The sequence below is a fragment of the Lactuca virosa genome, chromosome 2, assembly GCF_052849685.1.
Source record: "Lactuca virosa cultivar CGN04683 chromosome 2, Lactuca_virosa_CGN04683_v6, whole genome shotgun sequence".
Lineage (NCBI taxonomy): Eukaryota > Viridiplantae > Streptophyta > Magnoliopsida > Asterales > Asteraceae > Lactuca > Lactuca virosa.
The window spans coordinates 300,827,444-300,898,544 of record NC_136427.1 but is presented as its reverse complement, the minus strand read 5'-3'; the positions used below and the strand labels follow the sequence as shown (position 1 = coordinate 300,898,544).

Below are 71,101 nucleotides of genomic sequence, written 5' to 3'. Positions count from 1 at the left end.
TCCTTTGGTGTTGAAAACCTTTTTCCAGAACTTATCCTCTGCTAAAAATCGTCTTCTGGAAACCCTCTAATCAGCCAAAAAGTCCCCCAAGTCGTAATGGGCAAGGGAATTTATAGTTTTCTGATTTCCCGAGTTCACATCGTGAACCATACGGATTCACGTCGTGAATGCGATCTTTTCGTATTCGACAAGGACTCTTTTACCCGGATGTAAATCTTCTGGAATACTCTTCTCACGTTGTGAATCATGAACAATTCACATCGTGAGAACGCTTTTTTTGCTGAGTTTTTCATCCTTCTTCCCTTCAAGCCTCCAAAGTTCCAAATATTGTCAATTCTGGTCCCTTACTTCGAAAATGCCTCTATTTTGGCTGCAAATAACAATTTATTCTTATAAGTACCATTATCCTATGCAATTAACCAAAATATTAATAAAAATGTAAATAAATATTGCCTAAAAATATGTATAAATATGGCAATATCAAAATACCCCACACTTGTTCTTTGCTTGCCCTCAAGCAAATTTAATTATTTTTATTTTTTTTAAAACTTAACCTTCATCACCAACATCACATAGAACAATCCAACTCAAACTCAGCCATTATGCCAAGACCTCAACGCATGCATTTGTGTCTAAAAATTTTCCTAAGTAACTCCCTCAATTCTAAATACTCACAATCCTCATAAACACTCGCCCACTTCTTTCGAACAATGCTCATTTTATGCAACCCTCCGAATCCATCCGCAGAAGATTTTCTAACCTCAAGGTATTTTTGTAAAGCCACCCAAACATACATAAACTAGAGAATTACAACTTTTAGAAGATATCACAACTTGGAGCTCTTGAATTCTTCACTTCTTGATATTCTGATCTTTGACTTCTTTGAATTCAACTTTTGAAATTTTGATATCTTTCCATTTGGCAGACTCCGGGTCTGCCATGGCTTCCTTATAGCTGTTAGGTTCGTCCAAATTTATTAGTGTACTATCACTAATAAATGTATCACCTTCGCTTGTTATATGAAAACCATATAACACAGGTGGAACACTAACTCGACTGGAACGTCTAAGAGGTAAGGACTCGTCAATCGGTTAAACAGGAGTTTCCTCCTCAGGTTGAGCGCCAGTGTTAGAGGTTCCTTCATCGTTCGATTCTTGAAGCTCTTCAAGATCGATTTGCCTCCCACTTTCTCCTTGGCTTATGAGTTCTCGCTCTCGGAAAACCCCTCTCCTCGCAACGAAGACAACATTGTCACTCGGTCTATAGAAGAGAAAACCAAAGGACTTCTACGGATAGCCGATGAAAATACATCGCTCACTATGTGACAACCCGAAACTTTTCCCGTTATCCTTACCCAGTTTCCGTTAATAAAATTTGAGTTTTTATTTAATTCCGTCAAATTTCTTAATTTGGGAAGGACCTTAAGTTTTAAATAAATAATACGTATTTTATACGATTCAGAATAAACCGTGAATCATGCGAAAAACTTGAAACTTCCTCGAAAATCACCGAGTTCACGGTCAGGACGAGTTTACGACCGTAAACTCGTGTAGAACGTAAACCCGTTTACGGTCAGGACCCTTGAGTTTACGGTCAGGGTGACCGTAAACTCCCTCCTATATATATATATATATATATATATATATATATATATATATATATATATATATATATATATATATATATATATTTCATGATCATTTTTGATCATTTCTTCCATTTCAAGCCTAGAATCTCGAAAACTCTCTCAAGTATCATAGGATCTTCTTGCAAATCCCCGAGAATGTAAGTGTTTCCTTCCCTTTTTGAGTTAATACATCTCTTCTTCTTGATTCACTCTTGAATTTATCCACAAATCTCATCTTTTGAGTCTAGATCTTCATGATCCTCAAGAACATCAAGAACACTTAAGTGTTTTTGGGCCGAAAACACCCCTATTTGCCTCCAAATCGTAAGTATCATCCTCTTATACTTATATCTAGTTAGGATTCTTGAGTTTTTCCTTGAAATCGTCACTTTTCCATGAACAAAAGGTGTTTACGGTCTAGTGTATCTCCTTAGACCGTACACCCTTCAATGACCGTATATTCATAGGCCGTAAACCCATGAACTGTAAACCCATGAACCGTGAACTCCATGACCGTAAACCCTATGACCGTAAGGTCATTTAGACCGCAAACTCAATGGACCGTAAACCCATTGAACCGTAAACACATAGGACCATGAACCCCTTTGATCGTAAACTCTTATGGTCATGCCACTTGGACCGTAAACTCCTATGTAAGGCCATACTTCCCTTATATGCAACCCTATGTGGTGTAACACTTCATTACAAGTGTTCCTAGTCCCTAAGGTGGTTTCCTTCCATAACAAATAGTGTTATGCCTTTACCTAATACATGTATGTGCAACCATATGTTAAATAGGATCCAATTGTGACCGAGGCTTCAATTGACACTCAGCGTTACTATCGACCTACATCCAAATCCCACGTCAAACTGTGAGTTCATACCCCTATGTTTTTTCCGAGTTTTTCATGTTTTCAGGGGGGGAATATAAGCAAAAGTACAAGGAAACTTGTTCTCAAAATATATTATTTTGTTTAAGATAAATATATTTCTAGTATGCTTTTAACATGGAAAATAGTCTTTACCAAACGATTAAGAAATGAACTCGTAGAAACAGTTTTCAAAACTAGAGCAATGAACTTATGAATCACGTAGTAAAATGTATCATTTTATAAAGAATTCATGTTAATCATAAAAGGATTTTTGTTTATATTATTACTTGTAAATTTGTTAGTCTAAGTTGGAGGCACGTCCTTGGTAACAGTCCCACAGAATCAGAGTGTAGGACTAGCACTTGTGACCAAAGTCTCTTGTATGGAGAGCGTGACTGTTGTGTATAGATCTATACGGGACTGACAATCCCGCATCTCGCTGCTAGCTACAGTGGGACCGGCAGGTCTACGGGTGACAAAGTCATTAAGGATATCGGTCGTTGCGGGCCATATCCAGTCAGTTATGGTCATGACCCTCACAACGTAGATAGCATAGATTTACTTTTGTAATAATGAATCAAGTGAACTAACCTCAAAGTAATAACCGATTTAATTACTGGAGGGTATTAATAATAATATCTTCAGGACTTAGTTCATCACGGTTTTCTTTTATTTAGTTGTTTAAAGCTAATGTACCTCTCTGGGTGTAACCAGGGTTTTTAAAAGAAAACTGTTTTTATTAATACGAGTATGGTAGATACTTGCATACCTCAGTTTAAAACGAATAATCAACCATCAACCTTTAAGGAAAATATAGGATTTTCTCGGGATAAACCGGCTATTCAAAACGGATTTGTTTATCATGTAATCAACGGATATTCATATTCATTCCACGACACCTTGGATTGTACGTATCTTGGTACGAATCTGGACGTCATGGAAGGAATGGGTTTTCAAACATGTTTTTATTAAGAAAATATAGGATTTTCTTAACGAACACTTTTCAAAAGGATCAAAGAACATTTTCCACCAAAAACTAAACGCTTATGAACTCACCAGCTTTATGCTGATATTCTTTCAAAACTGCTTGTATTCTCAGGGAATTAGTAGACAGGTACTTCCAGGAATTTGGAGAAGTCGGAGCGTTAGAGTCACGTCTTTCCATTTTACTTTTGATATGAACAAAACTATATATTAAACAATGTAAACCTTTTTCATATATGTATTCAATGTCTGGTTGTGTTTACTATGCTTACTATGATACAATTGTTGTGATACTACGCATGACGTCAACCACCCCCAACGTTTCCGCCGTTCCGGTTTGGGGGTGTGACAGATTGGTATCAGAGCCCTTGTTTATAGCGAACTAAGTATACTAAACCTTACATGGTATACAACTATAAACATTAAGGGCCTAAGTGCTCTAAACTAAAAGTATACTTTCAAAAATATAAGTATTTTTATAAAAAGTATACAAGTATATCCGATTACCAGAATTCGTGTCATAAGTAGAACAAAACAAAAGTATTTGGATGTTGGACATCACGGTTAAACCTCGACAGTTATGTAATCATGTCTAGGATCAATATAGCTTGATCAACTATATTCATTCGAGACATGACCAACATGTGCTTGGGAGTGACTGTGGTGTTGCAGCAAGCCTAAAATGTGACAACCGTCAAATTTCGGTCAAGTCAAAGTCAAACAAAGTCAACAAGTCAAACCGGTCAACTCCATTAACCCTTGTATGTTAGGGTTTACATTATACAATTCGCTATTTCAATGAGAAAACATCATTTGAAAAATTCATGTGTTTGATTTTCCTTAGCCTTAACAGTGCTAAACAACGAACCAAAGCGATAAAACACTATTGCACAATCATCGGGATTGTGTAAGACACTAAATCATGGCTTAACGGGGTTTATGGACCTTTCGTTGCGAAGTCGGACACTCAAAAAGATCACAAACGAAACCTCTCACAATCTCTTTCACTCAACCTCTCTCTATTAAAATCTCTCCCAAATCTCTCCCGAATCTCTCCCAAATCTCTCTCAAAAGTTCCTTTAAATTTTTGTAATCATTCGGGCCATCCCGACCCTTAACTGGGTCAAAAACCACTTGAAACGGGGTAAAAACGGGTAAAATAGGCTTAAGGACCCAAAACTAAAGCTTCAGGACCGAAGTCCCTGTCATAAAGGAAGACGACACACATTTGTCTGTCGTAACCTTACGACGCGCGTGTTGATGACACGCAATGAGTATCAAGGAAGCCCCTGTCATAAAATAAGACGACATGCATTTTTGCGTGTCATAATTGTTCCGGTTTTTCGACTACGACTTTGTTTTAGGCCCGTTTTTCATCATTTTAACGCGGGATTTTCACCAAAAACTTTATTTTTACAGTTAGAACTCTATATTTCAGTAATCCCCACGTTTTTAGGGCCATTCATACCAATAATTAGTGGGGGAGGTGCTTGAGGTGGAAAGATGACTTTACTTTACTTTATGTCACATGCCACCACTCACACCCACTACATGGCCAACTCTTTCCCACTACATGACCAGCTCTTACCCACTACATGACCAACTCATACCCACTACATGACCAGCCCCAATCCTTGTCTAAGTATAAAAACCCATCCCCTCTCTTCATACTTCTTTCATTCTCTCATTTTCCTCCAAGGATCACACTCCAAATTCTCTCACCATTCTCTCTCAATTCCAAGACTTCCAAGGCTGATTATCAAGCTTTCTTCCACTCTTGGTAAGTATAATTCATTCTTCTTATGATTATTACACATCCTTCTACTCAAAATCATAAGAATCTTACACAAACATCGTCACCTTCATGTTAGGTTCTCGATTCATCAAGGCATCTTCTAAGTGTTCTTGGGTTGAACACTTCTCTTCTCCAACATCCATCCTCTAATAACACATAAGGTGAGTTCATACCCCTATATTTTCATGTTTTTCTTAAGTTTTAAGGGGGGGAATACAAGTTAAAACACCAAAAACACAACTAAACTCATTTAATAGTCTTCAACAGAAACGTTTAACTCCATTCACGGACTGTTTTTGTCAACTTAAACATTTTAGTTTTCAAAACTGTTTCAGACGCATATAGTTCAGGTTCATACCTTTAAAATGACTACTTGCACATCACCATATGATTTTTCTACGATTTATGGTGATTTTTACAAAACTGTCTATCATTTCAGAAACAAAACCGGACCGGTCTGTGAATATGAATATTTTCACACAAGTTGGAGATAACTAAAAATCATGAGAAAATTTATGAACAAACTAGACACACTTTCTAAACTCTCAGAATTTGCGGTTTTTGATTTAGACCTTTGATGATTTTTCTATAAATTTTCTAAGAACAGTAACAGAAACGTTATTACTAGAAAAATACCATCAATTTCATTTACGCCTTGTAACTCGTTGAGCAAGGTGTATATCATTATGTAATCATATATTATTACATTATATGTCATTTTGTCTTGAATTAGACATACATCAGAAAACAAATGGATTTTTACCTTCACAAGTATGGTAAATAATTAATTTTTATAAACAAAGTTTACATCCGTTATACACAAACATTTGGTAAACTATGACAATTATAGTTTATGAACACTACTACTACCCTTGTTGTGATAAACTATAATAGGTATAGTTTATGATACATTTACATAACAAACTATAATTTGTATTAATACTCTATTCTCGTTTAGCAGTTCCTAAACCAAAACTATTAATTATATTAGGTTCTACGCCATTTTGACCCGAACCGTCTATCGTACGACACACGCATTTCATTTTGGGACTAATGTGAGTAATCTACCCCATATTTTATAATTTTCAATACTTTTGGGGTGTATCATGTGGTTCTAATATGTTCCAACTTCATTTTATTGTTTTATCACAATTGAGACATTGTTGGGACATTTATACGTGACTCATTAATTGTATAACTATTGTTTGTTTACGCTACATGTACTTGTAGTGCATTACCATTTTTAGTCTAATCTCCATGACTATGCCCGTATTCTTGAGGTACGTTATGGACAATAATAGCGCTATTGGGTTGACCACCCCGCCTTGGGACGCTAAGGTGATTGATCGCACGTGGTTGAGTGTGTTTGATGATTAGATGCTCCATCCTATATATATATATATATATATATATATATATATATATATACACACATATGTATATATAGGGTGAGGACTTATTGTTGTTGTTATCATTTGTTAATCAATTTTGGATTTATAAACCGTTATCTCAAATACAATTGTTTGCCGACTTCAAAAGAAAACAAATTTCAAATTATAAATGTTTCAACTTCACAAATTTTCTCTACTAAAATTAGATTACTCACCAACTCTCGTAGTTGACCTGTTTTTACCCATGATGCAGATTTGAAGAATGAAGTTGATGAAAAATAGGTTGTGCCTTAGAAATCCACAAGACTATTTAAATTTGATGTAATAAATGTTGTTCGTATTTGGATTTGTATTTGTATGTTGTGGATCTTGTTTGCATACTTAGTACTTAATTGAATCTAATCATATTATAACATAGTTGTCATGAGACTTTGAACAATATATCACGCCTTGATCGATTCCGACAAGGATCGGGGTGTGACAGATTGGTATCAGAGCCCTCGACTATAAGGAATTAGGTTAATTGCCTTGACCTAGTCTATAGCCTCTAGGGTCCTCTCGTATGCTAATTTATAAAATGCACACACAACTGCATGCAATTCACACTTAGAAAATCCTAGGAATACCTTTGTGTGTTAATTGCTCCCTTAAGTGCATACGTATTACTCCTGACGCTTATATGTGTGCATACACTGGTGAATATTCTCCTCTTTCTCTGAAAATCACACACATATTCAAGTGGTTTAAAAAAAATGTATATACATATATATTCCTTAGAGCTCATAGGAAATTCAAAGTCATCCACTCTAGTTGGGTAGGATCATAGTAATGGACGCGTAGTAACTGGAAGGGGGAGGTGCCGGTAGCCCGAAAGTCCTGACTAGGCAAGCATTCGTATACATCCCAATCAACTGAGGGACCAGTTTGCTTACCTGGGGACCAAAGGCGAGAGTTCCCAAACCTATAGGCCAAAGCGCGTCATTCACATTACTTTTGAGCCATCAAAATACTCGACCTTATCAAACGTATCCAAAAGGATACACTCCAAAATGGCCAACTCATTGGACTATTAAGTTCCCTAATGGGCCTAGAAGTGGGAAAGACATGTGAAAACTTAGTTTTGTGGGGGCCCACGCAAGTGCTACATGTTTCACATTTAGTAACCATGGAAAGCCCAAAAGGTGCCCAACACTCCTAACCATGGCCCAACAAGTGTTTTACAATTATTTTACCCAACAATGTCTAAAAACTTTATTTCCATAATCAATTTACAAATAACTCACAAGTCCATATGCGTGTTTCTCGTAGATGGCATTACGACCCCCATACGCTGCTCGCAACAACCAAAGGCTAGCTGCCCTTATCGCCAAGGAGGTAGAAAACGTCATCCCAACAATTGCAACCCAACTTCATTCTCTTCAGCCACAAGCTCCAGCAACCACTCCTCGTTGCTCGTTCAAGCACTTTCGTAACTGCAATCCGCCTTACTTCAAAGGCATCGAGGGTGCCACCACACTCCTCACATGGATTGAAGAAATGGAGAGTACTTTCATCCATAGCGAGTGTCCTGAGGACCTGATGGTCCGTCATGCTACAGGGTGCCTCCAAGGTCATGCTCTCACATGGTGGAACCTAGAAAAAACGGGCAAAGGGAGAGGCTGTATGCCTTGGTATATGTGAATCAAGTCTGGGAAGGATATAGCCTGATCAACTATATCTGTCCGAGGAGTGACTTGCATATACTGGGGGATAGTCATAATGGGAAACAAATCTAACAACCTAACTACATCCTACAGGGAATACTTTAAGAATCGAATCTAAACACCTAAAAATATTATAGGAGTATTTGGTGATACAATAACCAACTTATGTGAAAACTAAAGACCTCTATTAGTAGGCCTATGATAACTGAGTGCATACGCCAAAGGTTATACATAATTAAAGATATTATAGACTCGGAATCTATGACTATTGCTCTACTTCCTGTTCCTTGTTTGGTTGTGGACTTAGAGTAGAGTCATTTATTCGAAGGTCTATTCTATCTCAAATTATGTATAACTGGTATGCACTACGTGATTATAGACGTAACTAATAAGGATCACCCCTATAAGTAATTATAGGATTAGGCGTCTATTAATTATCTCTTCTACCCCTATTCTCACACGAACAACATGATGGGTAAATCTTAACGCCCGTACAAAACCTACTTCTACCCACTACCATAACTCCGTCTCCAAGACGTTAACAGAAACACCAAGAATAGTTCACTAAAGTGCGAAATTATACATGTGTATATAAATGGTAAGGATATTTACTAAAAGGTTCATCAATGAAATTGGCATGCATTTTATTTCATTGAATCTCACTACTTGGTATTATAAACAATTTACGACTGGTAATCTAAGATTCTTTAGGTGTACCTCGAAGTTATGTGTAATTAAGAAATGATTGACCTAGAAATGGTGAGTCCTCCTTAGGACCCGTTCCTTGTTTGGTTGTGGACTTAGGGTAGACTCATTAGGATCAACAGTCTAATAAAATTTTAATTACACATAACTGGGGGCATGTCGAGTGAATCTTAGGAGTGGATCAGACATGGAACAAATCACAAGATTATAATCAAATTATTCCTACTAAATTCATAAGTCTATTTATAAAGACCTCTGGTATAGAGTCGTCGGCGTAGTCGTGTCGGCAATCTAGAATATAGTTAAATACATAATACAAACTATAATACCCAAATTATACAAAATTTTCTGCATTAAAAATCAATAGACAAACACAATGAAACTGAAAAGGGTATCAAACTATCAAGAGAAAAACACATACAATGTAGATTAAAATCCACTAATTATAACAAAATGGCTAAAAGAAAAGGTAAGGACTAAGGATTGTTAAGTCCTCTCTTCTTATAAATAGTTTTGAAGCAAGTTTGCCTAAGCTTCTTTGTTCCTTCTGTCAATTCCATATCTGGCAATTTCTCCATCATCTTCTTGTGCCCTTCTAACGTCTCTATCTCCTCCTTTAATCCCAACTCCTAGTTTTTTTTTAAAGGTAGATGTAATATATTTTTTCGTGTGAGTTCAAAAAAAAAAAAATTTACAATGAGTTAAGTTTATATAAATATAAATCAGGAAATCGTAGTAAATCAATTGATTTGATGTGGCATATGCCTAGGGCCTATGTTTATGTTATAAAGAAACTAATAATTAAAATTTTAGAAAATACCAAAACTACTTTGGTTACCAAGTGCATGCATACATGCATGAGTAATGTATAGAAGGTTATTATCGTAGTTTACCTTGGCATTTTGAATGAGGGATTGAAGGCTCTTAAGTTTTCTATGAGGCCATCTGTTTATGTTTAGCTCGCTGCATCTTTTCTTCAACACTGTTAACCCTATCCCTAGTTCCTTTGCTGCCATGATTATCGGCATCTCAAAGTACTTCTCTATCTCTTCAAACTCCAATGGTCTCAATCTCTTTGCCATCTTCCAGCCACCGTGATCAGTGGTGGCAGCACTAGAACTACATGTAGCCTCACCACCAGATTTACAGTCTTCACTGAAACTAACCAATGGTAAATTACCATCCTCCCAACAATCCCATAAGCTTATGTCTTCAAGGGGATCAAAATCGTGAAACTCATTTCTAGAAATGATGTTTTGATCTTTGTTAAGTACTGTGGAAACGTTTTGATCGAGCACTTCATGCAATTTTTCCGACAACGCGTAATCTTGATGGTCGAGCATGTCACCACTGCAAAAATCCAAAAAAAAAAACTCAAGATAATCAAATCCAACACGACGAAAGACTCTTTTTGATCCCTACAAATCCAAACCATGTTTTGATCAATGTCGACAAAATCACTTTTCTGTGCGAAAGATGGTGTAATGAGTGACGTTTATATATACCTGAAAAGATCTTGATGATCAAAGTACTGAAACCAATCGAGGTCATCTATGGGGTTTTGATGATCTGCAGGTGGATCCATTTGTGAGGGAGAAGTTAAAAGTCGCGGTAAGAATGTGATGATTTATATAAGTGAAGTGGGAGAAGTAATTAATAGCAAATTGTTGGGAGTGCAACAAAACAAGTTAAGCACTTCTGAAAAATTGATAAATGATTTCGGTAACACTCGCGGAATATAAACTAGTGAAAATTACAAACGAAATTGAATATATATAGTCTATGATGTTATGGTTATTGTGTATCTAACAAATGAAGAGAAAATGAATATATATATTCTTTGAGCCGTAACCTTCTTCTTCAATTCACACACATATACGTATCTGTTGCTGCAAATGATGACTTGTGTGCCTAATATGCAGTAGGCATGTGATGCATTAAATGCATGAGGCACACAAGTCATAATTTGCAGCAACAGATACATATATGTGTGTGAATTGAAGAAGAAGGTTACAGCTCAACGAATATATATATTTATTTTCTCTTCATTTGTTAGATACACAATAACCATAACATCATAGGCTATATATATTCAATTTCGTTTGTAATTTTCACTAGTTTATATTCCGCGAGTGTTACCGAAATCATTTATCAATTTTTCAGAAGTGCTTAACTTGTTTTGTTGCATTCCCAACAATTTGCTATTAATTACTTCTCCCACTTCACTTATATAAATCATCACATTCTTACCGCGACTTTTAACTTCTCCCTCACAAATGGATCCACCTGCAGATCATCAAAACCCCATAGATGACCTCGATTGGTTTCAGTACTTTGATCATCAAGATCTTTTCAGGTATATATAAACGTCACTCATTACACCATCTTTCGCACAGAAAATTGATTTTGTCGACATTGATCAAAACATGGTTTGGATTTGTAGGGATCAAAAAGAGTCTTTCATCGTGTTGGATTTGATTATCTTGAGTTTTTGGATTTTTGCAGTGGTGACATGCTCGACCATCATGATTACGGGTTGTCGGAAAAATTGCATGAAGTGCTCGATCAAAACGTTTCCACAGTACTTAACAAAGATCAAAACATCATTTCTAGAAATGAGTTTCACGATTTTGATCCCCTTGAAGACATAAGCTTATGGGATTGTTGGGAGGATGGTAATTTACCATTGGTTAGTTTCAGTGAAGACTGTAAATCTGGTGGTGAGGCTACATGTAGTTCTAGTGCTGCCACCACTGATCACGGTGGCCGGAAGATGGCAAAGAGATTGAGACCATTGGAGTTTGAAGAGATAGAGAAGTACTTTGAGATGCCGATAATCATGGCAGCAAAGGAACTAGGGATAGGGTTAACAGTGTTGAAGAAAAGATGCAGAGAGCTAAACATAAACAGATGGCCTCATAGAAAACTTAAGAGCCTTCAATCCCTCATTCAAAATGCCAAGGTAAACTACGATAATAACCTTCTATACATTACTCATGCATGTATGCATGCACTTGGTAACCAAAGTAGTTTTGGTATTTTCTAAAATTTTAATTATTAGTTTCTTTATAACATAAACATAGGCCCTAGGCATATGCCACATCAAATCAATTGATTTACTACGATTTCCTGATTTATATTTATATAAACTTAACTCATTGTAATTTTTTTTTTTGAACTCACACGAAAAAATATATTACATCTACCTTTAAAAAAAAAACTAGGAGTTGGGATTAAAGGAGGAGATAGAGACGTTAGAAGGGCACAAGAAGATGATGGAGAAATTGCCAGATATGGAATTGACAGAAGGAACAAAGAAGCTTAGGCAAACTTGCTTCAAAGCTATTTATAAGAAGAGAGGACTTAACAATCCTTAGTCCTTACCTTTTCTTTTAGCCATTTTGTTATAATTAGTGGATTTTAATCTACATTGTATGTGTTTTTCTCTTGATAGTTTGATACCCTTTTCAGTTTCATTGTGTTTGTCTATTGATTTTTAATGCAGAAAATTTTGTATAATTTGGGTATTATAGTTTGTATTATGTATTTAACTATATTCTAGATTGCCGACACGACTACGCCGACGACTCTATACCAGAGGTCTTTATAAATAGACTTATGAATTTAGTAGGAATAATTTGATTATAATCTTGTGATTTGTTCCATGTCTGATCCACTCCTAAGATTCACTCGACATGCCCCCAGTTATGTGTAATTAAAATTTTATTAGACTGTTGATCCTAATGAGTCTACCCTAAGTCCACAACCAAACAAGGAACGGGTCCTAAGGAGGACTCACCATTTCTAGGTCAATCATTTCTTAATTACACATAACTTCGAGGTACACCTAAAGAATCTTAGATTACCAGTCGTAAATTGTTTATAATACCAAGTAGTGAGATTCAATGAAATAAAATGCATGCCAATTTCATTGATGAACCTTTTAGTAAATATCCTTACCATTTATATACACATGTATAATTTCGCACTTTAGTGAACTATTCTTGGTGTTTCTGTTAACGTCTTGGAGACGGAGTTATGGTAGTGGGTAGAAGTAGGTTTTATACGGGCGTTAAGATTTACCCATCATGTTGTTCGTGTGAGAATAGGGGTAGAAGAGATAATTAATAGACGCCTAATCCTATAATTACTTATAGGGGTGATCCTTATTAGTTACGTCTATAATCACGTAGTGCATACCAGTTATACATAATTTGAGATAGAATAGACCTTCGAATAAATGACTCTACTCTAAGTCCACAACCAAACAAGGAACAGGAAGTAGAGCAATAGTCATAGATTCCGAGTCTATAATATCTTTAATTATGTATAACCTTTGGCGTATGCACTCAGTTATCATAGGCCTACTAATAGAGGTCTATAGTTTTCACATAAGTTGGTTATTGTATCACCAAATACTCCTATAATATTTTTAGGTGTTTAGATTCGATTCTTAAAGTATTCCCTGTAGGATGTAGTTAGGTTGTTAGATTTGTTTCCCATTATGACTATCCCCCAGTATATGCAAGTCACTCCTCGGACAGATATAGTTGATCAGGCTATATCCTTCCCAGACTTGATTCACATATACCAAGGCATACAGCCTCTCCCTTTGCCCGTTTTTTCTAGGTTCCACCATGTGAGAGCATGACCTTGGAGGCACCCTGTAGCATGACGGACCATCAGGTCCTCAGGACACTCGCTATGGATGAAAGTACTCTCCATTTCTTCAATCCATGTGAGGAGTGTGGTGGCACCCTCGATGCCTTTGAAGTAAGGCGGATTGCAGTTACGAAAGTGCTTGAACGAGCAACGAGGAGTGGTTGCTGGAGCTTGTGGCTGAAGAGAATGAAGTTGGGTTGCAATTGTTGGGATGACGTTTTCTACCTCCTTGGCGATAAGGGCAGCTAGCCTTTGGTTGTTGCGAGCAGCGTATGGGGGTCGTAATGCCATCTACGAGAAACACGCATATGGACTTGTGAGTTATTTGTAAATTGATTATGGAAATAAAGTTTTTAGACATTGTTGGGTAAAATAATTGTAAAACACTTGTTGGGCCATGGTTAGGAGTGTTGGGCACCTTTTGGGCTTTCCATGGTTACTAAATGTGAAACATGTAGCACTTGCGTGGGCCCCCACAAAACTAAGTTTTCACATGTCTTTCCCACTTCTAGGCCCATTAGGGAACTTAATAGTCCAATGAGTTGGCCATTTTGGAGTGTATCCTTTTGGATACGTTTGATAAGGTCGAGTATTTTGATGGCTCAAAAGTAATGTGAATGACGCGCTTTGGCCTATAGGTTTGGGAACTCTCGCCTTTGGTCCCCAGGTAAGCAAACTGGTCCCTCAGTTGATTGGGATGTATACGAATGCTTGCCTAGTCAGGACTTTCGGGCTACCGGCACCTCCCCCTTCCAGTTACTACGCGTCCATTACTATGATCCTACCCAACTAGAGTGGATGACTTTGAATTTCCTATGAGCTCTAAGGAATATATATGTATATACATTTTTTTTAAACCACTTGAATATGTGTGTGATTTTCAGAGAAAGAGGAGAATATTCACCAGTGTATGCACACATATAAGCGTCAGGAGTAATACGTATGCACTTAAGGGAGCAATTAACACACAAAGGTATTCCTAGGATTTTCTAAGTGTGAATTGCATGCAGTTGTGTGTGCATTTTATAAATTAGCATACGAGAGGACCCTAGAGGCTATAGACTAGGTCAAGGCAATTAACCTAATTCCTTATAGTCGAGGGCTCTGATACCAATCTGTCACACCCCGATCCTTGTCGGAATCGATCAAGGCGTGATATATTGTTCAAAGTCTCATGACAACTATGTTATAATATGATTAGATTCAATTAAGTACTAAGTATGCAAACAAGATCCACAACATACAAATACAAATCCAAATACGAACAACATTTATTACATCAAATTTAAATAGTCTTGTGGATTTCTAAGGCACAACCTATTTTTCATCAACTTCATTCTTCAAATCTGCATCATGGGTAAAAACAGGTCAACTACGAGAGTTGGTGAGTAATCTAATTTTAGTAGAGAAAATTTGTGAAGTTGAAACATTTATAATTTGAAATTTGTTTTCTTTTGAAGTCGGCAAACAATTGTATTTGAGATAACGGTTTATAAATCCAAAATTGATTAACAAATGATAACAACAACAATAAGTCCTCACCCTATATATACATATGTGTATATATATATATATATATATATATATATATATATAGGATGGAGCATCTAATCATCAAACACACTCAACCACGTGCGATCAATCACCTTAGCGTCCCAAGGCGGGGTGGTCAACCCAATAGCGCTATTATTGTCCATAACGTACCTCAAGAATACGGGCATAGTCATGGAGATTAGACTAAAAATGGTAATGCACTACAAGTACATGTAGCGTAAACAAACAATAGTTATACAATTAATGAGTCACGTATAAATGTCCCAACAATGTCTCAATTGTGATAAAACAATAAAATGAAGTTGGAACATATTAGAACCACATGATACACCCCAAAAGTATTGAAAATTATAAAATATGGGGTAGATTACTCACATTAGTCCCAAAATGAAATGCGTGTGTCGTACGATAGACGGTTCGGGTCAAAATGGCGTAGAACCTAATATAATTAATAGTTTTGGTTTAGGAACTGCTAAACGAGAATAGAGTATTAATACAAATTATAGTTTGTTATGTAAATATATCATAAACTATACCTATTATAGTTTATCACAACAAGGGTAGTAGTAGTGTTCATAAACTATAATTGTCATAGTTTACCAAATGTTTGTGTATAACGGATGTAAACTTTGTTTATAAAAATTAATTATTTACCATACTTGTGAAGGTAAAAATCCATTTGTTTTCTGATGTATGTCTAATTCAAGACAAAATGACATATAATGTAATAATATATGATTACATAATGATATACACCTTGCTCAACGAGTTACAAGGCGTAAATGAAATTGATGGTATTTTTCTAGTAATAACGTTTCTGTTACTGTTCTTAGAAAATTTATAGAAAAATCATCAAAGGTCTAAATCAAAAACCGCAAATTCTGAGAGTTTAGAAAGTGTGTCTAGTTTGTTCATAAATTTTCTCATGATTTTTAGTTATCTCCAACTTGTGTGAAAATATTCATATTCACAGACCGGTCCGGTTTTGTTTCTGAAATGATAGACAGTTTTGTAAAAATCACCATAAATTGTAGAAAAATCATATGGTGATGTGCAAGTAGTCATTTTAAAGGTATGAACCTGAACTATATGCGTCTGAAACAGTTTTGAAAACTAAAATGTTTAAGTTGACAAAAACAGTCCGTGAATGGAGTTAAACGTTTCTGTTGAAGACTGTTAAATGAGTTTAGTTGTGTTTTTGGTGTTTTAACTTGTATTCCCCCCTTAAAACTTAAGAAAAACATGAAAATATAGGGGTATGAACTCACCTTATGTGTTATTAGAGGATGGATGTTGGAGAAGAGAAGTGTTCAACCCAAGAACACTTAGAAGATGCCTTGACGAATCGAGAACCTAACATGAAGGTGACGATGTTTGTGTAAGATTCTTATGATTTTGAGTAGAAGGATGTGTAATAATCATAAGAAGAATGAATTATACTTACCAAGAGTGGAAGAAAGCTTGATAATCAGCCTTGGAAGTCTTGGAATTGAGAGAGAATGGTGAGAGAATTTGGAGTGTGATCCTTGGAGGAAAATGAGAGAATGAAAGAAGTATGAAGAGAGGGGATGGGTTTTTATACTTAGACAAGGAGTGGGGCTGGTCATGTAGTGGGTATGAGTTGGTCATGTAGTGGGTAAGAGCTGGTCATGTAGTGGGAAAAAGTTGGCCATGTAGTGGGTGTGAGTGGTGGCATGTGACATAAAGTAAAGTAAAGTCATCTTTCCACCTCAAGCACCTCCCCCACTAATTATTGGTATGAATGGCCCTAAAAACGTGGGGATTACTGAAATATAGAGTTCTAACTGTAAAAATAAAGTTTTTGGTGAAAATCCCGCGTTAAAATGATGAAAAACGGGCCTAAAACAAAGTCGTAGTCGAAAAACCGGAACAATTATGACACGCAAAAATGCATGTCGTCTTATTTTATGACAGGGGCTTCCTTGATACTCATTGCGTGTCATCAACACGCGCGTCGTAAGGTTACGACAGACAAATGTGTGTCGTCTTCCTTTATGACAGGGACTTCGGTCCTGAAGCTTCAGTTTTGGGTCCTTAAGCCTATTTTACCCGTTTTTACCCCGTTTCAAGTGGTTTTTGACCCAGTTAAGGGTCGGGATGGCCCGAATGATTACAGAAATTTAAAGGAACTTTTGAGAGAGATTTGGGAGAGATTTTAATAGAGAGAGGTTGAGTGAAAGAGATTGTGAGAGGTTTCGTTTGTGATCTTTTTGAGTGTCCGGCTTTGCAACGAAAGGTCCATAAACCCCGTTAAGCCATGATTTAGTGTCTTACACAATCCCGATGATTGTGCAATAGTGTTTTATCGCTTTGGTTCGTTGTTTAGCACTGTTAAGGCTAAGGAAAATCAAACACATGAATTTTTCAAATGATGTTTTCTCATTGAAATAGCGAATTGTATAATGTAAACCCTAACATACAAGGGTTAATGGAGTTGACCGGTTTGACTTGTTGACTTTGTTTGACTTTGACTTGACCAAAATTTGACGGTTGTCACATCATAAAACTTACCTAGATCCCAGAAGAGTTCTAGAACCGAACATAAGGATTAAAATACTATAGGAGTATTTTACGATGTTGTAACGACCGAATCGGAAACTTACCCAAGAATCCGTTATTCAAGGATCAATCATGTAGCTATAATACATTGGAAGAATTATTAGATTCGATGCCTATTAACTATTCCTTTACCATCACCTCGCGTAGATAGCATGGCTGGATTCCATCTTTTTGGCGACCCGTACTTTCCCAACCAAGGAAATGGTGGATGGATCGAGCCAGAGCCAGAAGGAAACCATGAAATCCCTTTGGACGATGGCTTTGCCGAACCCTTTCCTGAAGAGACTGACTCGGAACCCGAAGTCGAGAACTTACCCCCAGTGGCCCCAATACCAAATCTTAACCCTCGAGTTGAGTTCCAAGGTCCAACGTCTATGTGGGTCGGGAGTTTGAATAGGTGGAGCCACGAGCAAGACCAACCCCTCCCATACAACGGAAACCGCAACTTCTACAATCTGAACGAAGGAGGACCCGCAGACAGGGCTCTTCCAATCCTGATACGACGTGTGGCTCGCAATGTGGAGCTAGGTATGGCAACCCTTCAGCGAACTGTGGAGCTCGAAGCAGATTCGGACACCAGCACAGATCGCATTCGTCGCCTCAAGATTGCTCATGCAAGAGCTGCTAGGCACAATGAAGCTCTGCAATGAGAATTAGCTACGACCCAAGCCGAAGTCACAGAGCTCCGATCACACCATTCAGGGTACGAGAGACGCCTGCTTGGTGTGGAACGCCAGCTGGCCGAATTAAGGTTTCACTTGAGGAGTACCCGTCGCCGATAAAGGAATACTCTACTCGTTCTTCCTTTTTGGTCTAAGGAATAACTTTCATGTTTATATTATGAGTAGCCCTTTTCCGTAGACATCTTTTCTAGATTCTATTATGTGAGGATAATTTAGGCCTATTTTTAGGTCGAGGGTTCTGAAATATGTAATCTCAGTTTCAGCTGTGATGGCTACAATCACTTTTCGATTAAAGATTATCATTGTCAAAGTATATCTTAGACCGGTAACACGCAAATTAAGCAAATTATCCAGGTCCTGCCGCTGTTTGTCTTTAAAGCATGTATTATAGGAGGTACTTTTACCTTAGACGATCATTCCTTTTCCCCATCGATTTCATATCAGTCTACATGAAAGACTTCGATGTCCTAATCGGCATGAGATGGTTGAGCCCCAAATCGTGCTGATGTCCTTTGCTTCGAGAGGAGGATTCGTCTCAATCCTTCCATCTGACGAAGTCCTCACTGGTTATGGTGATAAAATTTGTTCGAACCTTCGTATCATTTCCTGCGCCAAAGCACAGAAGTATCTGCGAAAGGGATGCCATGCATTCCTGGCTCATGTTGTCGATGAGACGCAAAAAGTTAAAGACCTCGAAAACATCTACGAAGTCTGCAACTTTCCTGATGTCTTTCCCAAAGACATTCCAGGAATTCCTCCCGAGCGTCAAGTTGAATCCTGTGTCGACTTGATCCCCGAAGCTACCCTTATAGCTAACCCTTCATATCATCTAGAGCCGGAGAAAATGGGGGAAGTTATCCAGCCAGCTCAATGAGCTAAGCAACCAGGAGTTCGTAAATTTATTGTATGTGAATTCTATTGTGTTCAGATCTTTTCTATTCTTGCTAAGACCTCATCATGGGGATGTGGGTCGAATCAATGAGAATCAGATAGCAAAACGGGAAATCCCAATGCATAGATAAACATTTAGGATACATCCAGAGGCAACCATAGTTGTTCACAAGCTTCTTTTCTTGACGTGTAGCAGATCATGCCTCCGAAGGAACGTAACCAACCCACCAGTAAGACACCAGTACTCCAGATGGACTCAGCCACGTTCCAAGCCACTGGCACAGCAGCCGTAGCAGCCGCCCTAGCGGTTCTTAACGCTAACAACACAAATGTGGGCAGAAGGGTTAATGGCAATCCAAATCTTGGTGTTAACCAGTCTCAACAACAAGTGCCTACTAGAAAGGTCACACCTGATCTCCAACCTAACATCCTGAAACGGAAGTTCCAAGGAAGTTGTTCGACCCAAAGACCTACTGAGATGCAACGAATTGGAACAGTCAGTACCCCAGTCATCCCTGTTGTTCCAACACCAACCATACCCTACTGTGGAAACCTTCCGCACTGCAACAAATGCAACTACCATCATCATGGAGTCTGTCGAGTGCTGTATTGCACTAGATGCAACAGGAAGGGGCACACCTCCCGCAGTTGTAGGACCCTAGTCAAGTTCATCACTCCGACTACAAAAGTTGGGACAAGTTCAACCTGTTACCTCTGTGGTAGTGTAGGACATTTCAAAAGAAATTGTCCAAAGGCTAAGGATGGCCAGGAAGCTCGCTTTGTAAAGACCCCGACTCAACACCTCACTTCCACTACCGACGCTAGCATGGTTCGAGTGTGCTGTACATGTGGCGAAATGGGACATTTCAAAAGAGACTGCCCAACAGAGAAGAACAATGAGGAAACAGGAGGAGTCTGACCCCAGAGGATGAGGAAGCGTCGAAGGACACTGCCATGTTTTGGTACGTTTTCGAAAACCTCAATAATTGTTCATAACTGTGATTACTTTCTCGTCGGGATTAAATCACAAAATCCTTATAAGGTTTAAGGCCTTAATGAACAAATTATGATAACTTAGTGAATACATTAGGGTCAGTTGTAGTTATGCCTGGCTTGTATACACCGAACGATCTTAGAGGGATCTAGTAAGAACCTTTTCACAAAAGTTCATAGTTTCAAAACATCAGAACCCTCGTGTTAGTAGTACCCATTAACCTCGAATCAAACGCAGAAAACACCAGATACTTTCATCTAGGGATACCAATGTGCTAACAAAACGATCCTCCTGGATTAACATAACGCACGATTCTACGACGTCATCCTGTATAGTCCGACTAAGTCTACGAAAGTCTCTTGTAGGGAGAGCGTGACTGTTGTGTATAGATCTATACGGGACTGACAATCCCGCATCTCGCTGCTAGCTACAGTGGGACCGGCAGGTCTACGGGTGACAAAGTCATTAAGGATATCGGTCGTTGCGGGCCATATCCAGTCAGTTATGGTCATGACCCTCACAACGTAGATAGCAGAGATTTACTTTTGTAATAATGAATCAAGTGAACTAACCTCAAAGTAATAACCGATTTAATTACTGGAGGGTATTAATAATAATATCTTCAGGACTTAGTTCATCACGGTTTTCTTTTATTTAGTTGTTTAAAGCTAATGTACCTCTCTGGGTGTAACCAGGGTTTTTAAAAGAAAACTGTTTTTATTAATACGAGTATGGTAGATACTTGCATACCTCAGTTTAAAACGAATAATCAACCATCAACCTTTAAGGAAAATATAGGATTTTCTCGGGATAAACCGGCTATTCAAAACGGATTTGTTTATCATGTAATCAACGGATATTCATATTCATTCCACGACACCTTGGATTGTACGTATCTTGGTACGAATCCGGACGTCATGGAAGGAATGGGTTTTCAAACATGTTTTTATTAAGAAAATATAGGATTTTCTTGAGGAACACTTTTCAAAAGGATCAAAGAACATGTTCCACCAAAAACTAAACGCTTATGAACTCACCAGCTTTATGCTGATATTCTTTCAAAACTGCTTGTATTCTCAGGGAATTAGTAGACAGGTACTTCCAGGAATTTGGAGAAGTCGGAGCGTTAGAGTCACGTCTTTCCATTTTACTTTTGATATGAACAAAACTATGTATTAAACAATGTAAACCTTTTTCATATATGTATTCATAGTCTGGTTGTGTTTACTATGCTTGCTATGATACAATTGTTGTGATACTACGCATGACGTCAACCACCCCCGAACGTTTCTGCCATTCCGGTTTGGGGGTGTAACACACTACGAGGTTCAAGCTTGTCGTGAGTCTCTTGTCTTACGAAAGCCTCGCAACCCCAAACCTTGATATGTGCCAACGAGGGAGCTTTCCCTGTCCACATCTCGTGAGGAGTTTTGGCAACCTTCTTTGTAGGGACTGATATGGGCATATTTAGTCATATAATTCATGCATTATCTTAATACTTTATCTTGATTTTACCTCATTTAATGAACAAAAGGTGCTTAATTAGTTTAGAATTTCATTTTTTAGCAACAATGACATGCTCGGATGGAAAAGGAAGCGGATTTAGCAATTGGAAGCTTGGATATTGGATTTTGAAGAAAGAAGGATGTTGCTAGACATAGGGATGAGCAGCGGAAGCGGGTACCTGCTTTCGGAACCGGAACTGCCGGTTCTAGAACTGGAACTGCCTTAAGCGGTTCCGATTCCGATTCCTAAAGTGGCGGAACCGCCTTAAGCGGTTTCGGTTAATTCTCATTTTTATAAAACTGATACCCGCTGGATACCCGTCGGTTTCGGTTCCAATACCGGGTACCCGGAACCGGCGGTTACCCGGAACCGATACCGACGGATACCCGCCTTTTTATAATATATATATATATATATATATATATATATATATATATTTAATTTTTATATTTTGGTGCCTTTGTTTTTAAAAATTAGGGTAAAAGAACTAATAATGTGAAGTATTCGTTTTTAGGGTTTGTGACTCTGTGTGATTCATTCTTACAAACAACCGCCGACACCCTACACTATGTTCTCTCGATCAAAAGACATTCTCACCATTTCTCTTCCCTCTGGTAAATTTGATTTGCTGGTGTTGCTCGACTCATTCGATACAATGGAGTAGAAGACGACGGTGGACTCCCTCAATTCGAGTTCATATCTCGTAACCCTCCCTCAATCTCCCGCTCACGCTGTTCTCCATGTTCAATCGACGACCATCGATGTTCAATCGCCGACCATCGATGTTCAATCGTCAACCATCGCCGCAACTACAAGTCTTCATCTTCAAGGTCAGATTCTGGAACTGTTGCCTCCATCTGTTAATATGTCGATTTCGATTATTCCATCTGTTAATATGTCGTTTTTCTGTTGATTGTAAATTGGAATTACGAAATTGCATCTGTTGACTGTAACTTGGAATTTGGAACTGTTACCTGCTGTTTTTAGTCCTGCTCGATCGAAGGTTTAATCGAAGTTTCAATCGAAGGTTCATCTGTTCTGTAAGTTCTTTTTTATCAGCTTTTACAATAATCAAATCAATTCGTAAAATCAGTTCACTTGGTTTAATCGAAGGTTTAATCGCAGGTTGAGTTTAAGGTATAATCGAAGGTTCAGTCTTTAATCAACTGGTAATATTAGTTCTCTTGTTTTGTGCTTTGTGGTATAATCGAAGGTTCAATATTTAACTCAGTTCACTTGTGAAACAAGTAAACAGGAAATTGATTATAGTATACGTGGAAAAGATGAAATTGAAGTATTCTAGTTAGGGATTGTCTTGTTGTAATGTGGCTATTAGGGTTAAATCTTTATACCATAATCATATGTATGTAGGAGATGGGCTAATGGTGTATCTACTGAAGAAATTTTCAATATTCATTCATGTGCATCAAAAGCACCATCAGGCAGCAGGAACTCCCATCAAAAGCACCATCAGGTATATATATAATATATAATATATAATACGTAGTATATGATATATGATATGGTAGATGTTGTTGTTAATATGGTCTATATATAATATATATATATATGCAGATGAAAATCAAAGTCCCATGCTCTTGCTGTTATATTGGGCAAACACTTGAGTTAGTTCCCAGACGTATTGAGATTAGTAAGCAATCTGTGTTGTATAAACTGGAGCGCACAACATCCATTCTTCCAGGAAAGTGTATCATGTTTCAGTCCATGATACATAACTCACATTTATTATATAGATAAATATTTTTTTAAATACACTTAATTTTATTTTTTCACTCCCTTTGTTAATCTTGCTACAGATATCATTCTATCCATAAGCATCTCAAGCTTCTTATTCGAAGAGCCAAATGCTGCCCACATTCAGAGCTGTGATATTGTTGCCTTCAACAAATCTTTTTCGTTTTTTTCCTGAAGTTGTATGATTGATTAGTTTGCTAATGTGACTGGTTTTGTGATTGCAGAATTCGATGATGTTGTTGTTGTTGTTTTGTGATGTTTTGCTATTGCTTTTTTGCTGTTTTGAGACTGTTTATGTTTTGTTGTTTTGTAGTTTGTTGGGGACTTGTTAAATTCCATTTGTTGTTGTTTTGCTGTTTGAGATCAAGTTTTTTTTAATTGTTTTAGTTTATATCTTGAATTCATATTACTTATAAAAGTTAATTACAAAGACATGTATAAAATAAAAAAAATTAATATTCAAAAAACCTAGTAACCAGAACCGAATCCGGTCTTGGCGGTTCCGGGAGCGGTTCCAATTTTTTAGGAACTGGTGTAAGCGGTTCCGGTGCCAATACCAATAATTTCAGAACCGCCGGTTCCGGGAGCGGTTCCAGTTCCAGCTAAAATAGGCGGGTACCCGGTTATGCTCATCCCTAGCTGGACAGCTTGACCCCTCGTCAGTGTTTTGGCCATATCTCATGAACCGTAACTCCGATTGACAAGATTCAAAATGTTATGAAAACTAGACACAATTTCAGACGACTTTCATGTTTTGAGAAAATGCTGATTCCAAACATACTCGACGAGTTGGGCCTCAACTCAACGAGTTGATCAGAAAGTTCGCGATTCTTGACGTTGACTTGTCGTACACAGGTCTTAAGTGATGGACTCGTCGAGTCAGTCACTGGACTCGACGAGTCATCTCTGTTTTGTGAAAATCTATATAAAGGACACTCCTGCCCGATACCTAGGCCTTCTCATGAACCCTTGGAGGCTAAGCAACGATTGAAAGTGCTGCTGAGGTGTTGGAAACCAGATAATCAACCCTACATTCGTTTTTGAGGAGAATCAAGGCAAATTTAGGTTTAATCTTTACTTAATCTTTTGTTTGAGCTATGTATGAACCAATTGATTTCTTTTTTGAGTTAGTTTCTGTTGTGATCATGAGCTAAGACTCATATCTTCTGTTTAGGATAGATGATTTTGTGAATATGGTTTGATTTTTGTGGTTGGATTAATTTAATTTGGTGAATATTGTTTGGTTAAGCTTGTTAAAGACCTTTATGTGTTAACAACAACTATTTTCTGTTAATTAACCAGTAAATTAAGTTGCATGAACATCTCTTAATTGCTAATCTCATATGATTTATGTGAAAACATTGTTATATGCCTAAGAATAGCGAACGTGAAACTAGGGTTAACTAGGGAATGGGTAAGTTAATGTGTGAGCTTGTGTGACGAACCATCAACAAGAGGTTAATTGAACGACCAATTCAATTAGCTACTACAAGTCTTACTTAACCCGCATCAATAAACTGGGGAATTAGTTAATTTAACCAACTGGCCATTGATTGAATTGATTTGTTTTCTAAGGATTAGTAATAGCGAACGTGAACCTAATTACACTAATCGGTAGCCAATGTTAGTTAATCCATTGCACTTGCCATAAAAATCAACCATAGGAACAAATGATTAAAACCTAAACAGAAGTCTCCTTAATTATTGAATTTAGTTGAATTTTTGTTTGGCTGTTAATTGCTTAGTTTAAGTGTTATTTAAGTTTCTAGTCTTGTAAAACTACAGAAAACCCTTTCCTTTATTATTTGTTTTTAGATAATTCTAGTAGTTAGTTTAATTGCCGTTCCCTGTGTTCGATACCCTGCTTGCTAGATCTATACCACCAATTGACAGGTACACTGCCTTTTGTGTGTCTAATTTACATTAAAAAGTATGAATAAAACTAGTTCGTTTCACACACATCAAGTTTTTGGCACCGTTGCCGGGGAACGGTTCTAAAATTTATTTTAATTGCAAGTATTACCGATCCTTTGTGTGAGATTTATCTCATATAAAGTTACGAGTTTTTTTGTTTTAATATTTGTTATGTATTTTCCAAATCTCGATGCTTTTGATGCTTTTCTTGAGGAAGTAGTACAAGAAATTGAGCAAGAAGATGAGGAGTATGAATCAGATGATGATTTGAAGGAATTTGGAAGATGGTTAGATAACATCTTGCCCAACACACAAGAGCAATCTGAGTTACAAGAGCTAGATCTACAAGATGAAGAATTTAATCCAGACAAAGTTTTGGAGGAGCTGGAAAGATTGCTAGCAAAGAGGTCAGATGAAGAACAAGAAAAACCTAAGTTGTAGGAACCAAGCCGTGGTTTGACCATTACCACGACGTGGCCCCCTATTCTTCCGGTTTGTGTTTCGAAGCATGGGGTGACGACTCCAACTTTGGAGAAAGTTCTGAATCACGATCCATTTCTGATTAGTACCCGACCGGTTCCAACCCTTGTCAAGATTCTTGGGTTACATGAATTAAAGCTCGTTTGGCCAAATTTTGAAGCAAAGAGCCAAATTTTAGGAATTGGTCCAAAGAAAATATTCAATGCAACGGATAGATTGACATTGAGTTTATTGGAAGTTTATTAAGTTGAGAGTCCATCTAAAAACCCGCACAAAAGGAAGCGCTTGCGGGAGGCAACCCGTCATTAGAGTTCTATTTTCTTTTTCTTTCTAAACTTCTAGTATTTAAGGATAATTTAGGATTTTTATTTTGATGTTTTTTTCATTACTTGGTATTTGTTTTTGATCTTTTCAGTTTGAGTGTAAGGATGCATGCGAGAGTCTAGAGTCAAGGATAACCAATGGAAAAATCGAGTCCAGGCGAGAGAGAAAACGAAGTTTTGAGTCTAATTACGAGTCCGATGATGAAAGAGGTTATTAAGAGTTCATTTAATGAAGAAAAATGGGGAAAGTATCAATTTAAAATTCCCCATGTAACACCGGATTGCTGGTATGTGTTTTATTTATGAATTTTATGTATTTTCTCTGGAACTCGACGAGTTGATGGCCCAACTCGTCGAGTAGAGACGGGATCCGCGGGAAGTTTAAGTGACCTACTCGACGAGTCGGGGACTGACTCGGCGAGTAGGTGTTGTTTGGGTGAAACCATAAATTTGAGGGTTTGCACCCTATTTAAACGTCTTATTGCAGCCTCCATCACCCCTTATGCTCCCAGAACACCTCACATCGAAACCCTAGCCGCTTTGAGTGATCTAAGGCCATTTTTGGTGCTTTTGGGTGGTTTGTGAAGCTTGAAAGGAAGGAAGAAGCTTGGGAATTCAAGTTGGGGCTTGTAGATCCGGAGATCTTATTCTATCTTCAGCTCAATCAAGGTAAATGCCCCCTGTTTTGGTCTTCCATTTGGTTGTTCATCTTTAGAGCTTAGATTTTGGGTGTATTTAGGGCTTTCTAAGCCATTTTCGGATTTGTGAGGTGATTCATGGGGTTCTACTTTCAGATCTGAGTCATTGGAGGGGTCTCATGGCATAAAGGTGCCAACTATATGGCCATGAGAGCCCCATGCACATTGTAGAGCACCTTTTATGGATTTTTGAGCCAAAGACCCCATGCATGTGCACCAAGTTTGGAACTTTACGTATAAAATGGACATTAGGAGGCCAGATCTAGGGTTTTGACATGTTAAGACCCATTTAAATCGACTGTATAGTAAGGGTCAAGAAGGGACTCGACGAGTTGTTCTTGGAACTCGGCGAGTCGGTGTGTAGTGACCACTAAATCCCTTCTGTGGTTGGACTAGTGGTTCGGGAAGGAAGTCCCGTAAATGTTTAGACTCGTAAAGGGGACTGGGAGTCATGGGACTCGACGAGTGTATGAACAGACTCGGCGAGTCCAAGGCAATCTCCCAACTCTTGAAGATGAACTCGACGAGTTGTTCATACAACTCGGCGAGTCACAGACTGGACATGTTCATAGGATGAAGGTGAACTCGATGAGTTGTTCATACAACTCGGCGAGTCGGACGAAGGTTCATTCAATTATATTATAGAAGGAGAACTCGTCGAGTCGTTGCTAAACTCGACGAGTAGAGTCGGGAAGGGGTCAGAAGAAAGAATAGGACTCGGCGAGTTGGCGGCCCAACTCGGCGAGTCAGGTCAACTGGAAGTTGACTTTGACCAAGGCTTTGACTTTGACCAGGGGTAAATGAGTCACTTTACCCAAAGATTAGTTAGTAGTGTTTGACTAAGTGTCTTTATGGGAATTGTAGCCGGGGAGTTTCCGAAGCAGCAGTCAGACATTTCCCGATCAGCATTTCAGTAGTCAGCCTTACGAGGTGAGTTGCCTTCCAGTAGTGTTGGGTCTACGGCCACAATGCCGACCCATCAGTAGGAGTTGTATGTTAGATGATTGTCTTTGTGATAATTATATGGTGTGTTGCTATCTGATATGCTTTATGTGCTAAGATGCTATGATATATGTGTACTAGTGGTAGGGGTGATATGGCTCCTAGTTACCGGTTGAAAGAGACCGAAGGGGGAAGATAGTACCCATGCATGACTAGCAGTGTGAATATGAGATGTTATTATGTGATAGTTGTAGGGGGTAAAATAGTCCCCGGTTACCGGTTGAAAGATACCGAAGGCAGTTACTGGTTGAAAGATACCGAAGGCGGTTACCGGTTGAAAGATGCCGAAGGGGAGCCCAACTCCCAGTTATGCCAGACAGATACCGGTTGAAAGATACCGAGGGATAGGCATTATGTGGTATGTGGTATGATGGGGGAACTCACTAAGCTTTGTGCTTACAGTTTACATTTTTGGTTTCAGGTACCTCTTTAGCGAAGGGGAAGGAGCCGGCGCGGTAGCGGCACATCACACACACACTGGATTCCGCACTATGATATTCTTGGGAATGTACTCTGATTTTATTACTATTGACGATATGGTTTTGAGACACGTTGTTACAGTTTATAAATTGATTTGACATTGGTAATGTTTTTGGTAAACTATTTTATGAGTTACTTAATCAAAAATGAAATTTTTGGTCTTGAAAATTGGGACGTTACACCCCACACACATCAAAATCGGACCTGGAGCAAAAACATTTTTTTTCCATACAACGATGGACTCGGCGAGTGCACTTACCTACTCGACGAGTCCCAGTATAAAAACTCGACTTCTGCCAGTATTATGCTACTACTCGGCGAGCCACCCTACAGACTCGACGAGTTGATCCTTATTTTGTCTCTCAAGCTAATGATTTGATAATATTTGATACGACAATTGGCTACATTTTTGAAGAACATTTTCTGAGCGTTTCCGAGAGTTTTTTCCGTCTACATTTGGAGCTATACCACATGAGATTTGACGCCCGAGATATGGATGAGCTGTTCCCATGTCTAAAGATGGAGCTTTCAATGTCAAACATCAACCTCACGACTACTATCCCATGGGAGTTTGTTCCAATTCCCTCTTCACTTTTGTGTTTTTCTTTTCATGCATAACATGCAAAGGGGACATTGCATGAATTAAGTGTGGGGTAGGGGGTTGGTTACATTAGTTGACTTAGAATCTTAATCATAGGCTTAATTTTATTTTTTTTTTGCATAAAATTGCTAGGACTTAATTTAGAAAATTTTGGTAAAAGCAATTAAGATTCCATGCTAGTATTGTGTTTGATGATTTTATGAGGACCCAAATGTTTAGTTGAGCCTATATACGTTCTAGTGTATTTGTGGCCCCCTTTATTCTAGTGAAATCATGGGACAAAAACACAATCTCGCTTAGTTTGAGGAATGCAATATGTTTAGCATCGTGTACTTGAAATGTATCGAAGAAAACTAATGCCTTAACCAATAAAGGTTGAAGTTGAGCGCCCTTGCTTAAGCATGTAGGTTTTGAGAGAAAAAAGTGAGATACGTGTGAATTGTTTTTTTAAAAAAAAGAGAGAATTACAAAAAAAGTTGGAAGAATTTTTGGAGCATTCAAGTATAAAGTATGAAGATCAAAGATCAAAAATTCTAAAGAAATTCAAAAATTGAATATACCAAAAATCAAACGAAAAGGTGGTGAATTCAAAGAAATCAAAGATCAAATTATCAAAGAAGTGAAGAATTCCAAAGAGCTCCATTGTGGTATCGAAAAGCTGTAAATTTTTTTCTAGATTATGTATGCTTGGGTTGCTTGACCAAAAATACCTTGAGGTTAGAAAGTTTTCTGCGGATGGATTCGGAGGGATGCATAAAATGAGCGTTGTTCAAAAGAAGTGGGCGAGTGTTTATGAGGATTGTAAGTATTTAGAATTAGGGGGTCCTTAGGAAAAAATTTAGACACAAATGCATGCGTTGCGGTCTTGGCATAATGGCTGGGTTCAATTGGGATTGTCTTATGTGATATTAGTGTGCTAAACTTCAGTTTTGCTTGGGGGCAAGCAAAAGTCAAGTGTGGGATATTTTGATATGGACATATTTAGTCATATAATTCATGCATCTTAATACTTTATGTTGATTTTATCTCATTTAATGAACAAAAGGTGCTTAATTAGTTTAGAATTTCATTTTTCAGCAACAATGACATGCTCGGATGGAAAAGGAAGCAGATTTAGCAATTGGAAGCTTGGATCTTGGATTTTGAAGAAAGAAGGATGTTGCTGGACAGCTTGTGTAACACCCCGTTTATTTAATAAATAAATAAACGAATTAATGAATGAATAGTAGCCCTAAAATTTATAATTATATAGCAAGGTGTTGGTTTTGGGAAGCCAAATGCCATAAGTTGGATTACTCGGGGGTCAAAGTATAAATTCGAGATTTATTTTGTAAAGAGTTTAGAAGACAGGGGGATGTTTGGTAAGTATTAGACCTAATATGAAAGGATTTATGAAAAACAGGGGCTAAAAAATTAATTATGGACCTCATTTGAAAATAATTGTAGAGGAGGGGCTGCATGGTAGTTATGAGGACTTAAGTTGAAGGGTTTTTGGTTGGCTGGGGTTAAAAAGGTAAAATTTAGACTTCAATTGTAAAGGATTCAGGAGGCAGGGTTCAAAATTCAAATGGTAAATTTTGGATCATAGTTGAAAAGAATTGTATAGTGAGGGACCATTTCTGCTATTATGGCAATGACTTTAGTAGGGCATCGGGTATAAATACCTAAGGAACCCTAACCCTAAAAGGAAGTTGCAGCCGCCATCTCCATGCATCCTTATGCCCCCTTCACCGGCGCCACCTCTCCACTTTGTCCCTCCGGCCGTCATCCCTGCATAACCACCGATGAGAGCCATCCAGCCCGTAGTTATTCCCGTCGCCGGCAAAGACCACCGCCCCACTGTCGCTTTGCTGCCCGTAGCCGTTGTTCGTGTTGCTGTCGTCGGCTGCAGGCGTAGATGTGGCTACCAAACGACAGTTAATTCTGGCCTATGGCACCGCCGTCAATGGGCGCCTTCAACCATCCGATCCCGATGTTCCTTCTGCCGCCGCGCCATGCCTGATGAAGACGGATCCACCGACTGTTAGGGTGTTATGGCCGCCTCTTAGCGTCGTTGCCCACCCTCTTCACTTATTCTTCCCTATTGGCGTCGCTGCTGCGTCTCCGATGAAGACAAGGGTGTCGCCAGACTCTAGACTTCTGTTGCTGTTGTTACCACCAGGAATGGTCTTTGGCCACCGTCTGCTACCTCTTTCCGGTGCCACCAACCACCGTGGAAGGTGGCTGTGTGCGTGTTTCACTTCGTGTTTAGGTGTGTGCGGTTGTATCTCCACCAGTAGTATCTGTGTTTGGCTGTTTTGTTTAGCCGGAGTTCTCGGAAAAGCCGCCGCCACCACCATGAGGTGGTTGCTGCCACCATCTGCCACCACCGGCCACCACAAGGTGGCTATGTGTGTGTGTTTATTTTTTTAGTGTGTGTTTATTTTGGAAATATGCATTGTAAATTGTAAAAAAATGGAATAATGAGAAAGAAACCCTAACCACCACCGTTGGGTGGTGGCTGCCGCTACCGGCCGCCGTGTCGGGTGGCGGTGTGCCTTGATTGGATTGTGACACGTTTGGATGTTTGGAAAAAGGGACTAAAACCCTAATGGGCGTAATAAACCCTAGTGGGCCCAATGAAACCCTAATGGGCCCAATAAAGCTCTAATTGACCTGAAAGCCCAAACATGTGACTAATGGGCCTAATGAACCTTAATTGATCAAAAGACCTAGCTATTGGGCCTATTGGGCTAAGATGGGGTTGGAAACCCTAATTAGGGTTTAGAAAACCCTAATATTGGATTTATGGGCTTGGACCTAGCGGGACCCACATTTGGGCCATTTGAATGGAATTGTGTAATAAGCCCGACTTCACCATATGATATACCTAGTAGAGTAATGGACTTAATGGATTTAGTCCTTAATGGGTTAAGTGAGAAACACCTAACCCTAATTGTCATTTTATGTGAAACCCTAGTTTCACTTGGGATTTGTGTTGGGCCTTTCTATTGGGTTTTGGTGTTTGGGCCAATAATGGGCCATCCAAGGACAATCAATGGACCAGAATAATTAGATGGGCTTTAGTGTAAGGCCTATATGAAGGGTTGGGCCCAATTTGGAAAATTGGACCATAGATGGGCCATAGTTTGGGCCTAGATGATTATGAGACATTGGGCCATTGAAATGCCAAGTGTATGGACTGGACTAAATGGTTGGGCCTTTGAATATGACCATGTAAAGGTTTGGGCCCAATTTGGAAAATTGGGCCATATGTTGGGCTTTGATTCCTATATTGACTTTTGGGCCTATGGATTGGGCCTTGGGCTTGAATAAAGCCAAGCATGGGGTAATGTAGTAATGACCCCATGTATGTACTTATGGTTATGTAGTGGAACCCAATTATTAACTGGGTGATGTTTTGATATTGACAGTTCGGGAAGCTGTCATCTAGCAGCTGGGATTGTGTCTACGGGACTTCAGCAGTGTGAGGTGAGTTACCTTCCAGTAGCGGTGGGTCTACGGCCACAATGCCGACCCACCAGTAGGAGTTGTATATTAGATGATTGTCTTTGTGATATTCATCTAGGTTTTCTACTACCTGATATGTTTATGTGATAGCATGATATATTATATGTGATAGTGGTAGTAGGAGGGGAATGGTCCCCAAGTTCGGTTGTTAGGACCGAAGGGCAGTTCGGGCACCCCAGATATGCCTGACAGTATGTTTATGCTATGTTATTATGTGGTAGTAGTAGGAGGTGAAATAGTCCTCGTATCTCGGTCGTAGGGACCGAAGGGTAGGTCGGGCACCCCAGATATGCCTGACAGTACGATTATGTTATGATATGTGTGATAGTAGTAGTAGGGGGTGAAATAGTCCCCGGAGTTCGGTTGTTAGGACCGAAGGGTAGGTCAGCACCCCAGAATGGCTTGACATGGGTAGGTCAGCACCCCAGAATGGCTTGACATGGGTAGGTCAGCACCCCAGAATGGCTTGACATGGGTAGGTTAGCACCCCAGAACTGCTTGACAGGGTAGGTCGGCACCCCAGAATGGCCGGACCGGGTTGGTCGGGCACCCCAGAATTGCCCGGCAGTATGTATGCTACGTGATTGTATGGTATGTGGTATGATGGGGGAACTCACTAAACTTCGTGCTTACGGTTTACAGTTTTGGTTTCAGGTACTCATTTTCAAAGGAAAGGAGCCGGCTCGATCGCAGCGCATCACACTATGGTTTTCCACACATGAGATCTTTGGGATTACACTCTGATATCGTTTTATGATAACATGTTTTGATTATTTCTACTTTGGTTTTGACATGACATGATATTATAGATGTTTCCTTATACTGTTGGTTTTATAATAACTTATCTAAAAATGAAATTTTTGGCCTTAAATTTTGGGATGTTACAAGTTGGTATCAGAGCCTTGGTTTGAGGGATTCGGACACACTCTCGGGTGTGTCTGAACTCAAACTAAGGACTTGGTATGAAAATTTTCAAAAGTAAAAACCCTTTTATAAAAAGAAGTTTGAAAAGAATTTGAAAAGAGAACAGAACTTTGAAAAGAACAAAGTGTGTGATGCGTGCAATCAGCCGAGCTCAAGTAAGTTTTCCCCAAGATACCCATACATGTTATGTTATGATATGATATAATATGATATGGTTATGAGAACTGCATGCTAGATTAGGGCTGAGGATCTAGGAGGATGCCTTATATGCCTATTGTATGTGCTTGTAGACTTGCATGCTAGTACTGATCAGTCAGTGATAGGATAGCCTGTTTAGGTTATGCCTGATTGTATGAGCCTTTGAATTGCATGTAGAGATTCCTGATTAGAGGATATAAAGGTTTGATTGGAATATGATGGTTAGATTTTCCATTGTTTGAATGTTGTTTGCTTTGTGCTTTGAGGGACTCTTAGTGATGTGAGTTAGCTACTAAGTGAATATGCTAAGTCACATGGGACACAGGCCGGATAATCTCAGAGTGATGGACTTGACCCTATTGCTCAGCTCTTGTCTGAGTTCAACCGTTCTAGGGATGGGTCTCTTACTCGAAGGATTATCTGATCTCTGTTGCATGTGGCTATATTCATAAAGTAGCTAGTTGACATTACTGGGAATCTTTCAGCAGCTGAGGACTAGGTGAGTTCGGGAACCTAGAAAATCCTAGGATACGTTTCAGTGGGTTAGTAGTGAGGTTCAGTGAGACGTGGGTGTACCAGTTTGAGAAAGTGACTTGGAGGACTCGGGAGGATTGCTGAGGAAAGTATGGATAGGTGTGGAAGGTAGTATTGGGCCCGTACTACTGAAAGCACAGGATCCATACTCGAATCGGTGAGAGTCTTGGAGAATCTGAGAAGCTTCAGGGAAGAGTTAGTGACCCGGTTTGGGGACAGAGGATGTTGCAGTTATTGCAGCTTAGCCATGGGTAAGTGAGCTAGTGAGAGTGACAGGGTGTCAGACACTGAAGGACATATTTCCAAGAGGTTGCAGATGCGAGATCGATTTGGAGCACTATGAGAAGAGAAGTTCGTGCTAGGTGAGTATAGTAGAGGGTCCCGGGAAGAGACCCATGATTTCGGATCATCGGGAGAAAGGCCAGCAGGGCCAAAGTCAGTGCAGCACGTGCGGGAAATTACACAAGGGAGTTTGTCACTCCAAGGGTTTAGGCTGCTACAGGTGTGGCAGGGTTGGTTATGTCAGCAGAAGGTGATCAGGATTCCTCTAGATGTTGCGGGTATGTCACCTTTTACTGCTACTAGATGGATGTTGGGAATAAGTATCGCTTTGGAATTGTGAGTGAGTTTGGATGAGTTAGATCTCGGGTCGGTTTTCTGCTAGTGTTGGGTTATCAAGGATCATATATGCCATCCTGCATGCCGAAAGGTCCTTGATGAGCCCACAGAGGGACGCATCTTGCGGAGTGGGTTCCGTGTGTGCCGTTATCATTCCGGATCTTTGTCGGGATCTGTGCAGGAGTATTATTTAGAGGATACTCTGTCAGGAGTAGAGCGATAGTTCTCCAGTGAAGTCAGTGTTCAGTGATTCTATCATGGTTCTGGTATGGTCGACAATTGTCTATGGATGAACTTCGGAGTTCAAGGCACTACCGCTGCTAGGGGAGGACTGGTATCACGAAGATAGTGGAGTCCGTTGCGGGTGTTAGATGCATAAGTGGTTGGTCATCGGATGTTCAAGAGAATTGCATTTCTCGCATGGTTTGTGTTCGGTTAGAGTTCAGTGGTGCTGCGAGATTGGAAGTGGGAACGAGGACTCGTCAGCCAGAGTGGAGATTAAAGCCTTCAGTTGATAGCATGGGAGATGGATTGAGGTGTCAGACTGGACCGGATTTCAAGAGTACTCTTCAAGATTTCAGAGGATGGGCGATCTTAGGGTGTAACCGGTGATTGGTCGCTAGCATTAGTAAGAACAGGTTGTCATCAGTGGGATATTAGAAAGCGAGAAGGATTGGGAATCCTTCAATTCTCGCGTGCCATGAAGACTTAGTCGAATCTAAGTGGGGGAGAGACTTTTGTAAACTTCTCCAAATGTGACATCTAGTTGCGCGAGGTGCAATCTCTTGGGCACCTTGTCAACCAGAAGGGTATTCTGGTCGATCCGGCCAAGGTAGAGGTTGTGATGCAGTAGGAGATTCCGAGGTCTCCAATTGAGATTCATAGTTTCCTGTGTCTAGCGGGTTATTACCGGAGATTTATACGGGACTTCTCTGAGATTGCGGTTCCTTTGACCCGACTGACCAAGAAATCGGTGGCCTTTCGTTGGGGACCTGAGCAGCAGACAGCCTTCGAGACTCTCAGACAGCAGGTTTCGGGAACCAGGGTAGAGCTCCAGTTAGAATTCAAGTTCAGTTGTGTGTTAGGTCGAGTGCGTGTTTGACCCAGTATGGAAATTGTTGTAAGTCTGCGGGTGTAGCCGTAGCATTCACTAGCAGCCAGATAGTGTTAGAGTGTTGTAAGTCTACGGGTGTAGCCGTAGCATTCACTAGCTGCCAGATAGTGTTAGAGTGTTGTAAGTCTGCGGGTATAACCGTAGCATTCACTAGCACCCATATAGTGTTAGAGTGTTGTAAGTCTGTGGGTGTAGCCGTAGCATTCACTAACAGCCAGATAGTGTTATAGTGTTGTAAGTCTGCGGGTGTAGTCGTAGCATTCACTAGCAGTCAGATAATATTAGGTGCTGTTTGTTTTTTCTAAGGCAAAATGTCTGCAGTCTGCGGACCACATCTGTAGACCTCTGTAGTAGAAGATGTGGACCAAACGTCTGCAGTCTGAAAAAAGAAGACTGTTTGTTTTTTTAACATCTGCGGGCTACTAAAATAAACTGAAATCTAAATAAACTGATTTTTTTAAACTTCAAAGTGTTTTTTTAATATTTTTATGACTTTGTTATAAATAATTAACAAATCTATATCAACTTTTATGCATTATTGTATAAAAAATAAAAATAAAAATGGTATGAATTAACGTATATATTTGATAAAAACCAACAACTTTGGTTGCAAAGTTATAACTAAACATTATAATTAAGGATCAAAGAAATTGATACATAAATGGATGGAAATAAACTTCAATTTTTTCAATTAAATCCATTAAAAACGTAGCATAAATATTTTCTCGAGAAATTGACGATAGTGTATTAAATAATGTTTTACAAAATTTAGTAAAAAAATATAAGAATATATTATGATTTTTTTTCGTATTTATATAAACAACTTCAACGACTATTATTGTAATAAATCATTATTTATAAATTTGTCAAAAATATCATGTTTGTATCGTCGAACGTTTTTTTTTTAAGTTTTGTAATTTTTTTTTTCAAATTGTTTATCAATAATAAAGTTGGAAAAAATATAAATTAAAAAAAAAACTTAAAAAAAAATAGATATATGTGTTTTTTTAGGCTAGAAGATGTCTGAAGATGTTAGAAGACTCTGGTCTACATCTGCGCCAAGAAGAGGGCGCGCATACATTTTTAGGTCAGCAGTCTTCAAAAAAACAAACAGTCTGCGAAAGTTAATGTCTGCGTGTGGTCTGCGCGGCGCAGACAGAAGAGGTCACGCAGATCTGCAGACAAAAAACAAACACCACCTTAGAGTGTTGTAAGTTTGCGGGTGTAGCCGTAGCATTCGCTAGCAGCCAGATAGTGGTAGAGTGTTGTAAGTCTGCTGGTGCAGCCGTAGCATTCACTAGGTTGGTAGATAGCATGAGTGCGTTGTTAGGACGCGGAAGGAACAGTAGTACCCACCAGTTCGGGTGTAGCAGTGAGGATATGGAAATCCATGGATTGGGTTTCGGAATTACCCAGACGGATTAGATCTGGTTGAGCCAGTGATAGGATTGTAGGAACACCACTACAGTTACGAGATCAAGGAAGCAAGGAATTGCTTTAGGTCGGTTGTGATATAAGTCTACCGTTGGTCATGTAGCAATCACTTTTAGCCTCGGATTTGGTGACGTCAGAATTTGACGCATGGACCCGATCATTTAAATCAGAAGGTTATTAGAGCCTCAGTGACATGATAACTAGTGGCAACTAGTTCCCGAGAAGGATTTCGTTCAGAAGTCGTGTGAGATGACTATGCGGGAGCCCTTTTAGCTCGGCGACCGGGCTGGAACCCGGTAAATTCAGATGACCGACGGATGAATTGAGACCAGGAAGGTCTCGATAGATTTTAGGAAGCAGCTATGTAGCAGCATACTACTTCAGGTAGTTCAGTGTTCAAGCAGTTTCAGCATTGGGCAGTGTTAGAATTTGTGTTTCAGGTTGCGAGTATGGACAGAATAGCTAGATGATTTGGGGGGGGGGGTGACAAGTCACTCACAGCGGGAGTATCTGAGCCTTGGCCAAGTATTAGTGGTCTGCAAGGATAATTGGGTCTGTGACCCTGTTTTATAGTGGGAACCTCGAGCTATCAGAAGTTGAGTAGCCTGTTGAGGGATAAACGGACTGGATTCAATGATAATGATTCAATATGAATGGTCTGTCGGGGGTTCGGACCATCTCGAGACAACAAATTGCAGACCGAGTAGATGCTATCTTGTTGCGAGGAATTCGTTCACCTACGGATTTTAGGGCTTTTACGAAGATTGGTCATGGCTACCCTAGGAGGGCTAAGGTGTGCCCAGGATGGTAACCATGTTACTAGAAGTGGTTGGGTGTGTAAGAATGGTAAGGAATGATTTCGAGGACGAAATCTAATTTAAGTGGGGAAGAGTTGTAACACCACGTTTATTTAATAAATAAATAAACGAATTAATGAATGAATAGTAGCCCTAAAATTTTGTAGCACCCGATTCCTGGTACGTATTTAATTTCATGAAAATATTACAATTTACTCTGGGACTCGGCGAGTTGGAGGCCCAACTCGTCGAGTAGACTCGACTGTTGGAACGGGGGTTTAAGTGACCTACTCGACGAGTCGGGAGACCGACTCGACGAGTAGGAGCTATCTGGACAAAACCCTAATATTTAGGGTTTGCACCCTATTTAAACACTTTATCTTAGCCTCCATCGTCCCTATCACTCCCAGAGAGCTGTATATCGAAACCCTAGCCGTTTTTGTATGTTCTAAGGCCATTTTGGTGCATTTGGTGGATTGTGAAGCTTGAGAAGAAGGAAGAAGCTTGAGAGTTCGAGTTGAGGCTTGGAGATCCAGAGGTTTTGGTCCATATCCAGCTCAATCAAGGTAAAATGCCCCTGTTTTGGTCTTCCATGTATTTATTCATCTTTAGAAGCTTGGACTTTGGGTACATTTAGGGCTTTCCAAGCCATTTTCGGATTTGGGAGGTGTACATGGAATGTTGACTCAAAATCTGAGTCATTGGAGGGGTCTCATGGCATAAAGGTGCCAACTTTAAGGCCATGAGAGCCCCATGCATCTTGTAGAGCACCTTTTATGGCATTTTGAGCCAAAGACCCCATGCATGTGCACCAAGTTGGAGCTTTACGTGTAAAATGGACATTAGAAGGCCAGATCTATGGTTTTGATGTGTTAAGACCCATTTAAATCGACTGTATAGTAATGGTCAAGGTTGGACTCGACGAGTCGTTCTTGGGACTCAACGAGCCGGGGTGTATTAACCACCAAATCCCTTTTGTGGATGGACCAGTTGTTAGGATGGAAAGTCCCTTAGTTGTTTAGACATGAAAAGGGACCTGAGAATCATAGGAATCGGCGAGTGTATGATCAGACTCGGCGAGTCCAAGACAATCTCCCAACCTTTGAAGATGAACTCGACGAGTTGTTCATACAACTCGGCGAGTCATAGACTGGATGTATTCGTAGGAGGGAGATGAACTCGACGAGTTCAAGGTCAAACTCGGCGAGTCGGATGAAGATAGTCCCGATGATGATTGAAGGGGAACCCGTCGAGTTCTTGCTAGACTCGACGAGTAGAGACGGGGATTGTATCGGGTTAAAGGAGTATGGGCTCGACGAGTTGGTAGGCCAACTCGGCGAGTCAGGTCAACTGGATGTTGACTTTGACCAATGTTGACTTTGATTGAATCTGAGTTGACCCTAGTTAGGGTTGTATATTCTATGTGACGACTTAGAAGGATTGTCGTGTAGGGATTGAGGAGTCGAGGGGAGTCGATTTTCACACCGAGGACGGTTCAGACACTACACGATATCGAGGTGAGTTACCTTCCAGTAGGAGTGGGTCTAAGGCACCAAGGCCGGCCCAGTGGTAATTGTTTAGTTGTGATGATTGTCTTTGTGATAATCATCTGGGTTGCTTGTGCTTGATATATGTGTATGCTAATATGCCATGTTATGTGAGATAGTATCAATAGGAGGGGATTAGTCCCCGATTCGGTCGCTAGGACCAATGGGTAGGTCGGACACCCCATATATGTCTGATAGTTTGATTATGATATGATATTATATGCTAGCGGTAGGGGTGAAATAGTCCCCGTATTTGGTTGAGACAGACCGAAGGGTAGGTCGGCACCCCAGAACAGTCTGACATGGGTAGGTCAGCACCCCAGAATGGCTTGACATGGGTAGGTCCCATGGATGACGCCAAATGATGTGACCAGACTCCGAACCGGGCCGGCAGGAGAGTCCCCAGCACGGCTGACAAGGGACCGCCAGGCAGGGCTGGCAGGAGCACGCCAGGTCAGGCTGGCGCGCTAGAGCAGTCTAGGCCATGATAATGGACCATATATCATCAGTATCAAATCAGAATTTTTTTTATGTTTCAGCAATTAAATATAATCTGATTTTGTTGTTCAAATGTGCATAACTCACTCAATTTAACTTGTTTTGAATCTTTTTCCTACATGTAGATTAGGATTTTTAGTTAAGTAGTGAAGTCCTTTGAGTCTCGCCGAATTTCGCTTCCAAATTCCGAAGTAGGAATGGTGATCCATTTGAGCATAAAGTATCCAGGGGCTGCATAGTTAAATACTACAAGTTTCAGGGACTTACTACAAAATTTCAACAAAACTTTAACTTCCTGGCAAAAACCAAAAGACATAAATACTTCCCCGATGAATCTATTCGACCACCCTTGAAAAACAAAAAAGTAGGAAGAGATAAGTACTACATGTGGAGGTCATTCGGGCAGGGAGCTGGCGGACCAATGGGCGGAGGTGGCGGCGGCGGAGGGATAATGAAGACGTTTCACAAAGCCGTTTCAGCCGGCACCGGTGGCTGTGGCTCATCCCAAGAATCCTTTTCTCGCTGCGCCACCACACATTATAGCAGCAACACCACCACCTCTCCCACATCAAGACCCAGTTATAAACCTTCCTCATCTGATTATAATTCCAATACCTATTATTCCTCCTCCGTGAACCAGCTTAACAGGAACAGGGCCAACTCAATATCTCCGACAACCGGTGAGGAATATGATGGTGTAAATGGATTTTATGATGATTATGTTTTTTGTACTGTTCCATCCATGGATGAAGTTCATGATGCGGTCTCTTCTCTTCAACAGTAAGTCTTTGATTTATATATATCAAATTATAAATTATCGCTAAATAATCAGTGTGAATTTAATTAGCTTATAATTTGTGAACTTTATTAGGGTTATTGATCCTCCGGAGTTGGACTGGATTGAGCCCTCAAGAAGTATGCTACAGTCTCCTGGTTATGAAAGTGTTTATGATGCTTTCCATTTACTACAAACTGAGCCTTCTGTTAAGGTACTTACTTGGATTTAAGATTGATTTACAATAATTTTATAACATAAAATTATATGTTACTTATCGTTTAGAGAATGGTGATTTCGTTGGCATCTGATAATTCCGTTTGGGACGCTGTTATGAACAATGAGGCGGTTCGTGAGCTTAGAGATTCAGTCTATGAAGGTTAATTTGTATCGAACTTATAAGTAGATAATTATTTTACCCATGAAAAATAATGATGAATAACAAAATTGAAATATTATACACATATACAAAATGCCATTTAAATTGTTAATTTGGAAAATTTGCAGCCAACAAGAGTATTCCAGGGGAGATTGAAGGTTGTGATGACTCATTTCCAGTTTCTGGTATTCTAAATTGGATCTTTATCAACATCAAGGCAAAAGCCATGGAAATATTTGAGAAAATCACAGAGATGATGAACAGCTTGTTCCAGTCTCCAAGAAATGACAGGAAGAAGGCCACAGATGAAAATGCAGCCATGGAAGAATCCTTTGAGAAAAAACTAACAAGTTCTTTCTTGCTTTCAGTTATGGTACTTCTGATTGTAGTTGTGAGCAGAGCCAATAAGTGATAAGATTGCCTGATAGAGTAACCATGTTTGTATGAATAAACTGATACTAAATAACAATTTTACCCTTTCATTTCAACAATTTTATAACAATAACCATTAAATCAGTTTGTCCAGATTAAGTCACAAACCAACAACCATGTATAGTTGTCCCATTAAGCCCTTAATCGGTTAAGCTATATAACTCCTTTTCCACTCTACTATAAAGGATGAGCTTCCTACGTTTCATAGACAGGTTCTAATTGTTAGAGATATACATTGGCACTCGAGTTGACAAATTTACCATAACACCCTTCTTTAGCATTTACTGCTTGGCAATGTTGTCCAAGATGGAATCCAAATCAGGAACTATAACGGCTTGTTTATCAACTTGTCCAACCACACAACAATCCTTGCTTTTAACATTCATCAATGCAACATCTTGGGCACATTCATCAAGTACACCAGATGAAACCTATAGAAAACAGCAAATTATTATTATGTTGGAATATAGTTAAATGTAGAGAGAATAATTAATTGTGAAACTTACATCGAAGATGATGTCACCAAGCTTGAGCTTGATTGCTCCACTTTTGTAAACCAGCATTTTTCCTATGTGTCCATTTGGCAACTCATTTAAACCTCCATAAACAATTTTGTTTGAAGAATCTTCTTTCTCTTTGCCCTTTGTGCTAATTGGAACTCGTTTTGATTGCTTGTTATCCAAGGGGAGTTTTTGAGGAAACTTGAAGAGGATCATCTTTTTTTCATCATCATTTTTCTCCTGCCCATAAACAAAATTTCAAATTGGTGAAAATGTAACAAGAAAATCAAAATCTTGTTAATAAACAACAAGATGGCCCAACCCAACCCACCAACAGTCCAAGTTCAGAGGCGGAGTTGATTTTGTTTTCATCATATTCCTTTTCTTCTCCAAATTCTTGTTCATTAAGAATCTCTACAAAAAAACCAGAATAACAAAAGTTAGCTAATAATATATATTATAAAAAAAGAATATATATTTTTTAAAACCATACCTGGATCTCCAGAGCCAAGGGGTCTCCAAGGAAGAGTGATGGGATAGTATGAATGGGGATCCTGTGATTCACACCAATAATTATATAACTTATCATTTAAGGCGGGGTATTGTGTACATCACATGGTATAACATGACAATAGACTGTGTTGTGTTTGATCTATATTGGACTAGGAGTGAGACCGATGTCACCAAAAAGTTGAAACAATGCGGGAGATTGATTAACTTTCTCTCTTATCTGTGCAAAAGACATAAATGTCCTCTTCATCCTTATCACTAAAGAATTATTTTATCAAGTCTGGTCTAGTCCAGTTCTGTCAAAGTGTAATAATAACAAAGATATGTCTCACTCACCCATCGTTCTCTATACTTCTTTTTGGTTTTGCTTGAGGATTTAAACTTATCATCTATCAACATATCATCAACATCTCCATCTTGTTTACCAATTGTGATGTTTTTATGATTTTTATCTCTAAAATCTGGGCTGATTTTACTGCTCCCATCTATCGGTCTCAACGGGGTTGTTGATGATGATGATGATCCAGCTCCATGTGATGTTGTAACATTGCCTGAAGCTTCAATCCGAGATTCAACAAGTCAAGACAAGAAAAAAAAATCATGAATCAATTTATGTTAAAAAATGGTTTAATAATAATTACAATTTTTTTCGAGTTTAGGCTTTCGTGTGCCATGGCGTTCCTGTAAGATACAGAGATAACAACAGATGAGTCTTACTGAATATATATTTTGTATTCGAATTTGAAATTAATATATTTCAACTAGATAGTATTAAAAAAATTACAAATGTTCCTAATGGATTACTCAAACTTAAAGAATTTAAAGTCTCTACAACATTAAAAGGAAAGTGAAAATCGAATAGTTAACCATTTAAAAAATGCGGGGTGGCTCATATAAAGATATTTGCTAATTAATGATATCATCATAATTCCTCAAACCAAGTAGCCATTCCATGTCTACAAAATATCAAATAGCTTGTCAAAATATTCATTTTCGTGCGTCTTAAAGAAAGAATATGATCACTTGTAAATGAAAAGAGAGAGAGGGGGATTACATGAAGTTTGCGGAGTAATTCTGGATCGGCTTCAACATCATCGTCACTACCATCGCCACATAAATGTTTAAAATTACTACGACGACTTTTAAGAAGTAAAAGAGAATCCAAAATTGTAGACAGAAAACATACTTTTTAGGCAAAAGGCGACCGGTTTTCCTGCGAGACGGTGCTTTGGGGGTGAATTTCGGCTGTAATATGAAATTTAAGTTAGATTCCGGTCATCGTTCTTTTAGCTTTGAAACTTTTGATTCAGATCTGCGATTAGAACTATAAGAAATGATATGAAGTTGAGACCACCTTGGGAGCTGAAGATGGTGGTACTGGGGGGTCCATGGGTGCTGCTTAGCAGAGATCGACACCGGAGGTGAGATATTTGCCGGAGATCTGCCTGAAAAACAACGACGACGTAGAATCTAGGGTTAGAGTTTGACAGAAAAAAATAACATAAAAATAATACGAAGAGTTTCGAACCTGGGTAAAACGGAGAGCGCAAATGAGACTCTTCCATTGGGCTAGACGAAGAGTTTTGTAGAGCTTTAGAAACATAAATATTTAAAGAGAAGTCTATTGCCAATAAGAACATAATCAATCTGTGTAAATTGTAAAACTAATATCATATTTTATTTCTCATCAATATTATATTATATAATTTCATTTTTAATCATAATTAGACTTTAAAAAGTTCACTGAAATTCTTTAAAAAGACAAACGTTTCAACATTTAATCAAACTTATCATTCATTTGAAATTGTTCCAACCACTGCTCTCACCAACAAACTTAAATCCCAAGGTTTGTGAGCTTCAAATCAGAACGACCCAACTTGACAAACCTATCTTCCTTGAGGAGGTGGTCACAAGGACTGTGGGTTACTGTTGAGAATTTTGAGAGAAAACAATAGCAACGAAAATAGACAGAAAATGGTAGTAATTTGGAATAGATAGAAGAAAAAAAGAAGACGATGGTAAATACAACAGGTGAAGGAGATGGATTGAAGGATAATGTCGGTGCCTTGAAGCAAGTCTGACTCAAAACCAGACGGTATTGAATCCGCAACAAAACTAGGAAGTCGCAGCTTCAATTTGTAATGTTAATAAGTTACATGGACAATATTATATATAATAAAACAAGAAAATAATAAAAATTGATCAAAATTTGTGAAGGGATTTTACAATTAAGTGATTAACAAGGGACCTATTTTTCAGCTTTTACAAAATGATTACCAATTTTATAATGGACCGCTATGAAATCCTCCACTATGTTACTAAAAGAACATTGACCTATATTTTCTATTTTGACATTAATTAGGGTTGTTTGCAACTAATTATTATTTTTTGCCTACAAAAGAGAAGACTTTTATTATTTTTCCCACAAACTGAACTTAAATTATCTATTTTCTTTCTTTTTCTTCAAAAAATGTCTTCTAGATCATTTACAACAGTTAATAAAAATAAATGGGTTAAAAAGAGTCGCACGTTAGTTTAATACCAACAAAATTGGTTATCATTACGACTTCGACAATAATGAATGGAGTTGATCGATCCACAACCCAATCTCCGATATTGGCCCATGCCATAAGGACTTCTATCCGGTAGATAATTACCACCAATGATGTTCCATTATATGAAGACTTATATAGATAGTTGCAAAGAAGTCAACAAGAGGTATGTCGAAAAATGTAAGGATTTATTTTGGAACAATAGCAAGAAGCCAGTATAACCAAATTACTACGAGATGACAACGAAGTGTTATGAAGTCAACCAACCCAATTCATCTTATAATTTTATGCATATTATAATACATTAGAAAGATTGTGATACAATGTCATCAAAATATCTACTTTTGTAACTTTAGTTGTTCAAAAAAGAAGGATTTTCGAAAATTCCATACCACCCAGACATTAGTAATAATCACCGCATCGAAACATTTATGTTGCACCACATCTAGTTTCAAGCCATCCTCCCACATGATTCGATGATTCAATCACTAACTGAACTGGAATTAGGGTAATTCAAATCCCACCATCCCCCGACAAGAATCCAAACATCCACAATCAAGTGCAAGTATTAAAAATATGGTTCACATTTTCCAAAAGCGCCATCACAAAAGGGGAAACGACTTGAATCCAAGTTTATACCTTTCTCAACTAAGTTTGCATGAGTATGAATATGATTAAACTTGATTTGATTTGAACAAAATCGTTCCATTTAGATGATCGAAAGCAATACCAAACTATAAAAATGCTAACCACGAGTCCATATTTAGATGATCGATCATCCACCAAAAAAATTGAATGAAGATCAAAGGCAAAACCTTTAGGGAATTGTTGATTTGAAAGGGCATATTCCCAATCTAAGTGTGAAACCAAAACTTAGTACATAATCCCATTTCACATCTTACTCTTACATGAATCATTAAGGTTAAGACCTTTACTACAACGTTGCACAAAACCTAAGAAAATGTTAATTGAAGGACTGTTATTCGCATTACCACAACACTTTAAGACATTGTAATTTATATATTTTTTGCTATCTTAAGCTTGTTGTCACAATAAATTTAACATATATTTAATGTTTTGAAATTTTCAGTCTTATAATTAAAAGTAAATAAATTTAACAAATATTTATCATGTCAAAATCCCATCGGTCTAGAAATTAGGTCCCATCTACAGCTTACTGCCAAGTGGTCAAAAAAGCTTGTTTGCACAATCGATGTCTGTATGTATCCATGCAAGTGTAAGTTTTTACTTAATAGGCCCAAAAGTTTTGATGCATTCAAATCAATTCGTAAAAAATTATAATTCACAAAATAAAGTCATTAACATGCATATTATGTTATCCAATATGGTTGGTTACTGGTTAGTTCCATAAACACTATCATATCATATGGGAATATAACATGGTCTAGGATCTGTACTCTTTGATGGCAGATAGCACCATTTTGGGAACATACATTGATTCCTGGGTCTTCTTTAACTGAAATGATGACTACATTAGTAACAAAAAGTAATAAAAGCAAAAGTTGTTGTTAGCAACAGCTGCAAAATGATCAAACATAATAAAAATCACAAAACAAGTATAATTATGTGTCTCAATGACTTTCGCACCAGCTTTCTGCATATGTCACAACAGCAAACTCAGCATAGCAAGTTAAAGTTGTGAATTCTGGTTGGTTTATAATCTCATCTCCCAGATTTCAAACCCCTGCCAAAGCTACAACAATATCATCACAAACAAAAAAGCTGGTTAATATTATTTATTATAATAAAATAAAAAAAATTGCTAAAACAAAAATCATCATATCACAAATGCTAATTTCCCACTCGACAGAAACACTTGAAATCTTAAAAACAACAACACACAAAGACAAAGGTTTATAGCATGATACCTTTCCTCCAGTATCATCATCATCATTTCATCTCATCTCTGCCATGAATTTCTCATATGCCATGTCCCCACTAGATGTATTTGTCTCAGGTAAAACACCAACACCAGGTGGAGGAACAGTTGAATTTGAAGCCCAGGGAGCATTTGCAATGTTGATAGTATTACTACTAGGAGGAGGAAAAGGTGCAGGTGAAGGAGGTACACCATAATAAGGTGCATAGGCGAATGTAGTGGTTGGATATGCAGTTGCAGGATATTGTACTCCTCCATAAGTAGAGGGTAATGGTAACAATGGTAATGGTGGTCGCATGGTGGAACATGGAGGTGGAGGTTGGTAAGGAGAATAAGTAGGAGGTGGAGGTGGACAATACTGAACAAAATTAGGGGCTGAATTGGAATATGAAGGAGGCATTTGTGGGGTCACTCCCACACCCACACCCACACCCACACCCACTTGAGAAGGAGGCTTTCCAGCAACTCTAACAACAATTGTTCTTCCATCCAGACAATAACCCCTCATCTTAGCAATAGCAGTATTAGCTTGCTCAACATTTGAATATTTCACAAAACCATACCCTTTACTAGCCCCACTCATTCGATCCCTAATAACCTTACCAATCACAATTTCACCAAAAGGTGCAAACAGTTGGAGCAAACTTTCATCATCCATAGCAAGTGGCAAAGACCCGATATACAAGTTTGTTTCATCATACTCCTTCAAAGATGGACCAAGAGCAAGAGTCGAACTGCTTTGACTGGTCAAAGATTCAGGGATTGTTCCTCCTAACTCTGCTAAAAAGTTTTGATATTCATCATCCATGTTCTTACCTGTTGACCCTTTGACTGGACAATCTATAGTTGGATGCCCACCATCTCCACATAATTTACAAAGAACATCACTTTTAAAAGTTGAATTACGGGAAGGACATGCAAATTGTCTGTGTCCTGATTCGCCACATAATCTGCAATACTCTTCATCTCTTATGGTTCCATTAAGAGCAGCAAGTTCCCTAAGTTGTTGTCTTTTATGCTCGTTGAGGACCTCATCAACAGGCTGTAAAAGCTTCTCTACCATACCTGCAGCAGCATCAAGTGATTCCTGTGTCTCGGCCTCCACCAAAACATGCAGATCTTCATTTTCAGAGGGATCGGGTTTGTAGTCCTTTTTCTGCTGCATTCTGCCTTCTTTCATTGACCCTTTACCTCTGATTACAATTTTAGCACCTGTTTCCTTTTCCATTCTCTTCTGTGTATTCCCCCTTGGCCCAATTATGAGTCCGATAAAGTTGTAGCCTGGATATTCTTTCATAGGTATGTAAAGCTTCTTCTGAAGTTTTGGTGGTCTATAGTCTGCTGGGGGCTTGTAAGATGGATTTTTCTTTATAATCTGTGATATGATGTCTTGTCTCTCTTTATTTAATCTTTCCCTAGCTCGATATTCTCTTGTGTTAATTCGAATGCCCAAGTTATCATAAATTGGTTCGGGAGAAGGTGATCTAGCACCTTCAGGTCTATCATCCAAGGGAAGCCCTGACTGAAATTTTCTACTTATTTCAAGAAGCCTAATGTTAAGTGCTTGAATTTCGGGATCAAGGTCAATACCTAAAGTGAAATCTTTCATAAAATCAGGAAGCTGTATGAGTGGCTTCGGTTCATCATCTGCCCATCTCGATTTCCTCTTTCTCGTGCCCGATGTCCCGGTTCCATCGCTGACGGCACCGGTTTCTTCGCTTGGCGGAGGATCCCAACGGCTTTTCCTCCGTCTCCTGCTGGTTGTTTCCTCTTCGCCACCTGAACAATCTTTATCCGTGCCACTATTCGTGTTGTTTGTGAGACCAGTTTCAGACAACAACGGTTTCTGAATAATCTTAATTAATGGATTCTTCGAGGAGGTACCAACCGCCTGCCCGTAAGGCTGAATATTATTCTTCGTATCAGCATCTTGGGTCTGATTATGGTTAATTGAGTCAGAATTTTGAAAATCGCAGGATGAAACTAGGGTTTCAGATTCTAAAGGATTCACCGTTGGCAGAGATTCGACATAGCTCGCTTCTAGAGTCTCCATAAGATTCTTCAATGTCGAGGGCGGAGGCGGTGGTGTCAGGGGTTACCGGAGAGAGCCGTGAAGATAGAACAGATGTACAGATTGAGTGATGCGTGATATCTTCCGTTGGTTGTGCTGGTGCCTGGTATCGGATGGGATTGGCCGTTCGCGGGTGCCGGTTGTGTTGAATGTTTATTAAAACGGGGCTCATGAATTGGGCTGCTTTTACTGAATGTCTTCTGTGTGGGCCTACAACTTTAGCCCTTTTTCTTGAGTTTTCGTTAAAATTTGGAAAAAAGTTGGGTTCAGAAAATAATTCCACTAGTTCTATATACAATTTATGTCATTTTATGAAAATACTGAATAGTTACAAAGCTCTAAATATTTTTTAAAGGCAAAAATGGGTAATTAGCTGCACTAATAATTGATTCTAAATGACAAAACTATTTAAAAAAACTGTATTCATAATTTTTAGGATCATAATAGAACTATCCACAATCAATTGTACTTTTTTTAGATGTTCCACAATATCCCACAAAAGAAAACAGACGAAAATCATATTCAAATGTCAAAGACAATGCATAAACCAAATAAATAGCGGTTTTCAAATACTTATATCCAAACCCACTACATAAAATAAAATAAAATAAAATAAAAAAAAACTGCATAAAACAAATACAACAAATTTGAAAAAATTGTAGAACGGCTCACACATGGTAAAATCTACTTCAAGAAAGCTTTATTATGCGAAATATCAATAACTTTAAATAAATAAACACTCATATATATAATATATTGATGAAATTGATGAATGTATGCGAATATTAAATAAACTGCTTAACAAATAAAGATTGAATAAAATAAATAAATCAAAATTTCTACATATATATAATCAGTAAAGCAATATAAGGCTATAGGCATGTTCTTTAACGACCTTTTGAGAGTTTGTAGTTTCCAAATTTCTACATATATATAATCAAAATTTCCATTGAACTCTATTGAGTTCAATGCATTGTAGGAAAATTAATATAGAGTTGTATAACAAGTAAAATGATGATGTGTCAATCCATTAAACTCTAACAAGTTTAATGTATTGTGGATGCCCTTACCATGCATTGTCGAAAGTAAAAGTTAACTTGGGTTTCATTCTTAGCATGCAAAGATGTGCCCTTTCAAGACAAATAACAACGTAAATCAGGAATCAGGATTCCAAATACAACAATATATGAGAATAGGAGTAAAAAAGAAAATTAATTTTTACAGATGAGATATATACACTAAAGTCCCAATATTTTCATCAATTTGACAAAAAAGTCATAAACTTTATTTTTTTGACAGTAAAGTCCAAATTACCGGCAATTTTTGATGCTTTTACCATTTTTTTTCCGGTTAGCCGGTAATTAGGATTTTTTTGTCAAAAAAATAAAGTTTAGGACTTTCTTGTCAAATCGTCAATTAGGACTTTACTGTCAAAAAAAAAATTTAGGACATTCTTGTCAGATCGTTGAAAATATTGGGACTTTAGTGTATTTTCGTAACCCAAGAACTTTTAATTGTGACTTTTCTTGCGGCACTACTGTTTTTCTTACCATCATCATCTTTACCCTGACACAATCACGATCAGAAGAAACATATGCAAAAGAGAGAGCGAGAAATGGTGAAAAGACTTGTAAAACTTTCTTTTTGCTCCGCCCCCAAATCTTGAACTAAAAAGTGGAGACAGATTATACAAACACAAACAACACATGCCTAGTCAAAAAGGTGTGAATGTGGAGAATGGAAAGAAGGATAATTTCGTTTTTTTTCGGTTTCTTATTTCTCCATTTTGGGACTGCAAAAAGCCAACATAACTCTGGTTCTTTCTTGATTATGTCCATTTTTTTCAATGTTGGTTTGTTGAAATTAAAAAAACGATTTAACGAGAAACAAACATTAAGGATTTCAATAGGATCTAACTGATTAGAGAAGGTTTCAATAACTCTTATGCTTAAAGAGTATCATACCATTAAATTTCTAACCAAAAAAAGGGATATATACACTAAAGTCCCAATGTTTTCAACAATTTGACAAGAAAGTCTTAAACTTTATTTTTTTGACAGTAAAGTCCTAATTGACGATTTGACAAGAAAGTCCTAAACTTTATTTTTTTGACAAAAAAAATCCTAATTACCGGCTAACCGGAAAAAAAGGGTATAAGTGTCAAAAACTGCCAGTAATTTAGACTTTACTGTAAAAAAAAATAAAGTTTAGGACTTTTTTGTCAAACCGATGAAAATATCCCTTTACAGATTATTATTTATGTAAAAGTACATTTATGTAAAAGTACAAGTATATATATTGCACCTATTTATGTAAAAGTACAAGTATATATATTGCACCGTAACTAATGTCTGATAACTTGCATCAATTCTTTCTTTCATGCAAACCAAGCAAAAGCAGGACTAAAATGTGGCACACTTCAGTGCCCTGATCCATCAGGTATCAACACAATGGAGCCAGAAGTTTTCCGAGCTGCCATGTCAGCATGCGCTTGAGCAGCCTGTGACAATGGGTAGGTATGATTTACACGGACCCTCAAGGCACCCGACCCCACCTTACTAACTACATCTCCAATGGCTTCACGCATCTCCTCCTTAGAAATGTTAGATGTCCTCAGAGAAGGCCTCGTCAAAAACAGGGATTTTGCAGCCAGTGCAGATAAAGGAACAGGGTCAGGCGTCCCGGAAGATTGACCATAACTCATCATATATCCACGAGCTTTCAAACATGCCAATGATCCCTAAAACACACACAACTTAATCTGGTAAGCTAACTTTTATATGAATGTTTCATTTTGACTAAATACAGAAAGACATACCTGAAAAGTGTCTTTCCCTACGGAGTCGAAGACAACTTCAACTCCTTGTCCGGATGTTATCTCATTAACACGGGTAACAAAATCCTCTTCTTTGTAGAGAATAACATGATGGCATCCGTCTTCTTTTGCTTGCAAAGCTTTCTCCTTTGTTGACACAGTTCCGATAACAATGGCACCAAGCATATTTGCCCATTGGCATAACAAAGATCCGACCCCACCTGCTGCTGCATGGACGAGCACCGTGTGTCCTTGTTCTACCTATTTTTAAGATTTTATTTTATTAGTAAATTGTATGAAACCTACGAATAGTCATCATAATACCTTGAACCATGTTCGGACTAGGAACCGAGCAGTTAGACCTTTGACCATGGCAGAGGCGGCGACTAAAGGATCGATGAGAGGTAAGAGAAACGCTTTTTCAGCCAAAACAATCTGCTCCTCCGTGTAGGTTCCCATTGAATTATGATAAACAACATCACCGATTTTCAAATTGTTTACTCCAGACCCCACCACTGTCACCAAACCTGCTGCCTCCACTCCTAAAATCGGAACTTTACTCGTATCAACTTCAACTTCAACTTATATATAGTTTTTATGGATGGGTTATCTTTAAAGGGGTCGGAATCGGAAGAGAAACCTGGTGTATAAGGAATTTCAGGCACCTTATAAACTCCGGTCCGGTAATATATATCAATGAAGTTCACACCGATGGCCATGTTCTTCACTCTGATCTCTCCTTCTTTAGGATCCCCAATTTCGATATCTTCCCATTTTAGTACCTGTAAAACAGTTTCTTCAGCAACAACTACAAACACAACAAAATCTAGGATAACTGAAATTAAACATGAAACACAACAAAACTTCTCTTCAACATAATTTAACACAAAACAGATATAGGGTGCAGACATTAGAAGAGAGGGTCGAACCTCAGGGCCACCAAGCTCGTAGACCCTAATGGCTTTTACCATTCTTTTGAGTCCTTTTGATGAAATTTTCTTAGACTTTATCGGGTGGAATTGAACCTCTACACCCTTTTCAGATCAATAAAATAAAATTTTGTTTATAAAGGAAGCTGCAAGACGGAAAATTCGATGGTCTCTCTTCGACTTCCACGTTTTCCAAAGCGGATATGTTGCTTGTCTTAAAAGACGAAAGCTAGTAGTCCTCGCATTTGTAATTTTTACTATATTGGTCTTATATTTTTTATCATCAATTTTGACCAAAAATCCATGATTTTTTCCGGCTAATTTGGCCGTTGAGTACCGTTACCGTCACACAATGTCGAAAGACGGAACTACCCTTGCTATGAATTCTTAATTTTGTATCCAAAAATTCTGGGTTTCTTGCCCCCAAAAATCGATTTAGTTCGTTTTTTTTTTTGGTTTCAAACTTTTGGTCTAAACTCTAAAGGAATGGATTTTTGTTATTTTTATTTTTCAGCTTTTCACTTGCATAAAGCAATAAAAATATCAATAAAGTACATATAGTTGAATACTTGAACAAGTCAAAACCTATGAAACATGAAGAAAATAACAATATTTGTTGAATTTTGCGATGTAAAATAACAACATAGATAACCACAGCCGATTAAGAAAGACCACACAATTTATCTTTCCCACACAATTCCAACTTTTGGGCGAGCTAAAATATTAGTATAATTTATGTTTTTTTTTTTTTTTTAACATCACATTCGGTCCTAATCAAATGCAGTAGAAACTATTTTGGCTACCAATAATCATTGCAGGAGCATGCTCCATCTTTAAAATGATGAAACCGAGTTGCATCTCTAACTACAATTTCCCTACCAACAAGTTTCGAAATAAACTTAATAGCCGAATGACAATCTTTACACACCCTCAAATTCTTCATAATCTTCAAACTACTATTCTTAGGAGTCTTCATTAACGCAAAAGCAATAGCAAGCTTTTCACTATGATGCATAAGAATCTCCTCTTTCACCTCTTCATCAAGATCATGCAAAACCACTTCAGTTTTGGGTACAAACCCTAATTTCTTAATCCCCTTCCAAATCTCTCCCATCATCTCATAAATCCCATCCCTCTCAGGATGAACACCATCTTCAGCTCCAAAAACATGAACTTGATCCCTTATTTGAACCCAACTCAACCCTTGATCTTTCTTAACTTTTTTAAACTTCATCGACCTTCGAATCTTAGCAGATTCCTCCCATTCCCCATGAACCGAGTACACATTGGCTAACGCCGAGTAGGCCCCACTGTTATCCGGATCGATCAGTAGGACCCGTTCGGCTGCAATTTTAGCAAGATCCATATTTTTATGAACAAAACTTGAAGATAAAAGTGAACCCCACGCGATAACATCCGGTTCAATCGGCATGTTCTTGATGACATCATAAGCTTCTAGAAGCTTCCCCGCACGTCCCAACAAATCAACCATACACGCGTAATGACTATGAGTCGGTTCAATCCCATGTCTTTCTTGCATCATTTTAAAATACCCGCGACCTCTTTCCACTAAACCCATATGGGTACAAGCCGAAATCACTCCAACATAAGTTATATGATCCGGTTTTATATCAAAATCCAACATTTTTTCAAATAATTTCAAAGATTCTTCACCATGACCATGTTGAGCTAAAGAAATAACCATGGAAGTCCATGATATACCATCTTTTAAACCACTTATCATTTCAAACACACGTTTCGCGTTCCCAATACTTCCCGATTTCGCATACATGTTAATCAAAGCATTACTTGCAGAAACCGATAATGCAACTTCTGTTTTTATAGCTTTTGCGTGAATTTGTTTCCCATGGTTTAAAGAAGCAAGACTTGAACTTACACTCAAGATAGCTGCTAGAGTGTAGCTATTAGGTTGTGGACCCGATTTGATCATTGATCTAAAAAGATCGATTGCTTCATTGTTGAACCCGTTTTGCATGTAACCTACAATCATGGCTGTCCATGCTACCACATCAGGATCGGTTAATGAATCGAATATTTTTCTTGCGGGCCCCATCTCACCTTTTTTGATGTATCCATCTAACAGAGATGTGAATGCGATTATGTTGTTTTCGTTTGATGTTTTATATTTTTCTACAATCTTTTGAGCTGTTTTGATGTCACCAATTTTAGAGTACATTGAAATCAAAGCGTTTCCAACAGCTCCAGATAGATCGAATTCGGATCTGATGATGTGACCATGGATTTGTTTCCCTAAGTTTAAGTTGTTAATGTTTGTAGATGCGGATAAAACGCTTGCTAATGTGTATTTATCTGGCTTGAGTGTTGGATTCTTGATCTTTAACATATTTGAGAACATATGAAGAGATTCGGTGTCAAAACCGTGTTGGTTGTAACCTGAAATCATTGAATTCCATGTAACTATATCTCGATCGGACATTTGGTCAAACTGAGCAAGTGCAAGGTCAAACCGTCTACATTGCATATGCATTGATATCATAGTATTCCAACTTGATGTGCTTTTTGATTTCATTTTACCAAAGATAGATTCTGCTGTCAACAGATCGCCTGATTTTGCATACATGTTTAGCAGAGAATTAGCAACGCTGGTGTAGTTACTGAGCCCGACTTTAACAATAAATGAATGAACTTTCTTCCCAATATCTAACCTGTTCATGGCAGCACAGGAGGCAAGAACGATAGTGAATGTGTACTGTGTTGGCATTACTTTGGAAGATATCATGTCGACGAGCATTCTGATAGCAGTTTCAAAGCGACCCATTTGATTATAACCCACCATCATCGCAGTCCATGAGACAGAATCAGGTTCGGGCATTTCGTCAAACAGGTGGCGTGCATAATCAACCCTTCCCTGTTTCGCATTAGCAGATATAATCGTGTTCCAAGAAGATGCGTTCCTAACAGGCATTTCATCGAACAACCGACGAGCATCTACAAGAAACCCCGTTTTCGCATACAAATTCATCAGATTGTTCGTAAGGAACACACCAACATGGACACCCGACTTGATTATACTAGCATGAATCGCTTTTCCCGCACACGGGTCTTTGTTAACCAGTGTTCTTTGAATTAGAGAAGCATAATGATCAGATAGTTGGTGTCTAAAAGTTCCCATGAAGAATTATTCTAATTACTTTGACCATGGTGGTTCTGGCCTTCGGGGTATCTCCATTGAAAAGAATTGCAGCTTTCGTATAAAATTACATCAAACTAAAAATTACCAAAATAATAGTAATAATGATAATAACATTATTTTTAGAGAAAATTGCAAAAATATCCTTGTTGTTTGATGATTTCTGTGGCTTTCATCCAAAGACTTTTAAAGTTGCAGTTTTGATTCTTATGAACTAGTTTAATTGTAGATTGGTCAATGCCATATTTAAAAAAGATTATTTTAACTGTTTGATTTATTTTTTCTATTTATTTTTTATTTTTTGATAGTTAGATAATTTAAACTAGAAAAAAAAAATTCTCTAAGATTTTTTACACGCAATAAATCTACCAATGAAAAAAATCATGGAATTGATCATTTGAAACTACTACAAACTTCGTTATGCACGTCGAATAATGAGAATATCTTCAAAAATATACTGAAATAGCATTGTGCAAATTTGATCGATAGAGTTAACACAAGCAGCGAAACTAAACAATTGTTTGTTTGCATTTGTTTTTATTCTTATCCAATAGAGCATGTTTTAGTTGATAGCGAAAAGGTTAAAAATCCTAGTAAGATATATATATATATATATATATATATATATATATATATATATATATATATATATATATATATATATATATATATATAGCTAGGTTCAAATGTGGATTGACATCTATTGTGTGGACGTGTGGATAATGCTATTTTGTGAGAATTACAAAGAAAATATATTGTTTGTTTATATGAATACGTTCAATCTTATATAATTATTTTAATTATTAAGCATTTTCACTAATTAAATCGTCTATAAGGTTATTATACATTTTTTTTAAATTATTTTCATTATGTCAGAATGTTATCAGGATGTTTATTGAGTCATATTCTGTAAGAATTAAAATAAATAAAAAACGATAAATGAGAACAAAAATGAATTAGAATTGGTGAGAATCCATTAAAATAACAATAGTTCTGTGAGATTGAACGTATTCACATTACTAAACAACATATTCTCTTAGTAATTTTCATAAAATAGCATTATTCACACGTCCACACAATAGTTGTTCATCCACATTATAACCTAGCCCTATATATATATATATATATATATATATATATATATATATATATGGTTTTGTAAGCATTGATATTAACCTCTTAATACACAACATTTCTAACACTAAAACGCATCCAGATTCATTGATTTCATCCGAACATCATAAGGACCAAAACACATTACATGAAAATCAAAGAACCAATTTAGAGGAAGTTACTTGAGGGATAAAAGCTTGATGAGACGAGTGTGATAATGAACGCTTGATATTTTGGAGATCGGTGACCATTTTTTTCAGTTCTACCTCCATATACGCTATTGCTTTTGATTCTCTAAGAGTCGATCATTGAATGCAAGATCTCTTGGTGAGGAGCTTGAGTTCACCTAGCAAGGGGAACACAATGATCGTGATTGCTGATGGAAGGGATACAACGATGGTGGTGGTCTTTGTCATAAGATGGGGGTGGTTGTGTAGAATGGTGGTGACCAGAGGGGAGGGGAACCGATGCAAACATTTTATGAACGTTAATGTGTGTGGGGTTAGGGTAAGCAGTGGGTTGCAAACCTATTTTATTTTAAGATTAATAAATGTTAGAAGAATGTTAAAAGTTAAAACATCTAAAAATCAAGGGTTATTGTTAATATTGTCCAACCACCTTATCGTTTTTGTTTTAAATGGGCCTTTTTTTGCATCCTAGGGGCATGAACTTGAGTTTTACTTGTTAATTTGAGTAACTCACCTAGTATAACCAATTTCTAATGCCAAATAGGATAGAAGTATATTACACCTAAGTTCCTGCTGGATTAAGGTGTCCAAGCTCATAACTAAATTGGTATAAACTTGCAAATATAAGCAAAGTCCTTTTTGGATTGCCCTCATAACCAAAAATAACTAGAAATGATATTAAGAGAGAAAGAGAGATGTGTATGTCCTCTAGCCTTGAAGAATGCACTTTTTCTATACATTTGATGTACTCTAACATTTTTATGCGCCGCATACGCTAGGAAGATGCGTATGTCCTCTAGCCTCGTAACTTGAGAATATGTTTCGTTGTAGTAAATTCCTTCTAATTGACTATAACCTTTTACTACAAGTCGGTCTTTGTTTCTGATTACCACACCTGTATCATCCAATTTGTTGCGAAATACCCAACGAGTTCCAACTATGATATGTCCCTTTGGCTTGGGAACAAGTTTCAAAACCTTGTTTCTCTTGAACTATGCAAGCTTCTCTTGCATAGCAACGATCCAACCATGATCCATAAGGGCTTCTTTGATGGTTATGGGCTTAGTTGATGACATGAATGCCACATAGTGACAATGCTTGGTTAAGTCTTCAGAGGACCAAGTTCTAATACCTGCAGAAAGACTTCCTATTATTTGGTCAAGTGGATGATCTCTAGTCCAGTTGTGTAGACATGATTGATGATGTTCAACAACTGCATTGGATGAAATGTATTCAACTTCGAGAGGTACTTCTCTTTGAACATCTTGAACTTGTTCCCCCTCGATTTGAGAACATCCCGCAGACAAGTCTTGAACCTCAGGAGATGGTTGATCTGCTGTGATGAAGGTTCCCCCTGCGAAGTTGATGGTTCCCCCTAGATTGAAGCAGTGGGAATTATGGGAGCTTCACATGTTTCTATTTCTTCAACATCTTCTTCGGATTCTTCTGATTATTTAGAGGCATGCGATCAATTATGAACTAATGGAATGAATTCGTCTGTGACTGGAACCTCGATGGTTGTGACTATTTGTTGGACCTCAAGCTCTACCAACTCTCCCAAAACCAATTAGTGTTCAGAATGGCGCAACCTTTGTACATATAGCACATTCAGCCCTCTAGCGCCTACGACATTCGACTGCGACTAGGAAACCTTCCTTACGCATCGCGGAGACTGATCCATTTCTGACCCCAACAATCCCCCCACCAGAAATTGCTCCCTGAGAGAATCGAACCCACAAACCTAGCTCTGACCACTTATTGGACCTTGGGTGCTACTGAAACATCCCAAAAATACTAGCCAAAAATTTCGTTTTCAAAATCATTTAACAAACATAAATATCATCGCCATAGTATAAAATCATAAAACATGTATCTCAAAATCTCATAAAATCTGTCATCATATCACAATCTCATATAACATATCAGAGTAAACTCCCAGGCTAAGAAAACTGTGGTGTGTGCCATGCCATCATCCCGAGCCCTTTCCCTTGCTAGCTGAAGTACCTGAAACCAAAACTGAAACTGTAAGCACGAAACTTAGTGAGCTCCCCCAAACTACCACATACCATACAAATCACGTATAGCAAATAACATAACTCTAGGACTACTCCCAACTGCATCGGAACGAATCCCAACATCGGCTTACCCGACATCGAACTCCCGTCCGGCATCGGGCTCACCCCGGCATCCAACCGCATCGAGCATCGGGCTCACCCCGGCATCGGGCTTGCCCCGACACATACACACCACATCATATATCATAAACATATAATCTGCATCGGGATTGCCCCGACATCGGCCCGAAGCCCGGAACACATAATCGCAACATATAAACTAGCATATATCGGGCTTGCCCCGGAACATATAACTCATGGCATAATTAACATACATCGGGCTTTCTCCGACATCGGGCTTACCCCGGAACACATAACACATAACATATAAACATGCATGAATCACAAAGACATCAGGCATACATAACTACTTCTCGGGACCGCACCGGCATCGGACCGAAGTCCGGAAACATATAATCTGCATCGAGCTAATCCCGGCATCGGGCTCACCCCGGCATACTCTACAACTTAAACGGGTCGACATTGTGGCCGTAGACCCGTTCCTACTGGAAGGAAACTCACCTCGTATGGCTGACTGCTGAAAAACTGGGTGAGGGATTCCTATCTGCTGCTCCGGCGACTCTCCGGCTAAAATTCCATAACAACACTTAATCAAAAACTGATAATCCTTCTTAGGGTAAAATGACCATTTTACCCTCCTGGTCAAAGTCAACGCCAAGGTCAAAGTCAACTATCAGTCAACCCAACTCGCCGAGTCCCTCTACTGAATCGTCGAGTTCAAACGGTCATAACATCGGGACATCTCGATTCTACTCGTCGAGTCTCACCTTGGGCTCGTCGAGTTCTTTTGTTTCCGAATCTCACTCATGTCCAACTCGTTGAGTCATCTCCTTAACTCAGTGGTTTCACTCATAATCAAAGAAGGGTTTGGGGACATCGATCCGACTCGTCGAGTCCCAAGAACAACTCGGCGAGTCCATTGCATGTTCAGACTATACAGTTGTTCCTAGGTGATTCCACTGCCTCAAATTCATAGATCTAGACTCCTTAGGCTAGAATAACACATAAAGTTGCTAACTTTACGTGCATGCATGATGCTATGAAGCTAAATCACCCAAAACAAGCTAGAAATGAGAGTCTAGGGCATAGAATGGGATCTTGGCTGAATAAAGGTGGTAACTTTGAGCTTCTGGAGCTCAAGAGTGCCTAGATCTAAAGTCCTTATAGTCCCAACAGCTCTCTACCCGAAATTAGCTTGGAAAGGACCCAAAAGTGGCAACAAACAAGCTTTCATGAAGATCTAAGTGAAAATAAGCCAATGTATAAACTTTATACCTTCAAGAGCTCTGAAATGCAACAAAAACTTTGGATCTCCTGCCTCTTCTTGAATCACTAATCGATCTCTTCCTTCTCCTAACTTCAAATCACACAAAAAATGGCAAGAAAGGCTTTAAGACACTCAATGGTTGCTAGGGTTTCGAGAATGGACTGTGGAGGTGATGGAGACTGGGGTGAAGACTCATAATGATGCTTAAATAGGGTGCAAACCCTAAGGATTAGGGTTTCCTCCTGATGGACCTACTCGTCGAGTCCATTTCTGACTCGTCGAGTAGTCCACTTAAACACCGCGGTCCAGCTCGCATCTACTCGACGATTTAGGGCTACCAACTCGTCGAGTAGCTCTTATAAAATGAACATTTAGAGAATTAATTTCGTACCAGGAATGGGGCGTTACAGCTACCAAATCTCCAAAAACCAATTAGTGTTAAGAAAGGCGCAACCTTTATACATATAGCACATTCAGCCCTCTAGCGCCTACGACATTCGACTGCGACTAGGAAACCTTCCTTACGCATCGCGGAGACTGAGCCATTTCTGACCCCAACACTATTAATGGATCAGAGGACATGCTTTACCCCTCAACCAGCAAGGTGGAATTCATATACAATGAGTCTTCAGAGAAGGAGGGTTTAGAGTCTTTAGTATGTTGTAATTGTACAGAAGGTGAGACTAAGATCTCGGATAGTCTCGCGATCTCCAGAGGATCAAAAAGAGTATCATAGTTAACTTCAACGATATTGAGAGGTCCGGATTGGATAGGAATGTCATTCTCCATAATGAACTTTGTTTCATTGATTGGATCAGTCTTCCGGGCATAGAAATCATCAAATTTCACATTGAAGCTTTCTTCAATTATTATTGTTCTTCGGATTAGAACTCTGTAGGCAACTTTTTTTGTAGAATAAACTAAAAGGATTCCTTCGTCTGATTTAGGTGCGAACTTGCTTATATGCTCTTTGTTATTGACCACGAAACACCTACAACCAAAAATATAAAAGAAATGAACATTGGGTTTACAATTGTTCAAACCTTCATACGATGTCTTATTGAGGCGTTTGGTGATGATGCTTCGGTTCTAAATAAAGCAAGTTGTTGCAACTGCTTCTGCCCAAAAGTAGAGGGGCAGATTTGCAAAGTTGAGCATAGACCTAGCAACTTCTACAAGAGTTATGTTCCTTCTATCTACCACACCATTCGGATGTGGTGTGTATGGTTCCAAGAAGTTGTGATTGATTCCTTTGGATACTAAGAAGTTGTTCATAAATCGATTTTTGAATTCTGTTCCATTGTCACTTCTTATCTTTTGAATGAGAAGCTTGATCTATAATTTGATTTCCTTGATGAAGTTCATCTAGGTTTGCGGTGTATTTGATTTTAGTCTCAAGAAGAAAACCCATGTAAAGCGAGTATAATCATCAACGGTGACTAAAATGAACTTCTTATGATGGATACTGGCAATAATGGATGGACCACAAAGATCAGTGTGAAGTAATTCCAAAGGCTTAATAATTGAGGAACCTAAGGTCAACGAATGAATTCCCTTTGTTTTTTCCACACTCACAAGCAGGGCATAAAGTGTCATTGTCAAGGAGAGGCAAACCTAGTAGAAAATTACAAGGGAAGTAAGATCAGACACATTCCTATCGATCAACAAGATCATCTATTTATAGGAGGAAAGAGTACATGTCTACAACTGGATAATATAAAAATAATACTGACGTTGACGACCATGCTTCCCACTTCTGCAACGGGCAAAACTGTCACACCCCCAAACCAGAACGGCGGAAATGTTCGGGGGTGGAGGACGTCATGTAAGTGTCACAACACATGCATTATGTAATAAAAGTACAAAAATCCATTGCATTAATAAGTATAAGTTTTACATAAGTGTTTAAACATTACATATTCAAACAACAAAGTAGATACGGTAGAAGACAAAAGACGCAACACGATACTAGGCTGTCTTCTCAAAAGCTCCAAAAGTGTACTTGTCTACTGGATTCCTGAGAATACAAGTTATTTTGAACGAGTAGATCAGCATTTAAGCTGGTGAGTTCATAAGTATTTTAGTTATATAAAGTATACTCTATGTTCTTGGAAAAGTTCACCGGTTCCTCCAGAAAATCCTATATTTTCCGATGTGATAATATGATAACCACAATAGTTGCTTCTGCAATTAATTAGTTTATACTAGTTATAAATAACCTAATATCGAACTGACAGTTAAATGTGTGAATCTGCCCTAAGCCCATAACCAAACAAGGAACAGGAAATGAGGCGGAAGTCACACATTCCACTGTCAGTTGGATATTAATAATGTATAACTCTGGTGTATAAACTAAGGAATTATAGAATTAACCATTTAAAGTCCTTTATGTTATACCAGTTTTAAGAAGGTGACTGATTACGTTCCAGAAAGTCCTTTATTTTCTGGTTTACAACTGTTAAGTAGTTTTAATCCCATAAAACCGTTCTATTTAAGTGTTACTGTACTTATAATAAAGTTTAACATAATTTTAACTATCCATAAAATTATAAGAAGGATGTCTTCCTTCTTGTTGGTGAAAAGTGGTTTTAATCCCCATAAAACCGTTCTGATAAGTAGTTTTAAATCCCCATAAAACCGTTCTAATAAGTAGTTTTAAATCCCCATAAAACCGTTCTGATAAGTAGTTTTAAATCCTCATAAAACCGTTCCGTTTTGATTATGGAAAGTGAATACTACAGTAGTATTTCTTAAAAAGAATAAACTACTGGTGAATAACTACCCTAATATTAACCTGGTTAATTAAGGTTTAAAATGTGATAAAGTTGTAACCATGCTGGACTAGAATGAACACGACGATCTACTGGTGTCGAAACTGAATATGTGACATTTGTCACCCAATGGCTGGTCTGCCGGACTGTAGCTAGCAGTCGGGATGTGGGATTGTCGGTCCCGTATAGATCTATACACACAATGCCCGCTCTCCCTCCAGGAGACTCTGGTTACAAGAATGTGTAACACCCATAAAATTTGAGCCAAATTAAAACATTTTAATCATTCAAAAACCATTACGTTCATACAACTCGTTTTCAAAATAGTTTAAACATCAGAGTATCCCCCAGAACCATATCATATAAATCATAAAACATGAGGAGCGGTACGATCACGCCTTCGCCTTGCCACGATCTCCTGAAGTACCTGAAACAATACACTGAAACTGTAAGCCCGAAAGCTTAGTGAGTTACCCCCAAAATACCAACCACACATATCATACTCATAACATATCATAAATAGAACAGCCATGCACATCAGGTCTACTGTGTAACTGGTCCGCCCGCACCGGGCCTTCAGTCCACCTGGTCCACCCTCCGAGTCTAGCCATGTACGTCGAGTCTACAGTGTGATTGGTCCGCCCGCACCGGGCCTTCAATCCACCTGGTCCACTCTCTGAGTCTACAGTATGACTGGTCCGCCCGCACCGGGCCTTCAGTCGGCCTGGTCCACTCTCCGAGCCTCGGCACGTCTGGTCCGCCCTCTTGGGGCCTTCAGCCTATCCGGACCGCTCGTTGGGCCTTCGGAACATCCGGTCCGCCCTGGGTATGTTGGCCTGCAGCACAAAGCAGGACCCGCCTCAACCCAACCCCCGTCAAACAACCATGTGCACATACAACAATTAATCACATAACAATCCTCAACCAGACAAATAGTCTAACAGATCACATAGCATATCAACATCCTAACCAGGATTCCGACCTAACCGGTCACTAGCATAACATTACCCTATATCCCGGGTACCGACCTTAACCAGGTCACTAACATAACACCATCCTAAATACCAGGATGCAGATCTAGCAAAACAATAACATAACAAATAATACCCGGATTTCCATCCGATAAAGGGCCGGCCTTGGTGCCGTAGACCCTGTCGATATAGTGAGGATAACTCACCTTGCAACTGCCGAAATCCTGCAAATCTCTGACCGCTGACTCATCGGGACTCCCAACTATCACATGATAATCACCAAGTTAGAATCCAACATGACTTTCTAGGCCAAGGGACCACAACACTCATTAAGTCCATTATCCTCTTATTGGGCCAAGACCCAAAACCAAATCCTCATGCAAAGCCCAATATTGGTCCAATTTACTAAATTGGGCCCACCTTTCCAAACGGGCCTAGATCCAAGGTCCATAATAATTATTGGGTCCAATTTACTCCATCCATACTATTCAGTCACGGCCCAAGCCCAGCTAGCCCATAAACAACCCAATTACTCAAGGCCCAAAATTAAAAACCCAACAGAGGGCGTATGCTGGGCGTACTCCTCTGGTACGCGGGGCGTACGCACGTCTGCACCAAAAATCCTTCCATGTGCTTAATGGCTTAAGCACTTAAGCCCATATGCCATATCTAGTGACAAAAAGGGCCTAGGACTCATAAAGTCGCAATCTTTATCCTTTTGGACGTCCATAAAGCTCTTAACTCAAGGTCTTAACCCATTAAGACCTTCCTACTTCTTACGTGGGACAACCAAAGCCATTGGGACCTCATTTTTCTTACTCAAGACCTCTCCAATGGTCTGAAAGGACAGCTCATCTTAACCAAAACACATCATGCATCATAATGGGGGGTTTTGGGACAAGAATGGTGTCAAAACTTCACCACACTTAGATCTACACAAAATAGATGTCAAGCAAGAAGCTTTATACCTTTAGGAGCTCTTGAACCACCATAAAACTTTAGATCTACACGCTGGCCTTCTTCCTCTACTCATTAGATGCAACACCTTCTTCTCAAAACACTACAAATTCACTTCCAAAGTTCACACACTCAAGAAGTTGGCTAGGGTTTGGGGAAAACGGCTCTAAACAGTGGAGGCTAGGGTAAGGGAGGGTTATGAGCTCTTAAAGTTGTTTAAATAGCCTCCATACCCGAAATATTAGGGTTTCTGGATGATAGACGTACGCTGGGCGTACATCCAGTACGCTGGGCGTACGTCGAGGGACTCCCGCGTTCATTTACTCCATTACGTTGGGCGTACATCCAACTTACGTTGGGCGTACCCAACCAAACACGTGCATGCATGCTTAGCATGCATGGGACCCTTTTGCCAAACTTCCCCCCTAAGGGACCATTGATGCCAATATCTTTAATTTACAATATCTCCTCTATCCTAAGTCCGTTCCCGACGAACTTTATATCCACGTAAAGGTGGCGAGAAGCCCCACGCTTCTAGCAACACATCCCGGTTCGAAACCTTCTCGAATGAAACCCATTGCCCATAAAAGACCGAAACGCCCTTACTCTTGATCTCGGAAATTCATAAATAAATACTTTTAGAACGGGGCGTTACAGAATGTAACATAGAAAGTATTGTTATGTCTAGAATACGTACCATCACATTTTACTTTGAATAAAGATCGAATTATATCCTTTTCTTGATAAAGTATTTTGGACCTCGTATACTTATCTAGGAAAATAGATTTCTCGTTTGTTTCATAAATTATACCTATTATAATTTATACATTCTATATGATTAGCATGATCTATCCTGAAAGTATCCCTTTGCTCAGCATGATACAAAGGTAATGATACTGACTGAAGTAACCTTTTATATTCCCATATGTATAATGTATATAATTAAGAAGGAAACGACCTTCGGACAAATAACCTCACCTTAAACCACATCCAAACAAGGAAAAGGAGATAAGGCAATTCACTAGCCCTAAGCCCTTTAAGTCTTATTTATATACTTATACATATATGAACATGATTTTGACAATTATAATATGAAATAGTTTATAAAACCTTTTTCAAAGAGTTTAACAGTATTAAAAGAGTTTTAACAGTATTTTAAAAAGAGTTTACATGACTTTAAAGATTTAGCATGACTTTAAGTCATTTTAGAAGTATTTGATAATCCTTAAAAGCATAAGGAAATCCTTTGTGTGATTGATATCACATACAATTATTAACACAACTTAGATTGTGTTCAACTTGTATTCCCCCCCCCCCCCTTAAACGCATTTAAAATCATTTAAAAGGTAGATTAAAGGGGTATGAACTCACCTTATGTTGGAGATTTGATTGAAGATACAATATAGGATGTTTGGTATGCCAAGCTAAGTCCCGAGCACAAATGGATCCTAATTAGTATATATTGTCATATATATATATATATATATATATATATATATATATATATATATTTATATATATGTATAATTAGTGTATATAACAACTAATCATGAAAGGTAAACAACCTTAGGTGCTAGGAAACACTTGAAATGAAGTGTTACAATCACATGTGATTGAAAGAAAGGAGTTCACGGCCTTGTGTAGGAGTTCACGGCCATGTATGGGAGTTCACGGCCCAAGATCATATGAAGGGTTTACGGCCCTTATGAAGGGTTACACCAGTAAACCCTTGAAGATCTTGAAGATGATGAAGAACAATGATGAACAATGATGAATCAAGGCTAAAACAAAGGGGTTTCTAAGCATAAGCAATAATAGGGGATGAATGCTTACGTTTTTGAGGAGAAAAGAAGCCTTTGTGTGGATGATACTTGAGAGGATTCTTGTAGATCACGACCAAGAGGATGAGAAATGAGGGATAAATGAAGGAAATATATAAATATAGAGGTTAGTTCACGACCCTAGTATGGGTTCAGGACCGTGAACCTAGTTTGCGGTCGTGAACCTCTTTTGATGAAGTTTCCGGCTCGAATGCAAACCACTGAACTCAAGCTAATTCATCCTAACACTTAACCCTTAAGTGTACTAGGCTTAGAGACTCTCAAACTGGCTAGGGATGTTAACGGGGGCAAACGGGACGGAGAGTGCATTCCCCGCCCCCGCCCCCGAAATTTCACAGTTCCCCCGTCCCCGCCCCCATCCCCGAAATGTTTAGCCTTCCTACCCCCACCCCCAACCCCGAATCCCCATTATTACCCCCGTCCCCGCCCCCTTCCCCCGCCCCGATTGATTTTGGGCTGTCTTTTTTTGGGCTAAAAGAAGTTGTTATTTAAGCTAAAAGAAGCTATTTTTAGTTAACAAATAATTATTTATAGCAGAATTTTACATGTTAAAAATAAAAAAGTTATGACATCTTAAAAACATTTTACTAACAACTTAAAAACGTATTTTTTGATGAATTTTGGAAGCTCAAAATCATGTTATTGTTTATTATATTTATATAATTAATATATGTAAATATATGTGTAATTTATTAACGGGGTCCCCATGGGGGTTTCGGGACGAGATTGCCTACCCTCGCCCCCGCCCCCGAAATTAAAACGGGGGTTAACCTTGCCCCCGCCCCCGTCCCCGCCCCCGATTTTTTTTAAAAAATTCCCCCAAACGGGACGGGGCCCCCACGGGAGCGGGGTCCCACGGGACTTTTTGACATCCCTAAAACTGGCCCTAAACACAGTAAACAGATAGCAGAAACGAATCCGACTTTTGATTGAATTGGATTGACTTACAAGAAGGAAATAACGAGGTGTTACAAAAACCAACCTAACACTCTTTGCCAGTAAAAGTTGTTTATTACCCTGACACTGCGGTATCGCAAAAGACAAACTCCAATCAACTCTTCGCCAAGTCTCCTTTAGTATATCTGGTCTTCATAAACTCTTCGCTTATCAAAACAAGCAGCTCTTCGGCATGTCAACACAAAACATCTCTTCGCTTCATCATCCAACCAATTCTTCGCATCCACAATAATCACCTTATCTGCCGAGGGTCACTTTCATGTATCAATAAAACAACACTACATTCATGTTCTTCAGCTTCAAATCCCTTCTGAACTCTGATTTTTCATAATATAACTTGTATCCCAAGTTGGTGTTTGTTTTTTTAGATAGAAGAGGACATCTATTTATAGACATTTAAAAATCTTCGGATTTGCGTCGTGTAAGGTACAAAGTCGCGTTGCGTTTCATTAAGTATCCTCATTGTGCTCGACTTATGAGGCTTTGTCACTGATTGAACATAGTTTTGTTGCGTCACGTCTTCTTGATTTTTGGTAAGTTTTTATCTTTATCTTTATCAACTCCATTCTTGTCCCAATCATTTCCTTTTGCTCATTAGCTATGAATTTTCCTATATTTATCCAATTCAAAGCATATTAAGTATCATTTATCTTTAAATATACCATTTAAGTCTAATAATATTACGATAACGAGCTAAAATAAATGTATGAATAAGTTTATATCAATGACTAATTGATCACCAAGGATCATCAAATATACTTCTCCCCTCCATATAATTCGGTTGATATAGTCCCATAATTTTACCTACCAATTTCTTGTGATGTAAGGCGAGGATTTTAGATAAAGTTGTGTACATGTACCTAATTAGCTTCACCAGCCTATAGCCTTTAAGAGATAAATGATCTCTTACCTTAGGGATAAACGAGATAAAATATGCGTTACTACCCCATTAATCTCCCTTGTTAATTCAAAGTTTTTGATATAATTAAAAATATCACTTTTCAAAATATCCCAAAAACCTTTATAAATTTACAAGTAAAGTCATCAGGCTTCGAAGTTTTTTTGTTTCCACAACACCAAATAATTTCCTTTATCTCCGAAAGTGATAAGGGACAATAAAAAATATCACGATCTTTGATTGTCAACTTTTTGAATTTTAAATTTATCAACTTCAGCCTATCTATCCGGGACACTCTGATCAAATTTCGAAGAGAAGAACTTCCAAACCTCCTCTTTAATTTTTCAAGATTCGTCGATCATTCACCATTAATTGTGAGCATGTTTATCTTTTTTCCCTTCCATTTCCTTTTAAAACTATGTGATAAAATTTAATGTTTTCATCTCCATTGGCATTTCCCTTCCCCATATTCCTGCTTTTTGTCTAAGATCCAACCTTTTGAAGGTATCAATCTCTAACACTCTGCTTTTCAATTATTTTCTAGCACATCTCTAAGGAGGAGAGAGATCTCTAGATTCTTTGATCTGTATATGATATCTCCAACTTTTAATTTTGACTTTTAGTCTTTTAAGTTTCAATAACAACTTGTGTGCCTTATCCTCCATCGCCAAAGCATTCTAAGAGTCCAAAGTTGTGTCACGAATGTCCTCTAGTAACAACCGTGAGTTGGAAAATCTTAAAGAATCGGGCCATAGTCAAAGAATCCACTCACAAGAATCACCGAACTATGGTCTAAATACAACCTAGGCAAAACAGTAACCAAAGTTATGGACCATTGTGACAAAATCAAAGAGCTCTACTACCCTTATGAATACATTGAAATCCTCTATGATCATAGCATAATCATTCTTTGAAAACCTATCACTATTTTCCCTAACCTCGTTAAAATCTCCCAAAAGATGCCACATAACTTGTGTATCCTCTTTCATACGTAATAAATCAGAACAAAAATGCGATCGTTCATCAATATTAGTGGGGGCATAAACATGTATAAAGTTCATCTTCTCTGGAATACCACTCCAGTACAAGACATTAAGGTGTTATTTTTTTTTTCAAGAAGAGCTTCCTGACCTCTTTGGTTTGTGTCGTGCCAATAACGTGCAAATATTTCTTCCCATAGACTGTATATTTTTTCGAAGACCGCAGACTTAAAAAGCTATGTGCGTCCTCTTCTTAGAGAAGGCATGTACTTACCTCTTTTCAAGTCTACATATTTATTCATGGTAAAATTATAAAGACATAATTTCTTAATCAAAATTAACACACACCATAAATAACCAGACTCAACGATAACAAAGAACAACAAGAACAAAGAACGTCTTTCATAAAATCTATTGAATCTCAAAAACTACATAATCCTATGACAAATATCTTATTTATAATAATCTAGAAACCCTAATATGACTTATAATTAAGACAAAAAATCATCTAATTTAGGAAACAATATAAATTCAAAATATTTTATCCAAGTAGGAGGCAGTTCTTAATAAAAATAAATCTTAACAAAAAAGGGAAAATCTTAAAATAAAATAAA

At 38.4% G+C, this 71,101-nt stretch overlaps 5 protein-coding genes, 2 long non-coding RNA genes and 1 pseudogene across 14 annotated transcripts; 3 read left to right on the top strand and 5 right to left on the bottom strand.

Annotated features, from left to right (window-relative positions):
• The first annotated feature begins 5,179 nt into the window (after positions 1-5,179).
• LOC145157151 (uncharacterized) lies at positions 5,180-6,333 on the top strand. The gene is made up of 3 exons (XR_013737123.1): positions 5,180-5,263; positions 5,355-5,439; positions 6,270-6,333. It is a non-coding gene; the product is annotated as an uncharacterized LOC145157151 (long non-coding RNA).
• Positions 6,334-15,033: 8,700 nt separating this feature from the next.
• Positions 15,034-16,813, bottom strand: LOC145157150 (uncharacterized). Its single transcript, XR_013737122.1, has 4 exons — positions 16,738-16,813; positions 16,562-16,646; positions 15,669-15,732; positions 15,034-15,085 (listed from the first exon to the last, which is right to left on the bottom strand). It is a non-coding gene; the product is annotated as an uncharacterized LOC145157150 (long non-coding RNA).
• A 5,634-nt stretch (positions 16,814-22,447) lies between these two features.
• On the top strand, positions 22,448-24,093 carry LOC145161534 (uncharacterized). Of its 3 annotated transcripts, none has more exons than XM_079081081.1 (5): positions 22,448-22,777; positions 22,935-22,987; positions 23,319-23,421; positions 23,523-23,649; positions 23,765-24,093. In XM_079081081.1, exons 1-5 carry the CDS (start codon positions 22,688-22,690, stop codon positions 23,875-23,877), a joined length of 486 nt encoding a protein of 161 aa, XP_078937207.1. In that variant the 5' UTR covers positions 22,448-22,687; the 3' UTR covers positions 23,878-24,093. The 3 variants fall into 3 exon arrangements, 1 of the variants encoding a protein (XP_078937207.1); XR_013738528.1 differs by adding an exon at positions 23,073-23,116 and having other exon boundaries at positions 22,449-22,777; positions 23,523-24,093; XR_013738527.1 differs by adding an exon at positions 23,073-23,116 and having other exon boundaries at positions 22,448-22,987; positions 23,523-24,093.
• Positions 24,094-40,693: 16,600 nt separating this feature from the next.
• On the top strand, positions 40,694-42,019 carry LOC145161533 (uncharacterized). Its single transcript, XM_079081080.1, has 4 exons — positions 40,694-41,154; positions 41,246-41,363; positions 41,435-41,528; positions 41,657-42,019. The coding sequence occupies exons 1-4, from the start codon at positions 40,760-40,762 to the stop codon at positions 41,938-41,940; spliced, it is 891 nt and encodes a 296-aa protein (XP_078937206.1). The 5' UTR covers positions 40,694-40,759; the 3' UTR covers positions 41,941-42,019.
• On the bottom strand, positions 41,988-44,540 carry LOC145161532 (DNA-directed RNA polymerase III subunit RPC4-like). Of its 4 annotated transcripts, XM_079081076.1 has the most exons (10): positions 44,499-44,540; positions 44,325-44,415; positions 44,157-44,215; positions 44,025-44,070; positions 43,612-43,651; positions 43,307-43,527; positions 42,954-43,014; positions 42,792-42,874; positions 42,467-42,700; positions 41,988-42,391 (listed from the first exon to the last, which is right to left on the bottom strand). In XM_079081076.1, exons 2-10 carry the CDS (start codon positions 44,358-44,360, stop codon positions 42,242-42,244), a joined length of 930 nt encoding a protein of 309 aa, XP_078937202.1. In that variant the 5' UTR covers positions 44,361-44,415; positions 44,499-44,540; the 3' UTR covers positions 41,988-42,241. The 4 variants fall into 4 exon arrangements, with proteins under 4 accessions (XP_078937202.1, XP_078937203.1, XP_078937204.1 ...); XM_079081077.1 differs by lacking the exon at positions 44,499-44,540 and having other exon boundaries at positions 43,307-43,521; positions 44,325-44,484; XM_079081078.1 differs by lacking the exons at positions 44,325-44,415; positions 44,499-44,540 and adding an exon at positions 43,838-43,926.
• A 2,267-nt stretch (positions 44,541-46,807) lies between these two features.
• Positions 46,808-49,632, bottom strand: LOC145161531 (splicing factor-like protein 1 pseudogene; annotated as a pseudogene). 2 transcript variants are annotated; one of them, XR_013738526.1, is made up of 3 exons: positions 47,412-49,632; positions 47,131-47,236; positions 46,808-46,999 (listed from the first exon to the last, which is right to left on the bottom strand). The product of XR_013738526.1 is annotated as a splicing factor-like protein 1 pseudogene, transcript variant X2 (transcript). The 2 variants fall into 2 exon arrangements; XR_013738525.1 differs by having other exon boundaries at positions 46,808-47,236.
• Positions 49,633-51,688: 2,056 nt separating this feature from the next.
• LOC145161530 (uncharacterized) lies at positions 51,689-53,461 on the bottom strand. The gene is made up of 5 exons (XM_079081074.1): positions 53,238-53,461; positions 52,949-53,090; positions 52,633-52,850; positions 52,312-52,569; positions 51,689-52,233 (listed from the first exon to the last, which is right to left on the bottom strand). The coding sequence occupies exons 1-5, from the start codon at positions 53,277-53,279 to the stop codon at positions 51,913-51,915; spliced, it is 981 nt and encodes a 326-aa protein (XP_078937200.1). The 5' UTR covers positions 53,280-53,461; the 3' UTR covers positions 51,689-51,912.
• A 407-nt stretch (positions 53,462-53,868) lies between these two features.
• Positions 53,869-56,567, bottom strand: LOC145161529 (pentatricopeptide (PPR) repeat-containing protein). The gene has a single exon (XM_079081073.1). It carries the CDS (start codon positions 56,389-56,391, stop codon positions 54,037-54,039), a length of 2,355 nt encoding a protein of 784 aa, XP_078937199.1. The 5' UTR covers positions 56,392-56,567; the 3' UTR covers positions 53,869-54,036.
• Positions 56,568-71,101: the final 14,534 nt, after the last annotated feature.

Bases quoted from the DNA above. Each gene is read 5' to 3' on its own strand.
- LOC145161534 (XM_079081081.1), top strand. From the start codon at position 22,688: ATGTTCAATCGACGACCATCGATGTTCAATCGCCGACCATCGATGTTC. The intron at 23,422-23,522 runs GTATATATATAA...ATATATATGCAG, and splicing joins CCCATCAAAAGCACCATCAG to ATGAAAATCAAAGTCCCATG. The intron at 23,650-23,764 runs GAAAGTGTATCA...ATCTTGCTACAG, and splicing joins CACAACATCCATTCTTCCAG to ATATCATTCTATCCATAAGC.
- LOC145161533 (XM_079081080.1), top strand. From the start codon at position 40,760: ATGTGGAGGTCATTCGGGCAGGGAGCTGGCGGACCAATGGGCGGAGGT. The intron at 41,364-41,434 runs GTACTTACTTGG...CTTATCGTTTAG, and splicing joins AAACTGAGCCTTCTGTTAAG to AGAATGGTGATTTCGTTGGC. The intron at 41,529-41,656 runs GTTAATTTGTAT...GAAAATTTGCAG, and splicing joins TAGAGATTCAGTCTATGAAG to CCAACAAGAGTATTCCAGGG.
- LOC145161532 (XM_079081076.1), bottom strand. From the start codon at position 44,360: ATGGACCCCCCAGTACCACCATCTTCAGCTCCCAAG. The intron at 44,071-44,156 runs GTATGTTTTCTG...TGGCGATGGTAG, and splicing joins GGTCGCCTTTTGCCTAAAAA to TGACGATGATGTTGAAGCCG. The intron at 42,875-42,953 runs GTATGGTTTTAA...GTTTTTTTGTAG, and splicing joins CCTTGGCTCTGGAGATCCAG to AGATTCTTAATGAACAAGAA.
- LOC145161530 (XM_079081074.1), bottom strand. From the start codon at position 53,279: ATGGTAAAAGCCATTAGGGTCTACGAGCTTGGTGGCCCTGAG. The intron at 52,570-52,632 runs GTATTATGATGA...TCTTAAAAATAG, and splicing joins TAGTCCGAACATGGTTCAAG to GTAGAACAAGGACACACGGT. The intron at 52,234-52,311 runs GTATGTCTTTCT...TGTGTGTTTTAG, and splicing joins TAGGGAAAGACACTTTTCAG to GGATCATTGGCATGTTTGAA.
- LOC145161529 (XM_079081073.1), bottom strand. From the start codon at position 56,391: ATGGGAACTTTTAGACACCAACTATCTGATCATTATGCTTCTCTAATT.